At 40.8% G+C, this 54,450-nt stretch overlaps 1 protein-coding gene and 1 long non-coding RNA gene across 2 annotated transcripts; both read right to left on the bottom strand.

Annotated features, from left to right (window-relative positions):
- Positions 1 to 2,796: 2,796 nt before the first annotated feature.
- Positions 2,797 to 19,114, bottom strand: LOC134073190 (solute carrier family 26 member 6-like). Its single transcript, XM_062530181.1, has 20 exons — positions 18,975 to 19,114; positions 18,579 to 18,718; positions 18,232 to 18,342; positions 15,086 to 15,258; positions 14,229 to 14,393; positions 12,745 to 12,897; positions 11,799 to 11,878; positions 10,507 to 10,654; positions 10,178 to 10,291; positions 9,841 to 9,918; positions 9,645 to 9,740; positions 8,168 to 8,274; positions 7,033 to 7,102; positions 6,424 to 6,516; positions 5,793 to 5,927; positions 4,875 to 5,099; positions 3,588 to 3,752; positions 3,241 to 3,295; positions 2,982 to 3,127; positions 2,797 to 2,820 (listed from the first exon to the last, which is right to left on the bottom strand). Exons 1-20 carry the CDS (start codon positions 19,112 to 19,114, stop codon positions 2,797 to 2,799), a joined length of 2,418 nt encoding a protein of 805 aa, XP_062386165.1.
- Positions 19,115 to 46,006: 26,892 nt separating this feature from the next.
- LOC134073019 (uncharacterized) lies at positions 46,007 to 46,779 on the bottom strand. The gene is made up of 3 exons (XR_009937237.1): positions 46,726 to 46,779; positions 46,352 to 46,497; positions 46,007 to 46,117 (listed from the first exon to the last, which is right to left on the bottom strand). It is a non-coding gene; the product is annotated as an uncharacterized LOC134073019 (long non-coding RNA).
- Between the last annotated feature and the right edge of the window lie 7,671 nt (positions 46,780 to 54,450).

Raw genomic sequence — 54,450 nt, 5'->3', positions numbered from 1 at the left:
GCCTAGGCCGCACTTCCTGTCAATATGGTCTTCTGGCAGGTGTGTCATGGCTTGTGTTGTAAGAACCAGCAGGGGGAGACAACATTACCGAAACTAAAACAAAAAGGATAAACAGTTAATAAATGCAACTTTCCCTACGAAGCAGAGCATTCTTAATAACAGATGGAGCAGGGTCCAGTATATCCAAAGCCAATTTCGGAAAAGGCTCTTGAGGCAGTAAAAAAGAATATTGTGGGAAAAATGTGTTGATTCAAGTTATAAACAAAACATGTCATACAATGAACAAATCTACTGTATATCATTGTTGGTAAAATGATCACAGGGCTCAGAAGAGCCCCCCTAGCATTTCGTGGTGCCCAAAATTTCTAGTGACACGCCTGACCTCTGTATTTTAAAAATCCTGGTTATGGCCTTGGTTATGGGTAGGCTAATAAACTGAGTGATTATATGTAGGCTTATTTGAGGGGGAAAAAAGGGTATTTAAGTATTTGAAATACTCTAAATACAATCCCTCAAAATATTTTGCTACAAACTACTTTTGAGTTTTCTTAATCCTGCAAAATACAAATGACAATATAATTTGGATCAAATACATATTTTAATACATCTAATTAAAATATTGCCCATGTCTGCCAATTACTTTGTTTAACAATAATCAAACTTTCTTTTTAACAACAATTGTATATCTTGTAGCCTGGAGAATCCAGACCCTGTAATCTAGAAAGATTAAGGGTCTGGCCACGAATAATGTAATGGTCCAACTCGAGGGGCGGCACAAAGCATGCATTTGAAAATCTCACTGCACGCAATTGGATAACACTATACTGTATGCGACCAATGTTTACTCTGACTGATTCCGGACTTCGACACATTTGGATAACACTATTCTGAGTTTCCACTTTTATTTTAAATAGGATCCCGAATCCAGACCCCTATGGGATAGTTATTTAATTTTACATCCATCATTTTTATGTTATTTTCCCCTCAACATATTCCATTGTGATTAATAATTTCAAATGGAACATTTAATTAATTGATATCTAGGATATATTATACTGACTGACATTCATTCATATCCACACACACACACACACTCACACACACACACACCTCCATCCTGTAAATGAATTCTCTCTCACTCTGACTCACTGATTCATTCAGACCCATAATTTCTCCTTCCTCACTGCCCCCTACCCTGCATTCCCTGCTCTATCTCTCTCTCTCTCTCTCTCTCTCTCTCTCTCTCACACACACACACACACACACACACACACACACACACACACACACACATAGACACACAGACACACACACAGCTGCATCGTAAAAGAGGACTACCCTCAATGTACTTTCCGAGAATCAAAATAAAGGTTTCAATCAAACACACACACACAAAAGCTTTCTCTTTTGGTCAATCTGTTTATTTAATCTTTTCTTCCTCATAAACATAGGCGTACACATTACGCAATGTTACAGCACAAAGCAAAATTTGAAGGCACTGAAGTCATAACATCCTGGTAAAAACAAATAAAATTAACCACATAAAATATTACCCAGACGGAACATAATTGAATGTCGGTTGCCAGATATCAAAATGGTTGATGGTTGATTTTCTGCAATACACATTTTCCAACAATAATCGACACAATAAAATCAGTGCTCTTGTACCATATCTGTGCAAATCATCATTTAAATCATATCTCTATAGAGTAGGGGTGTAAAATTCATATTAGGCAGTGGGCCGGATTTGTTGAGATGAGACCTCGTGGGGGCCATCTTTGTAATTTGACAATGAGTGTCATTTGATGATATTCTATTCTACTTTACTCACTTATGAGTAAACAAGTACAAATCGAGTGCTGCTGTCATATACTGCTCTTTCCCTCTTGAAATTTCCCTACTTCCATGTCAGTCTCTTTCTTCCTGGGGATGGTTTGAAGTGCTAGGTTTAATCAGTTCATCATAGCATAGACATATTGCTTATTACACATTGTTGAATTGCTTATCACATAATATTTTCCTCTTTTTCCCTTCCTACCCAAAACATCTGGGGGGCCGTATGAAACCTGATGGCAGCCTGATCTGCCCCCCAAAAATGTTGTGTGATACCCATGCTGTAAAGCTATCCTAGCTGTAGTTGGAGAAGCGTCTTGCTGCGACTTGCATCAAGGACAAGTGCATTTTGGGATTGCTTAGCCCACACATGACAGCCCGGTAGCCGTCATTTGCCGTTAGGGAATGATACTAGTAACTTGGCCCACGGCAATAATCGTGGCGTAAGTGCATGCCATCAATGCAGGCGACCGTAGTTCTATTCCTCATAGATAGGACACAATGTGTTGTTTTGAAATTTCGCATTTTGCCATTTTATTAACAACTCCCCAGCCTTTAAAGCATAGGCCTACTCGTTGCTGGCATAGCCCTACATAAATATTTGTTAGCCATTGCACTTAAGTTCGGATAGACAACTATCTTGCCAGTAGGCTACTTCAAAGGGTCTGCTGTTCTTGCGATTAAGGCATTGGGCATATATATATATATTTTTTAACTTCTACTGTGGCAATCAATTCGAAAACAGATATTTCCCACAGTTCTTGACTGTGACTGGCTGAATCGCGTTCGATGCCGTTCGATTAGCCTAGGTTAGCATAATTCACTGGAAGTGGGCTACATCATTAGCATACTGTAACTCTCCAAAATGTGACAAAATAAACTTCCTAACACCTCTACAATATTCTTTTGACTTCTGGGACCGGTCTTCCTCATAAGGAATGGAATAGTTGATGGCTTCCAGTTTTAGAACCTGGTACTAATTTCGTCCTGTGAAGAGAGTTTTGAGATAGATCAGAGAGGGAGACTGTGTACATTTATTCATTCTTTTTTTCTATTACATACAAAACCAGGTTACATGGCAGTGATAGGGTAGAGGGTAGAATAGTAATAGGTAGGGTAGAAGAATTGATTGTCGGTTGTTCACTCACCTGTATAACATCCTTATTTGGGGTTAAGGCATTATCTCTGTAAAACTGACTGTTCACCACGGCATCATGGACTGTGGGAAACAGGCACTCTTTAGTGATGGAATCTGAGAAGAATCCGCCACACTCCATCTCTTGTACTACAGAGGCTGGAGGAAAGTGAGGAGAGGGTTATTCACATTGGTGATGGTCTTAAGAGGAATAGATATCAGACTGTATGTGTAGACAACCTCTGAAGGAATGTATGACTGATTTGACTAACCTTGGCATCCAGCCAAGTAAACATCCACGTCAATCTCACAATAATCTTGGATAATCTGGAAAAGAAGGGAGTACGCCTACATTTCTTGGAATTTAATTAAAAACTTGATTAAACTACAAAATGAATTAAAAACAAAATTGCTTATTATTTGCTTTATCCCTCTCTCTCTTTCTCTGTTAAATACTGTGTGTGTGTGTGTGTGTGTGTGTGTGTGTGTGTGTGTGTGTGTGTGTGTGTGTGCGTGTGTGTGTGTGTGTCTATTTCTTTTATCCAATAAAATATAAACAACTTCTTTTACTGCCTCCTATTACTCTTCCATTATCTACGACTTTCTCATTCCCACTTACATTTCTCATCAGTTTGATAGCCACAGTGTCAATGAAGTTGGCTGTGGACAGGTCCAGTATGATGGTGTGGATGTCCCAGGTCCACTTGCCCAGTGAGCCCCGAGATGCCTTTTCCGGGGCCGGACTGGAAGTTTCCAAAGCAGTTTGCTTGTCCTTTGTCGCTTTCTTTAATGAGCATAGTATCAACAACTGCTTTAAACACTGTAGACCTCAGAAAAGTCCAGACCCAGCCACCTCATCTGCTAGCTGAGAAATTACTCATGTTAACCTTGATCCTAGATGCTGTATTTTCTCACTCAGAGATGTCAGAGGGTGAGAGTGAAGATTGAACAGTGAGCGTTTCAGTGAGTTAACATCATCCACTGTATCCTCACAGGGAAGTGTCCTGTTCTCTCTGTTGTACATCCTATACACACCAACGACTGTTGTAACCATCATGACAACAGGCACATTATCAAGTCTGCAGATGATTCAGATTTTGTCAGCCATCTCAGTGCACATGAAAATGATCATGGTCCAGTGATTGATGATTTAGCTGCCTGATGTGAGAATGCCTTCCTTAAGATTACAAAAACTAAGAATATGTCCATTAATTTCAGACGTCTTCTCAATGTCCCCTGTGCTTCCAAGGTCCAGGACACAGGCACCGTGCCATATTACAAATATCTGGGCACCTTGATTTATAAGTGGCTTAATAAAGCGACCTGAACACTGCTTCTATGTTCAAGAAAGGCCAACAACAACTCTTTGCACTAGGAAACTTACCAAATTCCAGGTGAACAAAGCATTAAAGGTGCTGGCAAATCTGGCAGATTGAGGGGACCCTCAACCAACATTTTGAATGCCCAAATAAGGATATCCGGTATCTTGAGACCCCCCCCCCCCCCCCTAAAAACGGCTGATATATGTTCTTATCTGTTGTTGCTTTACTGACATTTTTAAGTAACAGATTTTTTGCAACTACCGTAATTTCCCGACTATTAGCTGCGGCTTATACATTGATTTTGCAAAATATCTTCCGCTATGATGTTAATACAGGGGGGCAGTTAATATGCTGTTAATAAGGTTTTGTTTTGTTTAACTTGCATAAAACACTGTCCTGTGGCTTATACACAATGCGGCTTAAATGAGGCAAATTACTGTATTCATTCTTTAACTTAGGCTGAAGCTGCTGTTTTTATTTGTGTAAATTGTTCTGTGTTTTGTGTTGTATGTTCTTCGTGTGATGTCTTCCTGCCGCATACAAATTGCCCTTTTTGCGAATAGAGAGTAATAAACTGAACTGACCTCTGTCGACCCCTCAGTGTTAGTGTCCGGGTCCATGACTGTCGAATTGACCCAGTTGTTCTGAGCTGTGTCCAAACTAGGAAAGTCAGGAGAATAGTAGGGTAAAACTGTGTTCTTCTCTTGTAGTTGCCCATCCTCAACGGCTTCTTTTATCTCGACTCCATTTTCCTTCCAGTGTTCTTCTACTTCCTCAGTCTTCTGAGATGCTTCCTTAATAGACTTTGCCTAATGTGGAAAGGAAGAAAATGATGATGGATGTATTCATAATCATAATGTTAATTTATGTATGTATTGAAGGTGCAGTCAGTGATTGTATGCAATTTCAAACCCATACCATTTTATGTCACATTCAGGAGACATCTCCTCACGATTCCGCTAATAGATAATCAGTCTCTCCCTGTATCAATTCTTCACACTACTCCCATCAAGCCGCAGATATAGAGCACTGACCTGGAGCCTATACTACAGAGGTGCGTTCAAATTTGGCAAATAGTGGCGAATGTTCGTGGTGAATATGTTTTCTTTGAACAGTTAAATTTGAACGATTTGGTATTAATATTCCATTCTAACAGTAATTGCATTGTTGCGCTCGTTAAACTCACGTCCAGTTCCATTGTATGTTCGCGGCGCACCACCTCCTCAGACTGTTTGCGATAGTTAGCAAACGTTCGCCAAAAACTCTAGGCTAACGGAATACTGTTTGCGAACGTTCACAAACGTTTGCCTATGTTCGTGAACTTGAACGCACCTCTGGAGTCTATCTATCTATCTATCTATCCATCTAGTATACTGTATTGGATAAAAGAGATAATCAGAAATGTGTTCAGATTGAAAAGACATTGAACACTCATAGAATGAGTAAGAATACAGAGTGTATGAACCAACAGTGCTTCATATTTGAAATCAGGTAAAACGTACCAGTCTTTTGGCCTCCTTCTTAGCCTCCTTCTTGGCCTCCTTCTTGGCCTTTTTTGCAGCTTTCTCATCTTGACGTTTCTGCTCTGCCTCCTCTCTCCTCTTGTAGGCAATCATTTCACTGATGTCTAGTCCACTCTATATAGAGCAGAGGAAGGAACATGAGTTTGACGTGTGATTTTGTGTGATCAAAGGGTCATGTATCTGAGGGGAACCATCTGATCATTAGACATAGGCCCTGTCCACACAAAGATGAGTAAATATGAAAACACATGATTATTTCTCTGTTTTGCTCATGTATCTTCTTGGCTATTCCAACACCGAAAATGATACTTTTTGAAAACTGAGGTGCACATTTGTGTGTGTGTGTGTGTGTGTGTGTGTGTGTGTGTGTGTGTGTGTGTGTGTGTGTGTGTGTGTGTTTCAGATATGATGATGGGAAGTTGTTATGATACTGATGAGACATCATCAACAATAAACACTTTCATGGTGTTTTGCATCCAATCAAAAATTATATATGAAAATTACAATATGGACGAAGATAGTTTTCACTGAAAATGTGTGTATTATCTACCCATCTTATTGTGGAGGTTAGTATTTAAGTATTGTGAATAGTATTTTAGATTGATCTAACCTTATTCTGTAGGGCCTCCAAATAAAATTCTGTATTGGCAAAGTACACTGTAGCTGAAGAGTGGAAAATGATGATACCTGGGACCTCTTTTACCTGCCGAAGAAGAAAAGCTATGATAAACTAGAAAAGCACTCAGAGCACAGACCTCCGCCTGTATTGTTCTTCCTAGGTTGTCATACATTTGAACCTAAACTATTCAGATTGCCACCACGTGGCCATACCATGCCATTACACCACTAAGCGAAACACATAAACGGCTCCGGAATCCGACGGAATCCGACGGAATTACGAATCACTCAGTTTCACTCGTTTCTTCACTCGTTCCTTGGGTCATGCCTGACATTCATCCATTACTTTTTGAGCTATCTTGCTAACAAACAGACAGACAGACAAACAAACAGACAAACGCCGCTCCCTGATGAAAACATATACCTCCTTGGCGGAGGTAATAACAATGAATATTGAATAACGCATCACATGGTCCTGGTGCTTAGTTAGCTTAATTACATAATAAGGAAAGAGGGGTGACTTTATTTGTGTGCATTAGTCAAAAAGTATTAAAAGCATAGCTTTTATGACACCTGGCTGCTTGGAGTTTCAGTTTCTCACCCCTTTGTGTGTCTCCTTGTCCATATACAGTTCGGTTCCAGGAACATGACCCAGCAGAGAGTACCTAGGCCTGAAAGCAGTGAATAACAAGACATACTGTACATTTCTGCAAGCATGATTGCTTACCAACATACAGCACTGTATTTACTGTATAGCCTGGCCACTCCCATCGTTTTTTTTTACTAGTCTGGGGTGTGTTTTCCCAAAACCATAGTTGGTTGGCAATGGGAAATTGCATCACAACCAACAAAGTTGCCAACTTAGTTAGCAAATGTGGTTTTGGGAAACGCGCCCCTGGAACACAATAGTTCACTAACATTTCCCCAGATCGGTCCCCCTTTACCAGTCTGTAAAGTTTAGATGAAGTAGGAAGTACAGTAACATCAGGAATCCCTGATAAATGTGATTGGTTAGGTTGGACTAACGATTTCAAAGTTAACACTATGTTTATCGTCATGCATTGTAAAGGATTCCCAATGACCAGTGACCAGACCCACTCACTCCTAAATGAGTTTGTCTTACGCTCTCCTTGGCTTGTATTTACACTTTTTTTTCTTGTTCTTCTGGAGGATTTAGAAATGTTTCTGTTAGGTGTGGGAAACCGGAGACATTTACCAACTTTCGACCTACCAACTCCTCCAAACCAGTATCACAAGGAGGAGCTGGCAGCAGGACAGTTGGTAAATGTTATTAGCAGTCTTAAACTCCAGGTTCGCTAAACGTTGTTGGAGCTTCGTTCTATGTGTAGGGACCATGTTCAAGCTACTCACAGGCTTTGGTGCTGTTTTGAACAATATTACTGGTTAAAAAAATGCTATTTGGGAGGCGTTTAGCTCACCAGCCTTAGCCAATCCAATGCTTGCGATTTGGGGCTATAGGGTATACCGGGGCAAGCTTTGTAGTGGTTGATTAATCCTGGGGTCAATTTTGGCCAGAGTTACGCTTTAATTAAGAGTCAAAACTATCAAATTTGGTACATTTACTCTTTAATGGGTCTATTTCTAATCTATATTGAGAATTATACACCTGTTCATACATTGCTGGACATAAGTACAAAATACAAAGTTTAAGGCTGTTAATCCTGATTAGCATTAGCATTTAAAAGAATGCAGAAAGCAGAGAAGAGAAGGCCTACCTCTGGGTCCTGAAGGTAACTGTCAGCATGGCAAAGGCAACGGATGCCCCAAGACCCATGTCCAAATTTAAAAGCAGTGTGGACACCAATGTGACCAGCCATATGAGCTGTAGAGAAGTCATTTATAAATGTGGGTTATCTCACATGATCATGATAGAAATTAAACAAATGTGATGGACAATTAAAGGAGAAGTTCGGTGTGAAATTGACCTTAGCTGTACTGAAAGATGTTAGTACTTACATGTGTCCAATAGGCACCTTCGCTCACCCCCTAGCATTCCGAATTACACCGTTTTCAGCCGAGCTTGCAGTAGGCTTGCAGCTACCTGTTGGGTATAACGTAGCCTATGCAGCTAAAGATAATAATAAAAAAACACTATCCTATGGCATTCTAAACCATTAAAAAAGTTCCAAGTAACTCCACACTGCATTGGTAGACTTCTGAGGGTCCTGACTCGCAAGCTCGGCTGAAAACGGTGTAATTCAGAATACTAGGGGGTGAGCGAAGGTGCCTATTGGACACATGTAAGTACTCGCCAACATACTGTAGTGCAATTTGATTTATAAATAGCTCTCCATCCCTGCACCAATACCTCATAGAGGTAGATCAATCCAACACAGGTCTTGGATAGTGTTTTTTTATTATTATCTTTCATACAACATGTTTTAAACTGTAATCATGCTTTCATATGTCCTGCTATATTTGCACTTCTGGATGTGTACTTAAAATTTCCACTTTAGGTAAACTTCCACAGTCACTCGCCACTTTATACTTGCATATGTAGGGACGAGCCATGTACTGTAGGAGCGTATGTATGGCAATTAAAGTATTGAATTGAATCTTGAATCTTGAATCTTTCAGTACAGTTATAAGGTCAATTTCACACCGAACTTCTCCTTTAAGTTTTCTTTTCTTATCTGCTCTTGAACTATTTATGGGATGATATTAAATTTGGATAATCTAATATCTATGACTACTATCAAAATGCTGAATGCTAATAATGAATAAAGTAAAGAGAATCCTTAAACTGCAGAGATACAATGTGAAAATGTATATAGCATACAGTCATGGCTGAAAGTGTTATGCTGTTAGGGCATGCTAAAGTTGACTAAAAAGAGGAATATAAAATCATGTTTTGGAAATTGATCTTAATGCCTTAAGTAATAAAATGAGGAAATATCCAACCTTTAAGAACTTTGTGAATGAATAATGTATCATAAATAAATAAATGTTCTTCCCAAAATTCTGGGGTCATAAGTATTGGCACCCCTATGTAACCAGGTTGAATATATCCTCATTTTATTACTTAAGGCATTAAGATCAATTTCCAAAACATGATTTTATATTCCTCTTTTTAGTCAACTTTAGCATGGGGTGCCAACACTTTCAGCCATGACTGTATATACATATAGTATAGTACAGTATATGTACTGTAGTATATAATGCACTATATCTATACTTCGTATTTTAACTGACCAGGTCAACCTTGTTGCCTCTCCACAGAGTCACAATGTCATATAGCTGCTTGAACATTCCTTTAAGATTTACAACGACGATGGCAGCAAGAGCAGCCTGGAAGAGAAAATCATACAATAACTAATTTATATGCACATGCACACTTAATTGATACGTGGTGCATAATTAAAAAAAAATGTTTTAAAAAAAGTCTCACCTTAGGCAGTTCTTGGAACAAATATCCAAGTTGTAGCACTGTTACCAGCACTATCACACTAGAATAGATTGATGCCAACTGCAAAGAAACATGATGTAGTCATATAAGTGATTTTAACATGACAAGTGTTTGATTGTGTGTGTGTGTGTGTCTGTGTGTGTGTGTGTGTGTGTGTGTGTGTGTGTGTGTGAGAGAGAGAGAGAGCATCTCTGAGAAAGATGGTGTGGAATGAATGTTCCACTGCTACCTCGGTGATATATAAATATAATTAAATATGATGATTATTTGTCTATACTGCTCCCATCATGCTTTAGCAACTTGACAGGAGGAGCTTTACCTGTGTTTGGCCACCAGTACTCTCCTGGACTAGACTTCTGGACATGGAGGGGCAGACAGCGAAGCACTGGAAGAAGCCTCCCACAGTGTTACTGAGGCCCAGTGCCACAAGTTCCTGCAAAAACAACAGAGACAGGATGGAGCACAGTGAGCAAATTAATTCTGACACGAAAACAGAATGCTGCTCACTATGATCAAAAAGAAAAAAATAAACATGGTATAAATTCTGTTGTCTGCATCAGATTATGTTCACTGTGGTCAATTAGAGAGTGGTGCCCCACTGAAGTCTCAACTTTATCACAAATATTAATACATTTGTTGGAGAGGTACCTGTTTACTGTCCACTCTGTATCCATGTTTGAGCGCAAATGTTTTCCCAAGCGAGATAGAGATGGCATAAGCCACAATAGCTATGGCAAAGGCATTCCCAAAGACCTCTCCAAAGAGGCTGACGTCAGGCACAGTAGGTGGGCGCAGTCTGGAGTGAATCAATGAAAAGGCAGCAAATTAATGAGTAGACATGACAAATCCGGACAAAACACACTGTAGCCAGGGGGTCAAGGCCGTGTAGATTAGTTTAGGCATGTTAGCATGCGCCATTTTCAAGTATGGCGCCTCATGGAGCATTTAGAACCAGCTCCGTGAATGAAAATCCGTGTTGGGCACGAGCTCTCATTCGCGCACATGTTGGTGGACGGGTACCTACAGCCAATCATTACTCAGTGCGACACTCCACTGGACTCAGGTGTGCGCATGGAGGTATTATATAACTGGAGAGCGTGACTAAGTCCCGCCCTCCATTCAAATGAAAGGAGGAGGCTATGCTAGTAAATCCGGCCAATTCATAGTCAACGCCATATTGAACACTGGAGCTCTGATCCAGCGCCAGTCGGCTCTGACCATGCGCAAAGTTCCAAAGCTGGAAATGACGCATGGACCTACATTGATCTGTAAAAAGAGTCATCATCCACTTCAGGGTGGCGATAATGCACATACCTTGCTTGCCACGTAACAACAAGAAGAAAAAGTTGCTCGGGAATGCACAATAAGGTTCTCTGGAATGCTGAGGGAGCTCCCATTCACTTTGAATGGGCCTTCCCAACGTTCTGAGGTCAGTTATTTTTGTATAATGACCGCTACTAAAGTATAATGACCGCTGCCAATGGCAACGGGTTCACTCCGCAAGTAGATCATTTTTTTATTGACTTTTTATCTAAACTTTTGTCTCCCTTTTCTCTTATTGGCAAGTAGCCGTACAATAAGTGCAATACTCTGCTTCGCGTTGGGGTCCTGGTTGCCCTGTCGGTACTTATTTTCCGATAATGACCAGCTATACAGCAGTTCCATACATTATCCCTTACATACCATATATATATATATATATAGATAGATAGATAGATAGATAGATAGATAGATAGATTTAAGTAATTTAGCTGTTTAATTCAATTAAATTAAATCTTTAGTTGAGTAGGTCATTTTATTTCTACAATCATATTTCTTAAAAGGAATTGCACTTATCACACAGACCATTCACAGTATTCAGCATATTATATTATTTTATTATTTTATTCATTATATGCCTTTGCAAATAAATGTTAGATGAGGAATTTAAGCCTTCTTACCCAGAAGGGATTTCCCCGATAACAGGGATTTTGTAATCACTTAGGCCTCCATAGGTTGAAGTCAGGATTGCTATCACAATCTAGAGAAGCAGAACGGATCCATTCATATAGAAGCAAACACAAAAATATAACTTAAAATGCACGCATTATACAGTACATACAGTAACATAACAATGGGCATCTAGTGCACTCAGACCCCACACACAAACACTTTGGTCAGGAAAGCCATTAACTTAGTAGGAGAGAATGAGAGTACACCATTTTACCAGAAATATCAACACACATGACAGCAAGTCATGAACGCAAGTCTCTGGTAATTTGAAAATTACTTTGAAATCCTAAAGGTGAATATTAAAATGTAGTTGGGAGGTCTTACTGAGAGTTTAGTTGTACATCGAGAAAACGTGAGCTATAGTTTCATAAAATTGTGTACTCATTTTACTGTATTGAGTTTTTGGATTTCGCCCGGCAGCTCAGGCTGGAAACCTGCATATCCATCTCCTCTGTTCCCTGCCAGAGCCTTTGGCTCCAATCAGAAACTAGCTTATCCAAAAGACACACCGGGTCGTTGGTCTGATTGGTTGAAGGACTATCCTAGCGTACAGTCATTGGTCACGCCTCTTGTGCAGTACAAACAAAGTGCAGCCTCCCCATACTAATGTTCAATCTTAAAAGATTGAGCTTAGCATGGTGATAGCCAGACTAAGGCTCTAGGGAAGTGCTACATAAATGTAACGCGTTGTAAATGAAAAGGGCGCATGATTTAGTAAAATGGGCACACAAAAAACTGATGGGCAACTTAGCAAAACTAGTGTACAATTTAGTAAAATTAGTAGGCTACACAATGTCATTCTCTCGAGCTAAAGAGTGTAAAATCTAAATGCACTAAATGCTTGAAGACAAAATAGAAGTAGAACATGTGTGGGGAAGTGAGAGAGAAACTTACAAAGAGGAGCTCCACAGGGATAGGCACAGGCATCTTGTGCCTGAAGGCTGCATTGAATTCCTTGGCAGCAATTAAAACCACTATGGATACGATACTGACGCCAAGGGTTGGGAGGTGAGTCTTAGGCAGCAGTGAGCAAACATCGATCAGGGTCTAAAATGTGGATCACAGGATGGCATTCAGGAGCTTAGCCTGGGTGAATCCAGACAAACCTGTTGGCAAATTAGAATTTGCTCTGGAGGTTCATCTGGAAAGGATTCCATTTACGCCGTTTCCGAAAATCTTCCAGGCACATAACCAGCAGTGAAACTGAACTTAAATTGGTGCATTAAACTCTAATCAAATCATCTCTGAAGGGCAGCAAACACTTTTTACCCAGTTTACCCAGTCCCAAAGAAAATGCACATCCCATGTTAAATCCTGATGCCATCAACCCGGCCATTCGATGTGTTGAATGAACTGCTCTATCTGTCATCAAAACCAACTCCATGCCAGATAAGCAACTGTAATTGGATCCTGGGTTTTTAGTGATTCGGAAACGAGCATCAACTGGATCCTTTTCAGACTGACCAACTGTTATTCAGATTTGCTTGCAGGTTCGTCTGGGTTCACCCTGGTTAACGTGAGCTCTTAGGTACAATGATTCAAAATTAATGGCATAGCATGATAGGCTGGGTGAACCCTTCCTGAACTTCCGGCGAATCTGGATTTCACCCGGCAGCTCAGTCTGGAAACCTGCACTGCACATCTATCTCCTCTGTTCCCTGCCAGAACCTTTGGCTCCAATCAGAAACTAGCTAATCCAAAAGATGCAACGGATCGTTGGTCTGATTGGTCCGAATAACAATTGGGAGCACTTAGATTCGGCGCAGTAATATCCTCACTCTTGCACTTTCAGTTTTACTTTGGAGTGAGGATATTACTGCGCCGAGTCTAAGTGCTCCCAATTGTTATTCCGCCACACAATATAGTTATCCCTCTTACCTGCTTAGAAATGCACCACGTTTTATTTTGTCTTGCCATACTTGGTCGTGTGACTACTCATGTAACTGTATTTTAACTACACGAAGGTATTTGGTCGCTTCTAACTTCATCTCTGTTTGGATCCTAATGAATGAACTGGGCTAGCTAAGTGCTATCACCGTAGCGCCACGCACCAGAGCCAGTGAGTGCACGCATGGAAACGTTAGAGGTATGTATCAACTCGTCTTAGTTAAGGGAATAACATAGTTTAATATGAAACGGAAAATATAAAAACGGTGAAGTGTTCCTTTAGTAACACAAGTACAGTACACAACATGACATACCAGTAATTCAACCATGGTGTGCATTTGTGTTGCATGCATACAGTATATGTGTTCAGTTACGTGTACTATGTTTACGTATACTGTGGTGCATGTTTGATTTGGGATGTATAGGCTGAGCATGTGAAATACTGTTTAATAAAAGATGTAGTTTTAGTAAATGTTTATAGTTATACTAACATAGATGAGAGCAAGAGGACCACTGTAGCGAGTAGGTGAGACTCCAAACAGGTGCTTCAGCTGTGACACCACTGTATGGACAGAAGCTCCAGTGGTGTAGGCCCGTACCAATGGCTCCGACAAGTATGTGGCTACAAAGCCAAACTGCACCAGTCCCAAAAACACCTACACGTAAGCAAATCAATAATTAGTGTTAATCTGCTTCTTTACATTTCTAACTGCAGTTGAGACTAAGGAGTGGTGTAAACAAGCTGTTATGCTTTAAAACTGACACATTTTTATAAATATATAAAGGCGCAGTACTCTACATGTCCAAATTGCGTTTTTGGAAGTTAAAGTTAAGAGTTGACTCATATTACAGTAACATTGACTCACAGCAGCAGGAATCACAACAGTCGACTGATTGTCAGTCAGTGATATTCTGCTCCACCACGTTTGCCAGTTTTAAGGAGCATGAACCATATTTGCATAATAAAACATAAGAAAAGCATACATTTACAAATACATTCATGTGATCAAACTTCCGAGCATCTCTGTGATTGTACTGTAAATGTAAACATAAAAAAATGCATGTTGGTAGGAAGCTGGGATGTAGTAGTAAATTAAGAGGCAGGTAAACTGAATTCTGTGATCAGGATGAGGTGGACTGTGACATGTCACATTTAAAAGGCATTCAGAACATGTTTTATGATGGTGGAGGTTATTGTCCAATATTTATAACAATACCAGTGGTATTAAATGGTTCCTAGAGTGTTGATGAGTGGTGAATAAACTCTTTTGAAAGGAGGATAAACTGTGTTTACTTGCATTTAGCCTCCACTACATCCCTGGTAGGAAGCATACAGTAGGTTACGTACCTGAATAAATCCTGCCAGGACCGTGGTGGCAACTGCAACCTGCACCCTGCGCAGGTCTCTGGCCACGACATCTATTTCAGCAGTTGAGTTGGTGCCGTTAAAGAGGAAGTTCTCATCTGGAGCCAAATTCTCTGTCACGGTGCCCACCATGAGACTGAGGATAGTAGATGTGCCTGTTGGTGCAAGATGTGCCTGTTGGTGCATATCAATGAGAGGGCTGTCTATACGGAATACCAAATCATATTATACTGTATATAATAGAGCTGCAAGCGGTGATGGCGGGCCCCAGCACCTCCGCTGCCCGACCTGTGACATTTCGGAATCTAACAAAGCCCAAGAAAGGACCTGCACACCTTGATAGGGTTTTTTGCAGGTGCAGCTTTTTAAGGGTTGAATACTTTAAGAGGCAGGCCAAACCTAACAAAGCAACATGCACTTTGGTCAAATTCACATATCTGATGTGTGTGCTACTTGTTTTTGCATTTTTCTACATTGGAAGCACTTGCTCACCTCTTGTCAGTGATGGGCAAGCTACTTGATTTGTGTTGTGAGCTAAGCTACCAGCTACTCTGCAATAAATTCAGCTTCACTACACAGAAGCTACCACCCATGAAAATGTAGCAAGCTAAGTTACAAAATCTTGTCAAAAGTAGCTTGATACATAGCAGCTACTTTCAATTAAAACTGCAAGTCGACGCAATTGTTGTGATCAAGTCAGATAAGGGCTAAAATATGTTTAGATTGATTTATTGAACAATAAGCCTAATATACAAAAAAAAGATGCAAATCAGAGCACATTTTAGTTCTAGTTATGTAATAATGCCTTTTGAACTTGTAAATAAAATAAATGTATTTTCAAGGAAGAGATCAGAATAGAATAGAATATATACTTTTTTGATCCCGTGAGGGAAATTCAGTTCTCTGCATTTAACCGAATTAGTGAACACACAGCACACAGTGAACACACAGTGAGGTGAATCACACAACCCAGAGCAGTGAGCTGCCTGCCCAACCAGCGGCGCTCGGGGAGCAGTGAGGGGTTAGGTGCCTTGCTCAAGGGCACTTCAGCCGTGGTGGACTGGTCGGGGATCGAACTGGCAACCCTCCGGTTACAAGCCCGATGCGCCCGATCGAACTGGCAACCCTCCGGTTACAAGCCCGATGCGCTAACCAGTACACCACGGCTGCCCCTCAGTGTAGGCCTACGTGATAATAGTCGGTCGCATATCATTACAATTCATACATGGCCGGTCGTGATGTTTAAAATAAACTTTCGTTTCGCATGGCTGCATTAACCAATCAGCTGGATCAAGATGTAAGGAAAAATAGTAGCCTTGGATTGCAAGAGCAGAACGTAGATTGTATTAGAAGTGAACATCAGGTAATAGGCCTACTTAAAAAAAGATGTGCCTTAGTTTGCAACAAAAAGACGGGACATTTAAAAAGAGAACAATCCCAGGAAAACGTGTGGCAACCCTACCCCATGCGCTTGTGCGGCGGGTTGTCGTGGACACATAAACAGCCTGGCTGTCTTCCTAATTTGTGGTGTTGATGGCTGCAGGAGACGCTGATATGCATGAACATCAGAAATGTCCAGGAGAAAATAGCGACGTTACCGTCAAGCTACTGAAAAATGTGGTTATAGTAGCATCGCTACAAAAGTAGTGCCCATCACTGCCTCTTGTCAGGTGTGATGTTTAACATTGATGGCAGTCACCAGGTTGCATTACACCACAAACATGTAGGGTACAATGAAATGCTTCCAAGCTAATGGTTTATGACATAGATTTTGTGATATGCAGTGCAATGCAGATAACAGCTGGTAGTTATCCAAAAAATCTGCCTCCGGGCTACCTCCTTGGGGGGACGGGGGGCTATACCCGACGTGAATTAGGCATGTCAGTATCAGCCTTATCATAGTATCTAATAATTGGGAAAGTTTCAGACCATTAAACCAGGGTGTTGTGAATGTCTGTAACATTTACTATTTGGTTAGCTGTGTTATCTGTTAACTAATGGCCTACCATTCGTTCAGTGTGAAAGCTATAGGCGAAAGCATAAGTCCTCGAAATGAAATGAAATGAAAGTAGAAAGAAGAATGAAAGTGAAGTAAAGACTAAAAGAAGTCCAAGCCCCGAAGGTATCGGAAAAGTTGAGGAAAACCACAACTCATGTAGGCTATTAAATGCAGTATTATTGCTCATACACATGTCTGTTGTTTAGGCTACGTTGCGCGGCTATACTAATTGTCACCAGACAGTCTCACAAAGCAAAATCACAGTTTAGTAACGCAGTAACACAGCCTGCTTACGGGGAAAGTAACGGTAAAGTAATTACTGTTTTTGCCATTGTAATCCCTTTCTTTACACGTTACTTGGAAAAAAGTAATCGGATTACTGCCCATCACTGGTTTTGACCATGTCAGCGAGGCATACCTACGGTGGTTATGGGATGGGTTGACATGGCCCCTTAAGACCAACATTCAAAAAAAGGTGGTCCTCCTAGACCCTACGGTTCTTGAGATATTCACAGAAAACTGTGTCCGGCCACCTACAGGCCAGTTGGTGTATAGTAAACTAGTATAGTATGTATGGTGTCTATAGTAACATAAATCATTTTATTGTATGCCCCCCCCCCCCCCCCCCATGAATGGAATTCCACGATTTTTGCTTTTTCCTTTTATACTAAGTGGCGCTATACATGAAATGAGTGGCTATGGGATGGGTTTATATGGCCCCTTAAGACCAACGTTACATACAAAAAAGGTGGTCCTCCTATAGGTGGCCCTATGGTTCTCGAGATATTCACCAAAAACTGTGTCCGCCCTACCCTCCTTTCGGGGGATCCAGTCCGGCGGGGGGTGACTGATCAAAATGAAAAACAGCGGTTTTATGCTATCCTTGTGGGGCCACATGATCATGTTTCGTGCACCCCGGTCTTTCAGTGTCCAGAGATTCCTTGACGTAAAATTGTTCATTAGCTGTGCGGTAGTCATATTAATTAAAGATAATGAAAAATAATTGGTTATCAAATTAATTTTGTTTCAAACAATAATTTAATGAAGGCATATGAAAAAAGATAAATGCCTGAAGGGCAACACAGTAAGATTTGTTATTATTATTACAAAATGTCCCAATGTCACTTACCAATAGAGATATGTCTGGAGGTGGCAAAAAAGAAATATACCAATACAGGGAACAGGGATGTGTATAGACCATATACTGGAGGGACAGCAGCCAGCAAAGCATAGGCCATTCCTGTAGAACCCCGTGAGGATTATTTAATCATTATAGATGACTGATATTTAGCAAACACATTTATCCAAGGATCAAGTTTAAGCTATAGCCTCTGAAAAGCATCTTGAGACATTTTTGGTCCTACAGTATATACTGTTGATTTAAACAGTATAGCAGTATAGTATAACAGTATACAAAGAGAGAGAGAGAGAGAGAGAGAGAGAGAGAGAGAGAGAGAAAAATAAATAATTTCTTACCCTGGGGCAGGTGCATAATTCCAACACTAATGCCTGCTATGACATCAGGCACTGCATATTCTTTGATGGAGTATTGCGGTATCCAGTGGAGGATAGGAAAGCAACAATACAGTAGCTTCTTCAGCCTTGGCACAGTACATCTAATGGACACCATTGCAAAAGTAAATACCATGAATCCAGTCATTATAGTGTGGGTCTTCATTTCAAGATACTACTCACAAAATATAAACATAATTCACAACAGTTGTTTGCATCAATTGATTAACAATTGTTCTGCTTCAGACTGACTGATACTGTAAATGTAAAATAGTTCACCTGTAACTTGCAATTATGACATTGCAGCATTGGCTTTTTAAAGAACAAATAAGCAAAACTGTTTGTTGCAGCTGTCTTTACCTGGTGCAGTGTTTGAGACGTTCAGCAATTGAAGGTTGATTCTGCTTGTGGCCCTGCCTCTCTGATAGACTCTCCAGTCTCTGTTCATCCAGTACCGGCCTCTGAATATTAAATTCTACATTGTATTTTCCCACCTCCATTGACTTTGCTTGGTTTCACCTCCAGAGAATCTAAATAGATTGTGTCTGGCTCCTTCCATAAGATTTCAAAGTATCCATAAGGTTTCAAAATATCTTGATATATCCTCCACTTTTTTACTCTGACTGATTCCGGACTTCGGCACAATTGGATAACACTACTGTACCAATGTTTACTGACTTTGCAGTCTGAACGTTGCAGCGCTGTCAAAGATAATTAAGGGCGGAGCAAGATACTTCATGAGAAGCCACTTCCTGGAACCCGAATGGCAAGAGGGGTCAAAATCCCCCTTTATGCAGTAGGCAGAGGCAGCGACTGTTCCATTAAGGTCTATGGCCATTGGGCAATGGGCATAGATCAGAATTTCATGTATAAGCTAAGATCTTGCTTCTATAGAGTTAGGAATGTGAATTTTGGGCACGTTTCCTTCTGACCACTTCAGGTGCATTTTTGAGCATTCCAGTTGTGCTTTCGCAAACAATTCTGGATTTGTAGGGTACCAATCATGTGGTGTGTTGTGAATACATCTTGCCAATCATGTGTTGTGATTTTGCTGCAGGAGCAAGGTTGGTGACGTGAAGCCTTGCACACGTGCATTTCCACCCTATAGGTGCCCAAAACGCATTGCAGTATGGCCACAGAGTGGAGATACTTTGGACTTTGGTATAAAAAGGGCTTTGGTTTACAGGGGAGCTACACCAGACGCGTAACTGAAGTGTTTTTGCGACGCGTACGCTGCAGCTAATAATCACTCTAATCAATGGAAGTAGCTATACCAGACGCGACAGTGACATCAGCGTACATTTAAAAAAAAATAGACCGGTCTTCTAAAATGGATTTTACGCATCGCGAACAGAATGCTTCAGCTATGCGCTGGTGTACAGTAGCTCCTCTGTTAGTCATTTTCAAATTGCCTAACATTCAAGGGTACACTAATCAAGCATTCTGTGTTAGCTCTGGCAGGCCGCGCAGTCAAGCCCGCTGTCAGCTGCTGTCAGTTTCTTATTGGCTATTCCAAACCAAGCCCACATCAGCTGTTCCGCTCAGCTGACCGTTACCTTCGCTCACAAGTGGTCGCTCTCATTAGGGTGCCTTATTTAAGCTGCATCAGTCCGTTTACTATCATTGCTTTCTCTGCTCGCTGCTTTGCAAACCACCTCCTCCCCAGCACCACCTCAAAATGGTTTAACTTGAAATAATGTCATACTGTTGTCATTGTTGCTTGCTCTGTTATTGGGGGAATAGAGATATTTCTGTCTTGTGTATTTTTGACTGAAGTGGTCCTGACAGAATTATGTATCACATACCATACAGTAGGTATGATTTGTGTGAGAGTACTGTCAGATTGCAATTACACGTTATTCTTACAGGCTCAAGACGGATGTCCCTTCTGGGAACAATAAATCTGATCTGACCTATCCACAGTTCCTTCAGGGCTGGAAAGCAAAAAGTAGTTCAATCTCCACTGCAGGTGGACACTACCAGTCCATCACAGGGGTCATGCCCTGTAAGCCATGGCCCGTGTGACTTGATGGACTACATTCCTTTCTTGATCTAGGCTCATCGAAGATGGACTGAGGCAAAAATTAAACCTGTCCTGTTAGACCAAACGCTTACAAAGACCCCACACTGTCAAGCATCTGAAGCCCTTAATTGGGTCACTCACTGAGGACGGCTTGACGCCGAAACGCGTTTTTTAGGCATGGTGCTACAATAAAGAATAAAAAGATAACGAACTAGTGAGTGCGGTTCTTTTGCACTTTATTGGGTAATAACAGGACAACATTTCACTCCAGCAACTGGTCTTCTCGGTTCCTAAATGTTTGACTGTTGTTACACCCTAAAACAGATTAGTGAAACTAACTACTGTACATTTGTATATCAGTCAAACTGATTACACCCTAAAACAGATTAGTGAAACTAACTACTGTATATCAGTCAAATTTAACCAATGTGATTACTCAAAATGTGCCCAACTAACATAATAGTCAAATCAACCCATCTGAGCTTAGTAAGCATACTGAATCCTACATTAGTTAAACATTCAACCGATCACGATGGGTCAAATTACCAGCACCAGAGAGAGAGTACTTTCAAAATATATTTTTTTAAATTATAATTTTAATACATGGTGTGGCTAATTTATTTTGATGCACAAAAAATTAGTTAGTGATGTATTTTTTTACTAATTTACACCAATTGGCACTGATTGTTTTCTTTTTTCCTCTCATACTCAGATATTCTACACTAAGGAAGTAGGTAGACTGCCTGTCCTGTCACCACTGAACTGAGTGAGTATACAGTATATTAGTAGGGCCTATAGCCTTAGTGGTGTGGTCTAATTAGGTGCCTTTCACTTCAGGTGTGCGTGTGTGTGCCTTGTGTGCTTGTCTGCCTGTAGGCTATTATGTTAATTAAACTTCCACGGATATGAAGATGCAAGTCAGGATATTTGCTATGTCATTAACTAAAATAAATATTGAAAAAACAAACTCGAAAAGAACCTGTTGTGGCTTGCAGAGGATTGTCATGCAACGTTCAGTTCTGGCGGGTACTACACAAATGAAAAGCAACTAGATGCACCGCACAGCGGAACACAATATGACCGCCGCTCAGTTCTGCACATTCTCTCACAAAAATAAATTGACACTTGTCAACTTTTCCTGTAACTCCTATTTCTGCAATTTATATGCATACTTGCAGCTCATGTGTATATAAACGAGTGCGTACATGTGTTTGTTTGCTTTTGTGTATCAGACTGTGTGTGTGTCTGTGTGTGAATCTGTGTGAATGTGCGCACACGTGTGTGTGTGTGTGTGTGTGCGTGTGAATCTGTGGTTGTGTGTGTGCGTACGTGTGAGTGTGACAGTATCATTCTTAACCAGTAACCCTTTGCTCAATAGCACCATCTGCAGGCTGATGTACAGTCACTAAATGTACACATAAATATGTAATCATCTTAACTTAAGGGACTAATAAGGATGTAGTAATAACCTGTATTAGTTATGTTCAAACACCAGAAATCAGAGTAAGGTTCTAGCTTGGCTAGCGCCTACCACTTCTCAAATGAGACGTGGTCTGGCAACCCAACGTTCATTTTCTCGTATTTGAAAAAATGGGCAGATCCGTTCATTGGGCGCCACCGATGTCTGTCAAATGCGCCTGTGCATAGTTCATCTTTAGGTGCGTTTGACTTGACGAAAATCTGCGCAGATCTGACTTGATGTGATGCATGCTGGGTTAAACAGAGTGCATACTGGGACAGACGAAATGCAAACTGGTTAGAAATCATGTCCGACTTCTTGCAGTCGCGGTGGGAGTTACCCCCGTGACATCATGTCACATGTCCTTACAAGATCTCGGGAGACTGCGTCTTAGCTCAGCCAGCGCAGTTCAGCGCAGTTCGTTTTTAAGCAACTGCGCTGGCCAAAACCCACCCCAATGACGTCAGTTCAAAGTTGTGATAGGGCCGTTTGGAAGAATCTCCCCATGACGAGTATGACAGGTGTCTCGTTCTGCCTCCTTACCCAAGACACTAGAGCGGACCAAGACGAATCAGTTCAACTGCACTAAAACCAGGGTCTGGGATGGCGCTGGAGCTTATCCCTGTGATCCATCTTGCTCTGTTCTAGAATCTTTGCTCCTTATGTTAGAATCTGCTAAAATGAACAGAAATCGAACGGATACCTTCTTATTTGTGATTTCTGGAACAGCGGTAGGCTAGCCTACTGAAAACGTGAGGATACTCTGCTATTTTATGCTGTTGGTTAAATATATACACACGGAAAACACTTGATAGCCTATTTAATGAATGTGCTGCAATGCAGGCCTGTTAACTGTATGACAACAGGTTTATTTAAACACATCATATCGATTTATTTCGTCAGTCACCATGCTCATTTTAATGAGTAAGAATAAAAGTTTTACTGTATTTAATACAAAATCCCGCGATATCTACCGCGATATCTACCGCGAGGTCTCCAGCGAGGTCTCTCGCGAGTAACTTCAGGTACGTAAGCTCAGTCAGACTGTCCGGGATGAGCTGCGTATGCTAGTCGCCCCTCCTGCTAAAGCTGCATTCACATACGTCGCTACTCGCCCATCTCTGAGCGAGAACTGTCAATGTAAAGTGAATGTGTTCTAGCTGAATGTGGCCAGGACAGGCGATGCGAGGACTAGCGATGCGATGTGGGCGGGTACAAAGTTAAAATAATTTTAACTTCCAGCGATGCGAGTGAAGCGAGTGAAGCGAGTACCAAATCAGAATGTAGAATAGAGTTGATTGACAGTTAACGGAAGCGAGGAGCGATGTGCGAGTAGCGACGTATGTGAATGCCCCTTAAGACTCTGCAGCTCTCGTTGACGTATGAAGCCAGCCTAAGTCAGCCTAAGTCAGCCGCAGTTCATCGCAAACGCACCTATCGTCTTGTTTTCCCCCCTGTTCTGTGATTGGTCCCCTATCTCAGGCAAAAATTAGGGCGGTAGTTTCCAGGCTGCCTTAGCAGCGTGGATGAAATCGCGCACAAGGCAGCATGGGAACCCCCAGGGGCCCAGGCTAGTAAGGTTCTGCTATTGGAGTAAATTGGCTACGACCACTGTTTGAAAAGTAAAACTTCTCAAAACATTTATTTTCATTCCACAACGTGGATTGCGAAACAGGAAACAACAAAAATTATAAATGTCCCCAAACACTCAGTTTGTATAAAATAAAATAAATCAGTCCAATAGTTCAAAGTTCAGTTCCTGTGTGGAGTGTTGAATGAAAAAAAGGCCTTGTTCTAAATCACTACCCGGGCAGTGTGATATAGAGTTGGAGATCTCATAATTCTTAAGCTTATCTGTATGATGTTTTCCAAAGTGTGTAGTCCACCGGCTTGGCATGTCGATGGCCACTGGATAGAGTCACAGTGTGGAATCGCTGGATCACTGGATCGCTGTCGCTCACTCTCAACATTGGTAGGCTAGCCGCTATGCACAACAACAAAAAAACAATCTGCATACAGCAATGCAAAATCTCTAATTAGTAGCTGCACATGGCTTTATCACTAAACACATTCAAAATCACTGTTTACTCAAATCAACTCTATATCACTCTGTTCAAACATGAGCAAAATTTAAACGTACAGTATAACGTACCACTTCAATATGACTTAAGACAGTCAGTAGTAACACACATCATAGTGCAAAGTGCTAGCTACATTTCACAAGCTTAAAGGGATAGTTCGGATTTTAAGACACGAAGTTGTATGGGTTCCCTGTCAGCAACGTAGTGCATCAGCACTGACTTACCCCCGACAGCGTCCTGTGAGCCGAGATCCAGCCGGTTTTTGATCGTTTTTGATGCCGGACTATTTTCTTCAGCAAGTTTTTGGGGTCACGAAAGTAAAGTGTTTTTCTTCTCAAAACCATATGCGTTCAACAGAGTGATATATTTGCACCACAAAAACGTTGTCCAGCTGTCAGTAGCGCGCAGTGATAGGAATCGCGAAAAATAAGTAAGTGATAACGAGGTTTGAATTTTTCCTGGACAACGTTTTTGTGGTGCAAATATATCACTCTGTTGAACGCATATGGTTTTGAGAAGAAAAACACTTTACTTTCGTGACCCCAGAAACTTGCCGGACTACTTTCTTCAGCATCAAAAACGATCTAAAACCGGCTGGATCTCGGCTCACAGGACGCTGTCGGGGGTAAGTCAGTGCTGATGCACTACGTTGCTGACAGGGAATCCATACAACTTCGTGTCTTAAAATCCGAACTATCCCTTTAAGCATGTCCAATCTGAGCCATTAAACTCATTGAAATCATATAACCACAAATAGCTTGGCAAAAGATTCTGCAAAATTCTTCCAATGGCTCTAAGCTAAGCCTCAAAACATTAGCCGGCTAGAGTAACCTCCTAGCTCAATAAACATAACGCACATATGCTATCGAAATGGTGTTTCAAATTGCAGTGGTAGATTAGCGAGAAAACCATAACAATTATCTCCGACTGTTTTTTTTTTTTAATTGTCAAAGGACATAACAGAAATAAAAACTAAGATAAAAATGCACATAGTACAGAATTGTTAGAATAGCAATATCCTTTCGTCTTGTATCAATCTTAAAATACCATACTAGCTGGCAATTTCACTGTTGTTGTGCTACTCATCGGAGATTCTTAAACTTAATCCAAGGAAAAAAGAAAGTGCAAACAGCTCTTCACAATAACTAGCTGCTAAAGCGTCTAGCCACTTACACTGGCAAATATCAATACTGAAAACGATTTTCTAAATGGTCTATTTTACTATATTCATCTTACTCAGTTCTTCATCAAACGGTTGACTTGATGCAAGGTTAAAAGCTACATGACATAAAGTGTCTCAGCCAACCACATTAAGCAGCGCCATCTAGGGGAACGGAGAGCCACTGCAGTTGCAGCAAGTTGGCTCTGTGCATTTTAGGTGGTCTACAAGTACATTTATTTTATAGCCCCCCCTAGATGAAATTCCACAAAACTTAGTATACTCCAGGTTTATGGTAGTATGTCAGGTTGATCATACACATGAAATGTGGTGCAGTTCACACAATTACATCTGAAGATAGGGGCTATTAAAACAAAATAATTTTCATTTTTTACCCTAGGAGTGCAAATCACAAATGACTGGTTATAAGCTAAGTTGATGCGGGCTCTTGTGACCAACATACCATAAAAATGGTCCTCGGTGCCACGGTTCAGGTAGTGATTTAGAAAAAACTGCATATTTTTGGGTTTCGGGAGGGCTAGCGCGGGGATGGAGTGGCCCCCGGGGACCAACATTTTTTTCCCGTTAAAGTCTACTGGGGCTACATGCCCACCAAGTTTCATGTTCCCCGGTGTTACGGTGTCCCGGGAATCATTGACCAAAAATTCAGGATTTTTCCTCTTTTTACGAGAAAATTAACGTTTGGTTGCCAGACCACGTCTCATTTTACAGTAGAAGTGGCTAGCCAGGCTAGAACCTTACTCTTATTTCTGGTGTTTGGACATAACTAATACAGGTTATATTACTACATTCTATTAGTCCCTTAAAGGGATATTCCGCCATTTTTGGAAATACGCTCATTTTCCACCTCCCCTCGAGCAAAATAATCGATATTTACCTTGCTCCCGTTCATCCAGCCATTCTGTGAGTCTGGCGATAGGCTACAACTTTTAGCTTCAGCCTAGCATAGATCATTGATTCGGATTAGACCATTAGCTTCTTGCCTGCTAGCTTCATGTTTAAAAGTGACTAAGATTTCTGGTAATTTTCCCATTTAAAACGTGTCTCCTCTCAAGTTAGAAAGTGCAATAAGACCAACTGAAAATGAAACCTGGCGTTTTTCTAGGCTGATTTGACATGGAACTACACTCTCATCTGGCGTAATAATCAAGGCAACTTGCAAACGTACCATAGGCGCAGTGATATCGTATGCAGCATCTGAAAATAGTCCCCATAGACAACAAGCAGTAGTAGTGCCAGTAGTTTGCAAGTTGCCTTGATTATTACGCCAGATGAGAGTGTAGTTCCATGTCAAATCAGCCTAGAAAAACGCCAGGTTTCATTTTCAGTTGGTCTTATTGCACTTTCTAACTTGAGAGGAGACACGTTTTAAATGGGAAAATTACCAGAAATCTTAGTCACTTTTAAACATGAAGCTAGCAGGCGAGAAGCTAATGGTCTAATCCGATTCAATGATCTATGCTAGGCTGAAGCTAAAAGTTGTATCGCCAGACTCACAGAATGGCTGGATGAACGGGAACAAGGTAAATATCGATTGTTTTGCTCGAGGGGAGGTGGAAAATGAGCGTATTTCCAAAAATGGCGGAATATCCCTATAAGTTCATATTTATGTGCACATTCAGTGACTGTTAAGAATGATACTGTCACACTCACACATGCACACACACACACACACACACACGTGCACGTGCGCGCATCCACACACAAACAGACACACACACAGTCTGATACACAAAAGCAAACAATCATATGCACGCACTCATTTACACATGAGCTGCCAGTATGCTTATATACATTGCAGAAATAGGAGTTACAGGAAAAGTTGACAAGTGTCGATTTATTTTTGTGAGAGAATGTGCAGAACTGAGCGGCGGTCATATTGTGTACCGCTATGCAGTGCATCTAGTTTGACAAAATACTATTTTATATTTGAAATACTTATTTTAAATGTACGGTTGGGGTCCAATTTTTGTTCTGTAAGGTACACATTTTGACAAGGACCAGCAGCTATTATTATTATTAATTAGCCAAACGTACTGATTCAAAGTCTCCAGAAAGGCTGGTTTAAAGTTAGTGCAGTTGAAAAATCATGTACTGTAACTAAGTAACGTTAACAAATAGTAAAGGTACAAATATGTACCCTGGTTAAAGGGTACAATTATGTGCCTTTGAGGGTACTGCCGGTGTGGCGAGCCTTTGTACCTCTATAAAAGTACAATTCTGTACCTTCTTTTCTGAGAGTGTACATATATGAGAAATACTGCTCACACCTCCAGGTAGGCAGTAGGCCCATAGCCAGACCACCCTGTATGCACACTACACAGGTTGTGTAGGGCCCCCGCAAATTAATCAATTCCCCTCCCTCGCCTCCCCTTTGCATCAAATTAGTGAGTTATATTGTTGATGAGCAGATGAAGTAGGGCATGAGAAGAGAGGAGAGAAAAAAAAAACTCTATGCGAGTGATCTGCGGAGACAGCCGCTGGGTAAACTTGCTGTGTTTACTCTTCAGGTTTGATGTCAACTGTGGTCACTGTGTCAGCAGTTAAACAATATCTTAGCTGTTAAATGTCTGCTCAGAATTGAGTATAGAAACAGCTGTTAAACACTTAATTACGGTATGTTTCTCTTTTCTTTGATCTTTGAAGCCACCCTCCCTTAGGAGCGATCCCCTTGTCAATGACCTCTGAGGTCAACTCTCTTGGGGTGTCTGGAGTGATAGTGATAGTTTCTTTTTCTTTTTAATCATGACATTCTTTTAATCACATGTAATCCCTAAATAACCTGCTTAGTCCTATAAATAATGGTGAGACTTTGTTTAGGGTAGACTTGTTGCTCTTATGCTCGCCTAGGATGCTTTTGTGTTTGTAACCTGCCTCTGGCGTCGTGAATAAATCTTTGTACACTACCGTACGGTCGGCCTGTGCGTACTTTTTGCCTCTTTGTGGATAATACTGTATTTTTACCACACAACAAATACCAATAGCTCATCTGCTGACTTGCATCTCTGAAGTCATGTGCCTGTGTAACCAAAGCAATGAAATTAAATGAATTCACCATTGGGTTTTTATAACATACTGTATTAGTAACAGACTACGGAACTATTGGTAGAACTTTTACAGCCTCGTGTCATTATTGCTTGTCATTCGTGACTCACTAGAACTAAACGTTGCATGACTCCTCTGCGAGCCAAGACAGGTTATCTTCGAGTTGTTTGTTTAATTAATATTTATTTTAACTACCGGTATTTTAATAGAAACATCCTGACTTACATCCTCATATCATTATGAAGATTTAATTTGCAAATAATTGCCTACAGACATACACGCACACAAGTTACTATCCTTAAAAAGGCACCTGATTTGACCACATCATAGAATGTAATCATGACAAAGGTAGGCCTATTGTAGGTGTGAAAAAGGTTAAAAAATAATAATAATTAAAAAAAAAACAGGAGGGCCCCAAATCAAATTTTGTTTAGAGCCCCACTAGGGCTTGGGTAGGCTCTGAGTAGGCCCACAGATTTTCAATTCAGTGGTGACAGGACAGACAGTCTTGACTTTCTTAGTTTAGAATGAGAAAGGGTTTAGTCAGGGGGCCAATTCTGAAAAGGGCTTCCGTTAAGACTTTTGCGGACATGTTTTGGTACAAGCGGTCAACCTATTTTTTTAGTTAGAAGACCCCCATAGGTAAGATATTATGGTGGTTGTCAAGCAAAATGTTTTTTTTTTTTTACTTGTGCAAGCAATTTCAGGCCAATTTTTTGGTTTCCTGCTCAACATGACATGCCAACGATAAATGTTGAATATCTCCACAACCACAAGGACCATATAGATAAAAATGGTATGGAATGAAAGCTAACACTCGTGGGATGTCTGCTGAAGTGTCAGAATTAACATTTATTGTACAGTATAAGAGACAACAGACCTAGAACATGAAAAAAACAATCTCCGCCTAAAGAGAACCAGTTTTCAAAGTGAATATCAGATTGGAAACATAACATAGCATTCCAAAACCTCTATCAATCAGTACCCCTATATATGGGAATGAGTCATGCCAAGTTTAAAGCTTGTAGGGAGAGACAGTGCACTGCTGCACATGTTGTAATACTATAATGTTATGGCGAAAATGTAGAACTGTAGATGGTGGTCTATGGTGCTATTTGACTTCATTAATGTACCAGGTTGTGACAAATTGTGTTTAATGGACATATCACTATAGTTATCAATTCTACCCAAACATAACTGCTCTCTCAGTTCTTTAGGATTAGAGGTTAGTAACTAGTTAGTAGTAATAGTCGTATGGCAAAGACATTTTTCCCCATCCAAGCAGTGGTGCTCGGGTATAGGCAGCCAACAGAAGAAGGCACATGAAGGATGGCATGCTTTCCCCCCAGCTTTTAACCACAGAGGTCAGGTGCTTGGAGCTTGGTGAGTACAGGTCAGGTGCTTGGAGTTGACGATATGTGGATGTGAGGAAAGTAGAAGTCAGTGCAGTACCAGGCAGTGTCGATGTCCCTGACCAGGACTCAGACTGAGCACATGGTCCCTGGGTACCTTCTGTTGGCTGCCTACCTGAACACCACTGCTTGACTGCACTGTAAAACCCGGGAAGTTAACTTAAGTGTATATAAGTCATTCAGCTGAGTTATTTATATGTGTGTAGTTTGTGTTGGGATAACTTTAAGGAGTCAAGTAAACTACTGTATACTCATTTTATTCACCTAATTTCAACTTGAGTAAAATACAGTCATGGCTGAAAGTGTTGGCACCCATGTTAAAGTTGACTAAAAAGAGGAATATAAAATCATCTTTTGGAAATTGATCTTAATGCCTTAAGTAATAAAAGTAGAACATATCCAACCTTTAAGAACACCAACTTTCTATGTGAATGAATAATGTATCATAAATAAATAAATGTATTGGCACCCCTATGTAACCCTATGGGAATTTAACACAAAGGGTTAACATAGGGGCAGGCAGATTTTTAAAGGCCACTTATTTCATTGATCCAGGATACTATGCATCCTGATAAAGTTCCCTTGACCTTTGGAACTAAAATAGCCCCACATCATCACACACCCTTCACAATAACTAGAGATTGGCATGGTGTTTTGTTCAGTTGGCCTATTAGCTGGTTTGATTTGAATTGAGCTCAATGAGCATCAAACAGGCTAATAGGCTAACTGAACAAAACTGAACAAAACACCATGCCAATCTCTAGGTATGGTGAAGGGTGTGTGATGATGTGGGGCAATTTTAGTTCTAAAGACCAATGGAACTTTATCAGGATGCATAGTATCCTGGATCCATGAAATAAGTGGCCTTTAAAAATAAAAATCTGCCTGCCTCTATGGGAGTTGAGAACATAAGGTTAACATAGGGGTGCCAATACGTATGACCCCAGTCTTTTAAGGAAGAACATTTATTTATTCATGATACATTATTCATTGCATGGGGTGCCAACACTTTCAGCCATGACTGTATATGCCACTCATTTCAATTAAGTAATCATGGCAAGAAGTATATTCACAATAAGAAATGGCTGACCACACATTACATTTCCCAGAATGTCACTGTCCATAGTATTCTTAACACATTAGCACATATTAATCTTGACTGAAATTGAATCTTAAATGCAATAGTTAAACTATATTTACGGCTATACTATAGCTGTTATGTTATTGTGTTATTTACATTGACACCACACACCATCAAGCAGATGACTATCCATAACAGACTTGGCCTCTGGGCTGATTTTAAAATCTTAGATCACTTGTAATGCTTCTGACAGACGTAATGATAATCTGAAGATACAGTATATCATGATGGCCAGTACTGCCATGGTGATAAATATTATGTTTCACAATTACCATCATTCTGCAGTAATCCTATTCATTTAATAGAAATTCAAACCTATAAAAAAAATCCTGAAATCTTTACTCCTGAAGCTCATATCCTGTCCATAAGAGGGGTAATATAGTTACTCAATGTAAACATGCATAATGTGTCTGTATCTCCCCAAGAGACAATACAGACAGACAATAGGAGGCTCAATCACACCATTGGGATACTCAACTTTGTGATACTTTCAAGTGACTATAGGTCAAAGTCAAATTGGGAAACACAATCAACTTTGCATTAGGCCAAGAAAAAGTGAACTTCAAAATGTTCTTTATATTTAGTTTAGTTTATTGGTTTTGTTTGACAGGGACCATGCATAGAATAACTTCTATACCAGGGTTAGCTAAATAGCTCATTTGCACCTGTAGTCCCTGGGATATTTTGAGAATGGGCTTCTCCTTAATGGTATATCTGACCATATTCTGAAAATCATCAACACAATATTTTTGCCCATCACCTGGTAAACAGTAAGAAGCCACAATTAACAGCTAAGAAATACTTATTAGAAAATCAAAGAAGCATTTACCCATAATCCATAGAAAATTATAGCTCACACATTGAGTACATTGCATTTTTTCGTGTGTAGGCCTACACAATTCTTACTTGTCAATGTCATGATAATTCACTCAAGTTGTTATCAGGTGAATAAAATTAGTGTAGTTTACTTGACTCCTTTAAGTTATCCCAACACAAAATTCAATACTGTACAATATACTAATAACCAATCCAGTTGAATGACTTATTTACACTCAAATTAAATGAGTTGCCAAACTCAAATGTCAAGGCATCCGGTTTACTCAAATAATTTCAGATAGGGTAGCTTCCCAGGCTTTACAGTACTCAAATAATTTGAGTTCAGTTAACTTCCCGGGTTTTACAGGGGAAAAACATACCTTTGCCATACGACTATAACAAAGTTGTTATTGCTAACTAGTTACTAACCCCTAACCCTAAAGAAGTGAGAGAGCAGTTATGTTTGGATTGAATGAATAACTATAGTAATATGTCCATTAAATATCATTTGTCACAACCTGGTATATTAATGAAGTTAAATAGCACTATACACCACCATCTACAGTTCTACATTTTCACTGTAACATTTCAATATTATAACTTGTGCAGCATTGCATGTCTCTCCCTACAAGCTTTTAACTTTGTCTTCACAACCACCCTGATATCTTACCTATTTGTGTCTTCTAACAAAAAAAATAGGGTGACACTGACAGCTTGAACCAAAACATGTCTGCAAAAGTCTTAACGGAAGCCCTTTTCAGAATTGGCCCCCTGACACAATAGTGGCCCTTGTGGTGTGATACTCTTGTGGTATTTATTGATCATTATTTTTTGATGATCATGCTTGCACACAAGTTGGATTATATTGCACATTTGCCCAAAATTACAGTAGGTAACATGGAAGAAAAAGGAAGCACTTTGGGGGAAAAATCCGCTTTTTCCATTTTTAAGAATATAGTGTTAAAATGGACAAAATAACATTTTCTAAGCTGACAACCTGTCTAGTCTCATGTTGAGGGGTTAAATATCAATACTGGATAGGTTGTATGCTTGTACCAAAAAGTGTCCGACAAAGTTTTAATATCAGTTTTGGCCCCCTGACTAGTTTGGGGACAATTTGTATTGAGGTTTTGCAGAGTTCTTTATTTACAACAATAAAATAAACTACATTTTTTATCAATGTGATCAATAACCACATTATAATATTGTTAACTTAATGGTGGAGCAGAGTAGTAACCTGTGTGACTGTAAACCTGGAAGTCGACTAGTCATCTAGTCAGTTTGTCCTGTAGATTGAGATATTAGTTGAAATATGTCGAGGGAAAGTAGTTTTTTCAACAAGACAGTTCTAGCGATTAAAACGTTAAGATTATAACCGGAAATAAACACAACGCAAGTGGCAACAGTGGAATAAGCGGGATAATGGACTCGACGCTGGTCAGTTCACAGAAATAAATGCACTTCCACTGCGCGTCGGGCCATAATACAACCTCGATCGTGCACTTATTTCTGTGAACCAACCACCATATGCTCTGTGCAACATGTTACCTTGTGTGCATTGAAGATCTTTAATGCAAGCACAGAATAAGACCCACTTTGGAGACCATGAAGACAATTTGAGGTAATACACTGACAGAAACAGTCCTAATTGGCTGCTGCACCCCAAGTGTCACCACAAAACCGAGTGGAAGTGTGACCGAGAGGGATTTCTTTTAGAAAAGGCCACCACAGCCTGGTCATCAGAAGGGAGAGAGTGAATGTTGGGGTTGAGACCCGGCACAAGGTAAATTCACTTGAAGTGCAGTATACCAAACTTCAGTTCTCCTGCATGCAGGACATTAGCCCAATTCATCGCAAAGTATGCTGACTTGTCTACAAATTTAGACATTTGCATGTCACTTGCACACGCGCACACACACACACACACACACACACACACACACACACACACACACACACACACACACACACACACGCACACACACACACACACGCACGCACGCACACACACACACACACACACACACACACACACACACACACACACATTGTTTTGAAAAAAAAGCACTCAACAGCTTCATGCCTGATTGGTAACTTAATCTAGGACAGCCGGAACAGTCTTCAAGGCAAGCACAGAGAATGGCTCTGTGGCAAAGAAGCCTACACATGACTGCACCTCATACAAAAGATAGGAAGTGAAATAAATAGTACGCTCTCTCCTTACAAACAGTTCCCCCTAGTGGTAATATAGCTACATCAACCTATCAACCTAATTCTCTTGCTTACATTATTACCGCATGACTTTCCCATAGAGACTGTCCATTTGATTGAGGGGAAAGAGGAAAGAGTACTCTCAGTCAGACATCTTTTTTTGATTAAAAAAAAGAAAAGAAAAAAAGCTTTAATGAACAGAGATGACAGACTACGGAATGCTGCTGCTTGCGTCATGAAGAATTGTAACATTTTACAGTAGTAAACAAATACTTTTTTTCTTTACAGTAAAAAGGTTGCATTAATGTTTCTATTTCAGCTCATTAGCTATTAATGCCATAACTTTGTTTTGCACCAAGCAAAGCAGCTGTGCTTTGGTGACATGATTGATGTATGACTGATGTATTGACTCTTAAATTCAGTTTAAAAGGAAAACAGTTCTTTAGCTTTTTTAAGGTACACAAATAGTTATGAGACTGAACTGTTACCCTATATGTGCGGTGCAATGCTTTTAAAAGTAAAACAATAACTTTCTCATTCACATGAGGATATCATGTAATGATTAAGTAGTTACATTATTGCATGTGTGCATTGTCCTGTATTCATGGGTTTCATCAGGTCCCTTTCAACAGGTGTATGAAATCAAGCACCTTGATTATCAATGCAGGCTGCATGGCGCTTGATTAACACCTGTGGAAAGGGACCTGATGAAACCCATGAATAGACTAAAAAAGGTCTTATTTTGTCCGTTAGTTGGTGTGTTGTCAACTTGTGTTTGTCAAGTCTTTCCCTGTTGTCCAGTGACCCTTTTTTCAGCTTGCAGTTTTATCATTGTTTGTTGAGTTTAACTCTGAGAGCTTATCACCTCTGCCTCTGACCCTTCCCTACAGTATATTGACTTTCAAAACTACACAATGCTATCTCTCTCAAAATCATTTGTTTAGTCTCCGTTTACAATAATGATCCTGATGCAAAAAGCACCACATGTGACCTGATGCTGAAAAACTCCCAGCATGCACTACTGCAGCTGCATGCCTCACCTCTAGTGTTTACGACTTGACGCGTTCACCTCCGGCTGAGTTCTTCCGATTGAGAACAGAGGTCTTGATATCCCACTCCTTCATACTTCTCAGATTTCTGTAACTCAACAGGTACAGTAGGCCTGGTGTGTGTCACTAAGATCACATATCACCAAGGCCATGGGTCAGATTCCTACAGAGTACCAAAGCTGGTAATAAGTGACTCTCATTCTGCAAACCAGAGACCGCAGTGATGGACCAGAAATCTTTGTGTGTACTAAATACTGTACACTTTGAGCTGCGGTGGAATGTTAAAGTGCTTAATGTACGAATACCTCTGCACCAATGTCATATGAGCTAAAGGTCTGAAGGTTTTTGAGTTTACAGCATTTCGTGGGATGGTTGATGAGGTGCTGTTGGGTGACATCACCTCCTTCCTGCCTCCCTTCCACAGTGGGAGCTTCCAGTGGGAGCCCGCTGTGCTGGGGTGATTCATGATGTTGTGCTAGCATGTCCCCGGGTCGCAGTCATGGCCCTGACTGTAATGCTGAGGCCATTGGCTTTTACTGGCTGCCGACAGGACAGAGATGGGTGGGTGATGGGTCTGTTTGTGTAAGGCAGGCCACAGTAGTGTGTGTGTAGCTATGGTCACACATACAGTACAGTGTGTGTGTGTGTCTGTGCGCTGTGTGTTTGTGTGTGTGTGTGTGTGTGTGTGTGTGTGTGTGTGTGTGTGTGTGTGTGTGTGTGTGTGTGTGTGTGCTGTGTGTCTGTCTGTCTGTCTGTCTGTCTGTGTTTATGTTCTATATGTCAGATTAATAGTGAACAATGTGCCACTAAAAGGTTGAGTAAAAAGTTGTATGAGGTCTTTATTCAGGTAACAGAGTTGTGTTTTGTATAGCATATTCACTATCCCTAATTTACATCATGTTATCAGAAAATTCATCACTACTATATGTCTGACTGTTACTTTTACATTTGTTCTATTCTGGTAAACAATTTCCAGAGCAATGTGTTCATAAACAGTCTCAGCCACTTCCAAAAAACAAATGTGCTCCCGGCCACAGAGAAGCGTCAGACTCAAGTGTGTTTGATGGGCTGTACTTTTGGACCAAGTAGTGCAAACAGAATTGTGATCAAGGGTTCAAGTGGTTAGCTTTAGTGTAATGATGAGCACTGAATGTGTGAATGTATTAAATGTCTGTTAAACTGTAATATAAATCATGCTAATGGAATGAATACCTGACTAATGTGTGTTTGCTGTTACAGGGGGGGAGTCTTTAGAATTCAGTCGGGAGACAATTTTAGTATGTGTGTTTGATAAGAGGAGGAGGCACTAGTCTCCACATCAAGTGTTCTGGATATACAGTGAGGAGAAAATGTATTTGATACCATGCTAAAGTTGCCTAAAAAGAGGAATATAAAATCATCATTTGACAATTGATGTTAATGTCTTAATTCAAAAATTGAGTAAAAATAAAACCGCTAAGTACCCCAATTTTCTTTGTGATTGAAGAATGTTTCGTAAATAAATAAATGTTCTTCCTAAATGCTAGGGGGAAGGAAGTATTTGACCCCCAATGTAACCCTATGGGAATTTAACACATAGGGTTAACATAGGGGCCGGCAGATTTTTATTTTTTAAGGCCAACTATTTCATGGATTCAGGATATTATGCATCCTGATAAAGTTCCCTTGGCCGTTGGAATTAAAATAGCCCCACATCATTACATACCTTTCACCATAGCTAGAGATTGGCATGGTGCTTTTTCCAGTAGGCCTATTAGCCTGTTTGATGCTCATTGAGCTCAATGTAAATCAAACAGGCTAATAGGCCTACTGGAAAAAGCACCATGCCAATCTCTAGCTATGGTCAAGGCTTTGTGATGATGTGGGGCTATTTTAATTCCAAAGGCCAAGGGAAATTTATTGGGATGCATAATATCCTAGATCCATGAAATAGCTGGCCTTTAAAAATAAAAATATGCCTGCCCCTATGTTCACCCTATGCGTTAAATTCCCATAGGGTTACATAGGGGGTCAAATACTTCCTTCCCCTAGCATTTAAGGAAAACATTTATCTATTTATGATACATTATTCAAAAACAAAGAAAATTGGTGTCCTTGGCGGTTTGATTTTTACTCATTTTTTAAATTAAGGCATTAAGGTCAATTGTCAAATGATGATTTGATATTCCTGTTTTAGCATGGTATCAAATACATGTGCTCCTCACTGTATATAGCTGCTTAATTTGGATCCTATAACATGGAGTGCCCAATTTAGTAATAGAGATGGGAAGAGATGGTCTGCTAAATCTGACTGAGTGAATTTGGTTGATGTGACTCTGATGTAACCCTAATTTGAAACCTCTAGATGGGACTCTGGTCTTCAGGGAGTCCTGTGTTTGGTGCATAGGACCCTGGGCTTGGTCCAGTAGATGTAACTCTTTTTCAAAACCTCTAGATGGGGCCCTGCTGGTGTCCAGGAATTCAAGTCCTGCATTAGTGGATCTGACCCGAGGGTGCGTATGCTTGGAGGAAGTCTATCCCTGATCTGTTGTGGGTCTGCTGGATGTGAGACAGATCTGAGCCAGGTCTGGATGTGACTCCCCCAAGCTCCTGTTTGTGGACTGAGGTTCGTGCAGAGCCTGCTGTGTTGTTTGTGCCGGAGTCCCTCACTGCAAACCCCTGTCCTGACACCCATAAAGAGCAACCACCCAGAACAGCACCGCCTTGTTAACACTCTGCTACCAGCTGTGTGTGTGTGTGTGTGTGTGTGTGTGTGTGTGGTGTATTCCTACATGTAAGTGTGTAAGTGTGTGTGTGTGTGTGTGTTCATAACAAATAATCATAGTTAGGCCCGTTTACCGCAATAACCATAAATCACAACTATCATTTTTGTAATACCAAACTGTATAGTTAATACTGTATATAGGCCTGACACCACCAGGCTATGACCATGCTATGCTCAATCTTTTAAGATTGAACATTAGTCTGGAGAGTCTGCGCTTTATTTCTACTGCACAAGAGGCATAGTTCAAATGACTCCGTAGACTCTGTACAGTCTTTCAACCAATCAGACCAATGATCCGGGTGCGCCTGGTGAATAAGCCAGTTTGTGATTGGTTCCAACAAAACATGGACGGGAAGCAGGAGAGATAAATGAGCAGGTTCCCAGACTGAGCTGTAGGGTGAATTGCCTGCAGATTGGACTGCGTTTATCCATTCTACCTGACATGGCCAACATTTATTGAATTCCTTGAACTTTAAGGAGCAACAAAAACATGCAAAAACACATTCCCACTGATCAGGTGTAATTTTTTTATTTATTTTTTTTATTTCCAAGTCTACGTATAGATACTCCCACGACATGGATATTTTTATTGATGCTTTTCATGATTTTATGATTTATGAACTATTTTCTATGGAAATCAAAAAGCTAACACTGAACAGAGAGCAATGAAAGACTGAGCAGTGTACATCTTAAGTGCTGATGGATGGATCCCACTGATGTGAAGATCTGCACATGAGACCCATAACAGTGTTGCTGCCCCACAGTAGCTGTATCTCCCTCATGGCAGATGAAGGGATGTTGGTGTCTCCCCTCACACAGCTCATGGAGGTTGAATCACATTCAGGGTACAGGGGCAGCAACGTCTCTCTCTGCTGGTGGTATGCAAACATCTGTTTGTTAACAGCTATTAGGCTATTTTATTATTCAGTTGTCAAGGTTAGCAGAGCCTGATACTGGTCAGCAGCCATGAAGACTGAGCAAAGAGTACCTTTATCAAAGAGTTATCAAACCAGTCCAATAACATTTTCATATTACTGTAAAGGCCATCTTGTGTTCTGAAGCTATAATTTAAAAACACTATATCAGTTTTTTTAAAATACCTGATTGTGCCATCAGTTCTGCAGGCTGGCAGATTCAGGTTCCTGGGCGGGTGTGTGCTTCAGCAATGGCAGTGTGTACTGTGGCAGGCCGTCTTTCTCACACACACTCTGACCTTGAACGTTGCATTTGTAGCCGGCTGGGCAGCAGTGCAGCAGGTCAGAACAACAGACAGCCTATAACATATCATTAAAAAAAAATGTCAGTCACAATATACTTACTTTATAATTTTGCCTTTGACACCAAGGCCCATGACACCTGTGACGGCACAGTGAGCAATGTCTAGGGAAATTGACATGGTCATCTGAATCTTATTTGCACTTAACATATACACAGTGATTTTAAAGCTACTGTGCATGCCGTATATTTGTTGTCATTTTTAAGTTATTTTATATTCAAACGCCAAACCTACTTGTCAAGACATCTGTTATCATTCTGATGGCCTAGCACAATTTGTTTACATTTTATGGGCTCTATCACTCCTCATGAACTTACAGAAGGCGCAGGGCAACAGGCATATCCTACATGGGACGGGCAGCAGGTGGTCTGGTCAGGACACTCCTTCCCATCTGGGCAGATGACTTGTGCAGAGACCAGCCCTACACAGAGGGTTGCTAGTGCAGCATGGACCAACATCTGCATCAAAACAAAGACTTCACATGTCACAAACCATTTTTGGCTCTGATATAATTTACTGTTTTGTAGAGTGTTGTATTTTGCATATTCATCAGGTAACTTGTACAGAAATATTAGACATGAATGACCTCAACTGGTTTAAATATGAAAAAAAGAGACTTTTGGTGGCCTATATAAACTACTGTAGGTTACTGCAACCACCTCTGACTGACAAGAAATCCTCCTTGACAGTTGACACATCACAAGAGATTAAAAAAAGGAATTTGTGAAAATAGTAAAAAGTAAAATACAGCATTAGCTAATTGCCATCACTAGCATCAGTATACTCATCTTACTTTCACAGCAGCTAGACAGTGGTGTTATGCGCTCTCCTCTTCTTGTCACTTGTTACTCACTACCTGCACTCCAACCTCGGATTATATATCCTTTGGAACTTCCCCTTTTTGAAATAAAATAGGAACTTCCCCCCTCCACAGATTGAGAAATGAAGCATTACCTTCTCTCTCCACCCATCCTCCCTTCTCTCTCCTGATCCTGATAAAGATGACATGATCATATTTGCATGTGAGATTGTGAGCACTCATACCAAGGAAAAATACTTTGTGTCTCATGATCGTTGCATTCATCATGTCACCTGAAGCATGATGGCAGAAATATTTATTCGAAAAGCACCTAACCGCTATCATTCCAAAGCTCCAGTTTTGCTCTTTCATGTGACACCTGTATGGTTTATGTGAGATAAGTACTCCGTGAGCAATTCAGCAGAATAATGAATATGGATGTATATTATTATTACTACATATTTTTGGGGGGGCTTTTGATCATCTTAACTGGTGGGTCGAAGCTCAAAAGTGGGTCGTGGAACCGTTCTGAGTGGGTCATGGAGCTTGTGGCTAAAAGAAATAAAAAATCGCCAATTTAAAATGCTACCTGATAAGATCTATCCTTTATTTTGAAAAACTTTTTTGTAGCCTATGTCAGTCATTGCATGGACATAGACCATGTTTATGTGACAGGTCATGTTAGATATAATTTTAGGGAGCTAATTTGATAAAAAAGAATGTATAATTTTATTAAGATATAATGTTGAACACAAGTTGGCTGCAACCCTGAATATTTGAAGTAAGCTATAATATGGATTAACTTAAATTGAGGACAAAATAACACAGAAAGGTATCATGAACAGTTTAAGACTTATGTAATGTAATGTAATGCCAAAAATCTGCATTTTCCAAACAAGTAGGCTAGGCACTTTGTGTGTCTTCTAGACTTGCTCACCATATTCGTTGGCTTATGCTAAAAACATATTAGTCTCAAGTTTATGAACATGTGAAATTGTGGGTTCCAAAACCAGTTAAGAACCACTGGCAAATGAAACATTTCACACGTTCCACTTTTGCTCGATTATTTCTCATTTCTATTTCTATCTAATTTCTACATTCTAATTCCTGAACAGGTTTGTTAAGAGCTGAAAATGCAACTGTATGTGACAGGTCAGATGTCAGGACAGATGTAGGTTATTGTTAGTGACAGTATGTTGGCTTTCAATGTGGTACCATCTGTTTGTAAATTATGTAATTAAAAAGTGTTTCAATTGTCTCGGCTGTCACCTATATGCTGGTGTCCCATATCCAAGGGAATATGCCTACCCCTATGTCATGCCATGTTTCAAGGGATCCAAATACAAAGAAATTTGATGTGAGAGTATGGTCCTTCTATGTCCTTCAATTTAATAGTACAGTATGGTGTTTGGTGCATGGTTTTACTCATGCATGTGTGCTAATTTAACAACTTGAGCCTGTTTCTGTTTATGCTGCCTTTGAATTAATCAGTTAATCTAGGGCCCTTGTTAAAAATCTCTAGAATTGCCACTGTCCACCAACTCGAGAAATATTTTAAAAAAAATTCTCATAAAAAATAAAACAGTAGTGGGTTTGTACTAATCAACTGAAAGGAGAATTCTGGATATTTTTCACATACATGCACATACAGTGATATTAGTGTTATATAGGATGTATATTTAATGTTGTCATGGATATGATCTAAGCATGGCCCAAGCATAACTTATTGTCAAATGATTTCAATGGGTTATTTAGACTTGTTTTTTTTTTTTTTTTTTTTTTAAACATGTTTAAACACAGCAGACAGGAGAGAGTGATAAGACGATGAAGGAGAAAAAGTTAGGAGAAGAAGAGAGGGAAATAGATGTGCACTTTCACCGTGTCAAGGAAGCATTATTGGCTCTGCAGCCTACAACCCTGCAATTTATAAATGCAATATTCGCTACTCTGATGAGGAGAAGTAGATCATTCTTAATAACAGATGGACCAGTAAAAATACCCCCGAAGCCAATTTGGGTGAAGGTTCTTGAGATATTGTAGGTGCATATAAAACAAACTAGAATGTTGTGGAAAAGTGTGTTGGTGTGTAGGCTATGTTTTTTTTAAATAAACAAAACATGTTATAAACTGAACAAATCTGAGCTTCTATGTCATTGTGGGTAAAATGATCATGAGACCCTTTATATATCAGCCCCCTATGGTTGAGCCTATATAGTCCACTAATAGTCTAATAGGCTGTATACTGCGAGCGTGATTTATGCTATAAACATATTTTTGTTAATTTATCAATTTGTTTTGGCACAGTAATCCTCTCTTGAGTTATCGCTTACTGCATGTGGAAGTTGCAGAATACCATGGAATTCTAAAAAAAACAGATGTACAGATTGAGAAATTACGCATTGTCTTCTCGCTCCACCCTTCCTCCCTTCCCTCTCCTGATCCTGATGAGATGATGTGATCATATTTGCATGTGAGCCTTTATTTCAAGGAAAAATACTTGTGTCTCATGATTGTTGCATTCATCATGTCACCTGAAGCATGACATTTTTATTTCAAAAGCACCTACACTGTAGCTGCAAATATCATTCAAAAGCTCCGGTTCCGCTCCTTCATGTGACACCTGTATGATTTACAGTGTATGTGTCATAAGTACTCCGTGAGCAATCCAACAGAATAATGAACGTGAATTTGAATGCATATTGTTGCTGTATATTTTTGGGGGACTTTTGATCATCTTAGGGTGGCTTCAGCCCCCCAAAACTAGGCCTTACGACTCCCCCGATGTATCCTCTGAAAGGAGGACCCACCATGATACTTGGATGATGACTTTCATCCATATTGTGTGCGCACACAGATGGGCCTACGTCAACGAATCTCCAAAGACTGGCAACAGCTCTGGGTGTTTGAGAAGGATCACTATCACTGGTTTGCTAATTATTTTTTATTTTATTATTATTACTATTACTATTACTCTTTGCTCATCTATGCTTTTATCGGCTATTACAGTTTGTTTTTTGTTTATGTAAAGCACATTGAATGACCTCTGTGTATGAAATGCGCTATATAAATAAACATGACTTGACTTGACTTGACTTTCATGGCCTTGGTAAAAGCCTATACAGATCCAAGGGCTATATGTGATTGGCTAATTAGTCTGTGGAGGCTATCCTAAGCCTCGGCATTGATGGCATGGTGTTCTCAACACGTAGAAGAAAGAATCCTAAGTTCAGGCATTAATTTCAATTTCAATTTAATGTCACTTAGAGAGCGCCAAAACATAACACATGTCTTATGGCACTTTACAGAGAGTTAAACATTCAGAGAGAGCCCATGAGTAACAAGGGCGAGGAAAAACTCCCTACAATTGGAGATACATATAGGAAGAAACCTCGGACAAATCCATGACTCAAGGGCCCAACCCAGAGCCATAGAAAGAGAGAGTTGCGACACTCTTGATGTTGCCGCCACGATCAAAAGTTCCAAAAAAACCTGTGCTGAATGGCTGAATCGCAGGAGGGTGGGATGTACTTCTGATGCTGGAAGGTGTAATCAATTAACTCATTGACTACTGACCAAGAGATTGGCTGTAAACAGTTCCAAAAGCCCCATAACGAGGAAATAGCCTGGAAAAAGCGCTGCCATTTTTTCCTATGGAGGTCTATGGGAGTGTCGCCACTTTGTTTTATCTACCGCTCTGGCCCAACCTATCTGCCTAGAGTCAGTTGCAGTACATAAGGTCATTTTTACTTTCAGAGAGTTAAAATAGTCCAGTGTAGGGTATAAAATGTCCATATCGATTATTAATTTTCGGAGGGTAAGCGGACCACAGCAGGCGATGGTAGGGCAGTCATAGGAATGGGACTTGGGGTGCGATGAGGGCCTGGCACAAAGATGGCTGATGACTGGTAATGGTTTACCTCACTGGTGAGGTACAGTATAGGGGCAAAAGAAAGAGAAATAACGTGAGTTTTTCTAAGTCATGATGGTTAGTATTAATAAGCATATCAATGGTGATATAAAATGTTATACTATAGAGAGAAAGAGGCAGAGAGGGGGAGGGAAGTAGAGGGAGTTGAATGACAGCGCTATGCTAGAGCCGTCACGCCTCTTCCGTTAGCCTCTCGTTTCATTAGTTGGTGACGTACATTGTTTGAGACGAGAGATGTAGTACAGTACACTGAACGGATTCACACAAAACTAACATAACTTTTAAAGTTTAAACGAACAACAGAACTTTATTAATGTGAAAAGTCATCTTTTAAATTCCCACACATCATATGTGAAATGCGCGGTCCAATTCGAACAGGACCAGAAAATAATTGTTATCTCTCCATTGACTCCTGTTCATAATATTTCGTGAAATAGGTCCCATAGACCGGAAGTAGAAAGGCGTGGCTTCGGCTCTCTGCATAACTAAGGCAGGAGGGTTGTCAGCACCAGCACAGGTGGTCCGTATGGGACGCTTGACTGGGGCACCAGTCACACAAGCCCACAGCAGAGGTGGTCCGTTCCAATAAGACCCTGACGTGGTTGAGGTTCCACACTGCACCATACTATGGGAAGCACTAAAGAGGTACAGTATGTTTTAAGGCTAGACTTAAAAATAGGGAGGGTGTCTGCTAATCGAATTTAGGGAGGGAGATTATTCCAGAGGAGGGGTGCGCGGTAACAAAAAAGCCCTGTCTCCTATTGTTTTTGAAATTTTTGGAATTACAATATTTTGTGGTCCCAAAGGTCTAGGTGGTCTCAGATCAGAATGAAAATTCTATAACTATTAGTTCAACCTCCACAACATTTAGTTATTTGTGCACATACAGTAGTAGCAATGAAAGCTGCTATTATGTCATTCAATTGTGTGAAAATGGACTGTAATATAATGAGTGGCCTAGCCATTGTTTAATGGAATTGGTGAGTCTTAAAAACGTCAATAATTTATTTCCCTATAAGCATTAAATGAAGCACATAATATGCCAATTGAAACCATTCCACTCAGACAGGCTAGGTGGCTATCATTCACTTTTAATTCCAAACAGAAAATGTCTAGATAGCATTATGTCATGACATGCTTCTATTTTCAAAGCAAAGAAGGCCGTCCAAATTAATAATATGCATATCATTGCTATAAATGTGGTAAAAACAGTTTGTTTTTTAGCCAGTGCACATTAATTATATATGTATTTATTTAATTTTCTTATGTTTTTTTTTCGGGGGGGGGGGGGGGGGGGTGTTCTGCTTATTTAATATCACTGTTAATATTGTGCTATAAATGTGGTAAAAACAATGCTAGTTTGTTTATTAGCCATACTGTAGGCTACAGTGTCTGTCTACACATCCATTAAATATGCCGTTCAAAATAGCAGAACAACGCGAGCAACAGAAAGAAAATAGAAACTGGGCGTCCAACAGTTTTCTCAAAACATCGCATTGCATCGCATTATCTGCTCATGTTGATGCAGTCCGGACACTCCAATTGAAAACAATGTATAAATGAATTTCATTAAATGTCTTCTCTCTATCCTCAGTATCTATCATTAAATATTACTAATAATATCTATTTATATATCTACATGCAGGCCTTTAATTTGTGTAAATTCCAATGATTCTAAGCAGTTTTGATATTAAAGGTGGGGTAGGAGATGTTTGGAGCATGTTCTCTGGAGCATTTTTAAACATGTTGCTTGAAATACTCACACTCCCGCTGCAACCAATTTTTGGTTTTGACACAAAAATGAAAAGTTTTAGTGGCCTCTAAAACCTATTAGGCCTATTCACAACAATAACCATAAATCACAACTAGCCTACATAATGATGTTTGGTCCTCATTTCCAACTGTATAGATAATTGCCTGATATGTAGGTCTGAGATGCCCAACATCAATTGAATTCCTTGAATCTTAAGGTGTAATAAAAGCATGCAAAAACACATTCCCACTGATCAGGTGTAATTTTTTTTATTTCCAAGTGTAGATCATACTCCCACAACATGGATATTTTTATTGATGCTTTTCATGATTTTATGATTTATGAACTATTTTCTATGGAAATCAAAAAGCTAACACTGAACAGAGAGCAATGAAAGACTGAGCAGTGTACATCCTAAGCGCTGATGGATGAATCCCATAGCAGTGTTGCTGCCCCACAGTAGCTGTATCTCCCTCATGGTAGATGAAAGGATGTTGGTGTCTCCCCTCACACAGCTCATAGAGGTAGAATCACATTTCAGGGTACAGGGGCAGGAACGTCTCTCTCTGGTGGTATGTAAACATCTGTTTGTTAACAGCTATTAGGCTTTTTTTAATTCTGTTATTCAGTTGTCAAGGTTAGCGGAGCCTGATACTGGTCAGCAGGCTGCAGCCATGAAGACTGAGCAGAGCGTAAGTTTATCAAAGAGTTATCAAACCAGTCCGATAACATGTTTATATTTAAGGGAATTTTTATGTTCTGAAGTTATATTCATATCGTTTATTTTTTTTTTTAAATACCTGATTTTTTAAATGCCATCAGTTCTGGTGGCTGGCAGTTGGGGAGATGCAGCCACGCTCAGATAACCATTCAGGCACTTGTGAGAAGTGCTGTCACAGATGAAGCCACTTGCACAACAGTGATAGCCATCCCTACAACAGTGTCCCTAAAAATCAATCAATCCATCAATCAATCAATAAGCCTACATCTCTAATCATTCTAATATTGCTAAACCATAATTTCATTCATTGAATGACATACACAGTAATAGTTGGCAGGAGTAATTTAGAATTCCATAAATATCACAAATAGTCAACCTGACTATTCAACCTGATTAGTTAGCCACTGACTGTATCAATAGCAAATGAAAAAGATGCTTCACATTTCCACTCACACGTGAAAACTTGCAGCAACTCCAGGTACCAGCAGGGCCTAAACAGCATGTCTGACCATCACTGCAGGAAAAACCCGCATCACAGATCACTTTACCAGCTGATGGCTTCTCCTGAACGGCTCTGGGGTCAGACTAAGGAACAGGGTTGGAGGACAGCGGTATTGAGTTCCTTGGTTAATATATGGAGAGGTGAACTTTCATTGTATTGCTATGTGTTCAGTGCTAATGGTTAGAAGAGCATGACACTGGCAAGCAGCCATGAAGACACAACAGAGTGTAAGTCATATAAGACATTTGCTTATGAGTTATCAGAGCATAGGCCCCTTCCGTACCATTTTTAATACAAGCATTGCATGTTGTGAAGACAAATTAAAGTCCTCCATGTCTGAGTTTTGTGTACAGTACCTGGTCATCATCATCATATCTGCCAGCAGGCAGCCGGGGAGTTGCATCTATGCTCAGATCCCCTTTCAGGCACTTGGTAGAAGCTACGCTACAGTAGTAGCCATATTGACAGCAGTGGACACCATCCCTACAGCACTGACCCTAAAAATAAACAATACATAATAATAATAATAATAATAATAATAATAATAATAATAATAATAACAATAATAATACATGTCACATGTTTAATAACATGTCACAAATCACACGTCACAAATATAAAAAACACCAATACAATACATCATAAAAAACATTGATATAACGGTCATGTACAACCAATAAAATGAAGTCGCTGTGAATCACAGTGTACAGTATGTTAGACTAAAGCAATAGGCTTTACATTTAAAGAAATGCCTGATGTGATGGGGAAGTGAATTCCAGGGCTGTGAGAAACATTGGCACTATGACAAACATTGTGGATGAGTATAATGAATCAAAGCGTAGCCTACTGTCGGATATTATTACAACAATTGATCATTGGTCTGTATGAACTATAATAGGTTTTTACATAAAATACCATGTGGATTTCATTGATTAATACCGTAATTTCCCGACTATTAGCCGCAGCTTATACATTGATTTTGCAACATTTCTTCAGCTATGAGGTTAATACAGGGGAGCCGTTAATATGGTGCTAATATGGTTTTGTTTCTTTTAACTTGCATAAAACAGTGTCCTGCGGCTTATACACAATGTGGCTTATATGCGGGAAATTACTGTATGAATATGCATTGGTAGTTGGCTGCAACCGTTGCAACCACTGCCAATGCATGTGTCAAAACTGTGCATACCATACAGTAGCATACTGTACCATAGTTAGCAGCATACCATAACATACCATAGTGAGCAAATGAGAAAAAATGCTTCACATTTTCACTCACATTTTTTTGTGGACAGCAGCCCCATTTTCCATCATGGCCTATGCAGCATGTTTGATCGTCAGTGCAGTAGGAGGTTTCGTCACACCTCACCCTACCAGCATCTGGTTTGGCCTCCTGCATGGCGCTGCTGTCAGACTCGGGAGGAGAGAGAGACAGACCTCCAACTGGGCAGACGACTGCAGCAGAGACAAGCCCTACACAGAGGGATGCTAGTACAGCATAGGCCAACATCTGCATCAAAACAAAAACGTTACATGACAAACCATTTGTGTACTGTGCGATTGTGCGAGGTATAACTGAAACCACCTCTGACAGACAGTAAGTCCTCCTTGATAGTTGACAAATCACAAGACATTGAAAAAAAGAATTTGAGAAAATAAGCAAGCAAAATGTAGCATTAGCTAATAATCACTAGCATCAGTATACTCATCTTACTTTCACAGCAGCTAGACAGTGGTGTTATGCGCTCTCCTCTTCTTGTCACTTGTTACACACTACCTGCACTCCAACCTTGGATTATATATCCTTTGGAACTTCCCCTTTTTGAAATAGAATAGGAACTGCTGTGGTCAATATTAGGGAATGGGGTAGCCTCCCCCCCCCCTTTTTTTTCCCCACAAACTAACCACTAGATGAAATAAAATGTTGTGGGTATTGTTTCAATGTGCTATGTTGACAATGGTGATGCACACGTACCCACCCCTCCTTTTGATGCAGGAGGGGCACTGCTTTGACATTTTATCCCATTGCTGCATGGTCATGTCACAAAACTACATGACAGAAATTCTCACATATTCAGGTTTTTCATTTACAGTATTCTTTGAGGGGTGTTTTCCCCACTCTACCCACCAGGCAGGACAAGTTTGACTCCTCTACGGGACAACATCCATGTCATTTAGTTAAATGGGGAACTAATTCATTTTGAATGGGGAACTAACTACTTTTGACATGTCAGAGTTATTTGCAACTACATGTCACGTGACGGTGCATCAATTGATACAAGGATAATTGTCCAGTCGGCAACTTTTACTTCATTAATTAAAACTCGATTAAATGACGAGGACATGACCTCGGTGTCCTCTCTGGTAGATGCGACCGTGACTGTACTTTCGTTTTGACATGTCGGAGGCATACGCGACAGTCAGCAAACATGTGGGTCTACCAGAAACACACATCAATGCCAGAGCTAGGGCTGTAGAGTTTGGTCACCTTGGGAATCGAAAGGGCAATAAATCTAACCTTGACCTTGACCTCTGCATTTAACCCAATTTAACCGAATCAGTGAACACACACAGCACACAGTGAGCACATATGATAAATCACACACTAACCCAGAGCAGTGAGCTGCCTGCCCAAGCAGCGGCACTCGGTGACCAGTGAGGGGTTAGGTGCCTTGCTCAAGGGCACTTCAGCCGTGGACTGGTCGGGGATCAAACCGGCAACCCTCCGGTCACAAGCTCGAAGCCCTAACCAGTAGGCCACGGCTGCCCAAAAAGAGGTGACCACTGGGGAGTTGGGGGTGCCATTGTGATTCTGGTGCAGTGCAGTGCAGTGACGTCACTCATATATCCTCTGAAAGGAGGACCCACCATGACACTTGGATGATTGATGATGACTTTCATGGCCTTGGTAAAAGCCTACAGTATAGATCCAAGGACTATATGTCATGGGCTAATCAGTCTCATTCTAAGGGTACAGTATTTAGCAATTCTCAGCGGCACAAAAAAATATCTGGTCATTCCCTTTGCTCTTAAGAGGGAAAGAATTGGTGCTTCAGGGCCAGAAATGCAACAAATTGTCTCCAGAAGGGTCAAGGTCTGCTTCTGATAGTAGGCTGCGTTAATAGCCATTCTAGCAACTCAACAAATATTGAAAATGTTTTCATAAAAATAAAAACAGTAGTGGATTGGTTCTAGATCACTGTTTCTCAAGATTAAAATCATCACTTGTAGGGGGTTTATGAGTGTGTGGCCAGATCAATTGTAATACAGAGGCCAAAGGATTGCAGAAAACGTTTGACACTAGTAATCATATCCTTTATGGTTGTGAACTTTGCAGTGTCATCATAACTATTCTGCCTGTGTGTGCATGGTTAAAATCCTGAAGTGCAAAACAGTTTAGGCACAATTTCGTTCCGGATCCCAACCCCCCGCTTCCCCCACCCCCACCGCTGGTATCTTCCCTTTGAAAAACGTAAAATCTGATCACCCTAAATAACTCATTCAATGAAAAAAGAGACTTGTGCCTCGTTTGCAATGACTGTCTGTCACTAGGGTATCGCTTTACTGAACATGCCAGAAAGTACGTTGTTAACATTGGCCGTACACCATACATTGTAATATATATATATATATATTTTTTTTAATTACATTCACTTTACTCTCATATCATTATTGTTGAGGTCTTCTAGAATATAACCATTTCACTTTTGCATAGATGTTTTTAGTTAGATGAAAAACCTTGAAAAATGTCAAGGTGTACCAGACTGCCTCAAAGTGTCTGAAAGGCCCCCGGACCTCCGAGTGTTAAGAGCGCCCCTAAGAAGATCTTAGCACTTAAGAGTTTCTTAAAGGAACACTTCAGCGTTTTTTCATATAAAACTATGTTATTCCCTTAACGAAGACGAGTTGATACATACCTCTCACATTTCAATGCGTGCATTCACTGGCTCTGCCGCGCGGCGCTACTTTGTTAGCACTTTGCTAGCCCAGTTCATTCATTAGGATCCAAACAGAGATGAAGTTAGAAGCGACCAAACACCTCCATGTTTTCCCTATTAAAATACAGTTACACGAGTAGTCGCACGATCAAGTATGGTGAGACAAAACAAAACGAGGTGCATTTCTAAGCAGGTAGGAAGGATAATTATATTGTGTGGCGGAATAACAATTGGAAGCACTTCGGTGCAGTAATATCCTCACTCTTGCACTTTCAGTTTCACTTTGGAGTGAGGATATTACTGCGCCGAGACTAAGTGCTCCCAATTGTTATTCATAAAAATTAATCTCAATTGCAATTTTACCAGCCAAATTAAAACCTTATATTTAGGCTGGGTATTGAAATGGTCCATTTGACTAAATGGCACCCTCTTTGGCAACCCCAATTGAACTTCAATGGTTGTGTGATATTTGACATCACAAGTAGCCTTTGTTCTAATTCGCCCATTTTTTAGTGGCTATTTTTAAGTTCAAGATTTTCGTATGAAGGGGGGCATAACCATGCCTCATGTTCATGATAGCTCTTTGGTTATGCACAACCTCTCATAATTCATCAAAACCAAGACAAAAATGATTTCCATTCTATGTCACCTTTAACGAATGTGGTAAACACGGCCATTATGTGTTAAGGCTATATCAACTAAACATCGCATGGGTGTATGATTAAATAAACCCTAACCAACTTGCAAAGATAAATATGAATGCAGAAGCCAAAAGACTGCAGAAAACGATTGACACGAGTAATCATATGCTTCGTGGTTGTGAACTTTTTGTAGTATCATCAAGGCTTTGAACCGGTTCACGGAACGAAAACGAGAACCAGAAACTTTTGATGTCAAACCAGATCTAGATTATGTCTTCATTTTGCTGGTGCTAGCTAAACCCTAACCAACTTTCACAGTGACAGTCTTATGAAGTTACCAGAGAAAGATGATTTTTAATACATCTTTTTGCTCTTTATGATCGGAGTTGCCAATTAATGTGTAGGACACTGTACCCTATACTATGCACATGGTGCTGGTGTATCTATGCCAAGCTTATATTGTTCTGGCGTTGAGATTAACAACCCAGAACACACACACTCTCTCTCTCTCTCCCTCTTTCTCTCTCTCTCTCGATATCAGTGTGTCCATGTACATGCCCCTTTGGTATGATTTGTTTTCAATTCAAAAGTACTGTACTTTTTTTTGCTAATGTATAGGCCCTGTAAGCTTTTACTGAGTGAATTAGATGCCACGTCTCACAGAGCCCAGCCATTTCCAGTCCACTGCCCCATAACTGCATGCATATGGCAAACCCCCAAGGCGATTCTCTTCTCCTCTCCTCTCCTCTCCTCTCCTCTCCTCCCTTTATGCGGCCACCGCAGGAGGTGATCTCAGTTTCAAGAATGTACTTTTTTACGGCCCTCTCCCAGCGATCTCCCAGCCGCCGTACCCCAGACCTCAACCCGTGCACCTCAAACATGCCTGCGCACTTGACCCCCCCCCCCCCCTTCTCTCTCTCTCTCTCTCTCTCTCTCTATGTATCTATTTATCTTTTCACGCACACACACTCATTCACATGCACACACACACAGTCACACACATACACAAACACTCACAGGCATGCAAGCACACACATACACACACACACACACACACACACACGCACTCATCTTTGCATATAGCTCTGTGTTAATTATTGTGTAGTTCTCTTAAGGGCCTAGAGATGCCAGAGCTGGACCTCGCTGAACACGACTGGGACTGAAGCTGCAGCTGTAACGTGAACTGGACTGGGACCGTCGCACTGACTGTTATCGTGACTGTGATTGTGCAGCTGAAGCTGTACCTGTGGCTGTGACTGCTGTTGGGACTGGGACTGTGACTGGGGGTTGGCTGTGAAAGTGAATGTCAGTGTGATTGTGATTGGGGCTGTGTCTGTGTCTGTGTCTGTGGCGGTGACTGTGAGTGTGTGGCGTGGCGGGTGTTTATGGGGAAGTGGGGCTGCCCCTCGTCTTGTTGACGCACGAGGAGCCCCAGGACATGGCGCTCTGTTCTGCTGCACTAAGCCCCCCTCTCTGTCTCTCTTTCTCTCTTTCTCTCTTTCTCTCTCTCTGTCTCCCGCTTTTATTTGATTGGGCCTCAGCAGTGGAAATTCTCCATTAAATGCAACTGGCGTGCTGATTTACTGCTGTCGGCGCTACCAGACCAGTGTGCGCGTGTGTGTGTGTGTGTGCATGTGTGTGTGTGTGTGTGAGAGAGAGAGAGAGTCTGTGTGTGTTTGTGATTATGTGTTTCTTGTGTGATCCAAAAGTGGACATGGGGGGATTCTGTTTGCTGTCCTTGTTTGGGACCTTGTCCATGTCCTGCGTGCTTTTTTTCCCCGGCGTCCGTCTGATATGTGCCAGCTGTGCAGCGCCGTCTCTGGTACGCATCTGCATGCATGGCTCAGTGTGTCTCTCTCGGAGTGATTCCGCTGGCTCGTCGTGAGGGCAGCGAGATTACAAGCCGTCTCTGGCCAGCAGCCCCGACGCGGACGAGGACGCGGATTTAGGCGCGCGCGGGCGTCCGAGGAGTCCGATGAGCGGCACGGCTGATTTACGCGGTGCGTGCCGCGGGTCGGTGCAGTGCGCGCCCCACATGTGCGTAGCGTTTAGACCTGAAGGAAATATGTCCTCGCCCCTCGACTTTTTAGTGCCGAACACATGCGACGGACACATGCGCGTCTGCGCAGTCGGCCGTCGGTTAACGGCGCTTCCGTGCATGATGTGCCTGTGTGTCTGCGATGCATTTGCGTAACAGGTGATTGGCGCACGTTTATGTGTGAGAGGGGGCACATGCAACGTGTTTCATACAGCAATGTATACATATAGGCATGCCACGGTTGGCTTTTGTGACCTAGCACACCAGGTTACATTGGAGAGAAAACGAGTGTGTGTGGCCTGTTCGAATCGAAGTGCAAATTAACCCAACGGGTGGCCAAGTGCTGTCCCCAAGGTCTTGTAGCCCACACTAATCCCTATTAATGGCTGTTTATCAAACCCCCCCACCCTCTCCTCCACATGTGGCAATTATAAGCAATTGCAGGACAGCTGTGTTTAGGACTGCCGGTAAGTGGCTCCACATGTGTGCAACAACAGAATGAAATACATTGTTTTCTCTTCTCCGAAGTTACGCGTAAAAAAAACCCAACAACAACAACAACAAACAAGAAAACAACTCTGGCACACATTCTCTCCCCGGTCCATAAACACGTCGTATCTCGGTGCGTAAAACTTTTAGGTGCTCTGCGGCGACACGGTGTGTGTGTCGGTGTGGCAAAACGCCCTGGCAGTATCGCCGGTAGCAGTGCAATCAACCCCGTCGCTGGGCCCGCAGATTAAGAGCCACAAACACGCGGTAACGATCCAGTTAAAGCAGGCGCTCGTTAATGTTTGCTTAACGCGTTCGGTATGCGGTGGGGGGGGATACGGCCTCGTGGAAACAGAGGATGGATGTCAGCATAATTAGGCAGCAGCAGACTGATTATCCTGCGTGGGAGTCAGCAGTCTTGCGGGCGGCGTATGGACGCTTTAACACTTTGACACTCTTTCACTGCGCCTGACTAAGACGTAAATGTACACATAAAGTGTGTATGCATTGTGCAGTTGCACAGCATCCCTCTACAATACAGAAGGAACAATTGATTGTCATGTATGGGTT

This window comes from Sardina pilchardus, chromosome 24, assembly GCF_963854185.1.
Source record: "Sardina pilchardus chromosome 24, fSarPil1.1, whole genome shotgun sequence".
Classification (NCBI taxonomy): Eukaryota; Metazoa; Chordata; class Actinopteri; order Clupeiformes; family Clupeidae; genus Sardina; species Sardina pilchardus.
This window is presented reverse-complemented; position numbering and strand designations above follow the sequence as displayed.

Bases quoted from the DNA above. Each gene is read 5' to 3' on its own strand.
- LOC134073190 (XM_062530181.1), bottom strand. From the start codon at position 19,114: ATGGAGGTGGGAAAATACAATGTAGAATTTAATATTCAGAGGCCGGTA. The intron at 10,655-11,798 runs GTAAGAAGGCTT...GATTCACTCCAG, and splicing joins ATCGGGGAAATCCCTTCTGG to ACTGCGCCCACCTACTGTGC. The intron at 10,292-10,506 runs GTACCTCTCCAA...TTGTTTTTGCAG, and splicing joins ACAGAGTGGACAGTAAACAG to GAACTTGTGGCACTGGGCCT.